The 72,089-nt window shown below is 45.5% G+C and overlaps 1 protein-coding gene and 1 long non-coding RNA gene across 2 annotated transcripts; one reads left to right on the forward strand and one right to left on the reverse strand.

Moving 5' to 3' along the window:
- Positions 1 to 28,180: 28,180 nt before the first annotated feature.
- LOC144100661 (uncharacterized) lies at positions 28,181 to 34,649 on the forward strand. The gene is made up of 3 exons (XR_013307783.1): positions 28,181 to 28,296; positions 31,290 to 31,387; positions 34,541 to 34,649. It is a non-coding gene; the product is annotated as an uncharacterized LOC144100661 (long non-coding RNA).
- Positions 34,650 to 55,656: 21,007 nt separating this feature from the next.
- LOC144100662 (uncharacterized) lies at positions 55,657 to 71,539 on the reverse strand. The gene is made up of 8 exons (XM_077633533.1): positions 71,481 to 71,539; positions 70,329 to 70,416; positions 64,860 to 65,053; positions 61,544 to 61,620; positions 59,407 to 59,490; positions 59,119 to 59,174; positions 55,934 to 56,068; positions 55,657 to 55,742 (listed from the first exon to the last, which is right to left on the reverse strand). Exons 1-8 carry the CDS (start codon positions 71,504 to 71,506, stop codon positions 55,680 to 55,682), a joined length of 723 nt encoding a protein of 240 aa, XP_077489659.1. The 5' UTR covers positions 71,507 to 71,539; the 3' UTR covers positions 55,657 to 55,679.
- Positions 71,540 to 72,089: the final 550 nt, after the last annotated feature.

Here is a 72,089-nt window from a genome sequence, read left to right on the forward strand (position 1 = left end):
CATGTCAGGGAGTCGACACACACCAAAAATGACGGAGATTAGTACGCATACAGCTTTGATTTTGAACTCTGGCTGTTTGAGCCGTTTACTTCGGTTTATAGGAAGAATCTTCGTACTCTATGAGAAACACGAGAAATGCTTTTAAGGTGGCAGTCGTGAACTACAGTGAACTCTGTCAGGCATTTTGCTGAGCACTGAGCTACCATTGGGAAGGCATATGATAGTTTTGCCAGACAATATGTTAAATGAAAGCACAGACCCATTATAAATCACAACGAAACAGTTCCTTGCTTTCTTTGATCCCATTTCTGCAAGAATAAAATGTAGAAAACGGGTAAAAAAATAGCAGTGTTACTAAATTACTTACTTCACATGTGTGCAGCAAGTGAATAAATTGCAGGGACACTTCACAGGGTGAGGGTACGTGTTGCACTGTTGTCTAAAAGTTGATGTTTACGCTCTCGCTGCCTGAAAGGTTTTATTTAGAGGCGTTCAGATTATCACCGCTGGATTAGTTGTAAAATTACTGTTCAATGTTTCTGACGTAAAAATTTAACCTAGCTGAAAAATAGAGATTCTTGGGACTGGTGGTGTTTAATTAAAAATACACACTAATGAAAACTTTTTCTCCACCCAGCTCTGTGTAAGCGTCGCTGCCAGCAACTTTCATTCAATACTGCAGGCCGCCGTTTCTGTAGCGATGCCAAAAGCATCAACTAAGTACCATTGCAGTATCACCTATGAATAGATAATTATGCAATAACTACTGTTGTAGTACTAACCGGGCTCTGCTGTAAACTCGCCTGTATAAAAAACAAGGTGTCGCATGCATCAGTATTCATAATTTCCCCAATCGTTCACCAGAAAACGCCACAATTCATGTCGTATTTGCTTTCTTAATTTATTGAACAGAAGTCAGTGATGATCAGATGTTTAGGGGAATTCCTCAAAGTGGAGTATATTTTTAATAAGGGAGTAATTACTCGCTGGCAGCCACCCCAACCGCAAACAAATGGATACAATGTAAAGATATACAGCTCCCACGAAAACACCGTCGTTAAAGAAAGGTGAGTTATAGCACTCTTTTTTAAAAAAACTGGATGAAACAAGCTGATGGCTATATTATACGGCGTAAGCTTTACAAAGTAGGCGGCCAGTGATGCCAAGGTTCCAGCAAGAATTTTTGGTGCAATTTTCTAAGCAGTATTTCGCTAGTAACTTGGAAAGAGGGAAATCGTAAAATGGTTTGGAAAGTAAAAATATTGCAAAATCTTCATTGCATGCCGATGAAATCGAGGCCACGAGCAATTAGAAAAGGATGCCACTGAACTTGGCGTCGGCAACAAAAATTGAAACCAGTCTTCCGATGTCCTCCAACACTAGAGGCGGCGCCTTTAAGACGGGCGCCGATGCTAAACACCTCAGTAGCTAATGCATAGCAGCTATAGACGGAGCCTACTACATGCGGCTGTCTAAACAAGCCCACGAGGGTGAGCTGACAATCTCCTCGCCTGAACACAGCAGTCGCCCTGGAGACAAGCATCTAGGCCTGAATGCCGTTGTCTCGAGGTTGTACGTTCCGTTGCATGATCACGACGTAAACAGTGCCTGTTCATTATTACTTACTCGTAAATTAATACTTGACTCGTAATACTTACATAACTCTTTAATACTTATTCGTAAAGTTTTACTCGTACTTACTCGTTATCATCATCATCATCAGCCTTACTACACCCACTGCAGGGCAAAGGCCTCTCCCTTGTCTCTTCAATTAACCCTATCCTTTGCCAGCTGCATCCACCCTTTGCCTGCGAACTTCTTAATCTCATCCACCCACCTAACCTTCTGCCGCCCCCTGCTACGCTTACTTTCTCTTGGAATCCATTCTGTTACCCTTAAGGACCAGCGGTCATCTTGCCTTCGCATTACATGCCCTGCCCAAGCCCATTTCTTTCTATTGATTTCGACTAAGATGTCATTAACCCGAGTTTGTTCCCTCACACACTCTGCCCTTCTATGATTTAATAAAATATTGAACACTAAACAGCCGCTAGTAGTTTTACATAACGAAAAAGGCAGTACTAACACTTGCCGAAGCGATGATCCTACACCGAGACCTAAACGCATCTCGAGAACAAGAACCTGTCTTGCAACTGGCTATTCAGGAAGTTACTGCTCTCGTTGACACAGTAACAGATTGTACTTAGATAAATGGAACGTTCCCTACGCAGGTGAAGAATGTCACGAAAACTTGAGATGGCCCACAACGCAGCATGCCACCTTATCAGGACGAGGCAAAGGGCGAGTATCTATCGACGGACGTATCTGTCTTGCGACAATCGTAGTGTTAGAGCTATGTGGCCGCGATGTCATATTGCATAGACGTTCTTATTGAGGATCAGGTGATCATCGAACTCTGATCCAAGCTCATCACGCTCTCCACAGGCGAAGCCAAACTTTCGAAGACTACGTTTCTCGGCGAATGAATGAATGAATGAATAAAACTTCATTTTCGTTTCTTTGGATTTAGGCCGCCGCGGTCGCTGAGTGGTTATGGTGCTCGGCTGCTGGCCCGAAAGACGCGGGTTCGATCCCGGCGGCGGCGGTCGAATTTCGATGGAGGCGAAATTCTAGAGGCCCGTGTACTGTGCGATGTCAGTGCACGGTAAAGAACCCCAGGTGGTCGAAATTTCCGGAGCCCTTCACTACGGCGTCTCTCATAGCCTGAGCTGCTTTGGGACGTTAAGCCCCTATAAACCTAACCAAGCCAATCTTTGGATTTAGCGGACTCCGGACGTCTTCATCTTCCGAGTTCCAATGGTCGGTGCACTCATTCCAGGGCCCCGCTGAGCTTTGCCACCTTGCTTGCGTGCCGCACCAGTCCTCTCTGGACCGCCAGCTCGCTGCTGGTGAGCAGGCCCTTCCACTGTTCCGCACTGGGCTTTTCTAGTTTATTGAATGCATAGTTGTGTCTACATTCCCATGTAATATGATATAGCGTGGGGGTTGCCCCGCACCACGTGCATTTGTCATTGTATTGTCCTGGATACATCTTATGTAGTGTTTGTAGGTTTGTAAAGGTACCTGTTTGTAATCTTCGCTATCCCACTGCCTCGTGCTGTGTCAGCAACGGATGTGGTGGAGGATACGTCAGTCTCCTTCCTCTGTGGTAATTTAGCATTTCTGCATATGTGGGTTCTACCGTTGTGGTATGTTCCTGTGACTCCGTTGTGTCTGCTCGGTGAGTCATCTCGCGAGCTAGACTGTCTGCCCTCAGGTTCCCTTACACTCCGGCGTGTCCCGGTATCCAGAAACTTTTGTGTTGTAATGATGTATTGGGAGACCCTGCCTGGAGGATGATTTGCAGTGCTCCCTTGTATATTCTTCCCGCCGTGTAGCTTCTACACGTGGCTTTCGAGTCGGTCAGAATCGTGAGTGATTTATTTATTCGATTCCCTTCAGCTACTGCCAGAGCTACGGCAACTTCTTCCCCCTCGGTTACCGAACACTTTTTGGTTGTTACACACGTGACCGCCTCTAGGCTCTGGTTGACAACCAGTGGTGTCTCCAGCGCTGTTGCCACCCATCCGGGTGGTGCCCCCAACGCCAACAATACCGGCATCATCTCCACGGGCGCTTGGACCTGGAGCTTGTACGACGCAGCCTGCGACTCCAGCCCGAGCACGTCGAACACCGCCAGCGACGCCAGCCCAAGCACGGCGAACGCCGCCTCGACGCTGCCTACTGGATCCATACAACGCCGCAGCGACACCGAACCAACCGTGAGCACGAATGCCGACCGCTAATAGTAGAACACTAGTAGTAGACGCTAGTAGGAGTGTGCCCGGGTCGTGTGTATTTATAGTCTTTGTGCTTTGTGTTAGTTTTGTGTTCTAGTGTGTGTGCCACGTAGGGTGTATTAAATGTGCGTTTGTGTGGGTACACCCGTCGCCTAGCCCATTCTTTCGGTCCGAGTGTTCTCCAGAGAGATCCGTGACAAAGATAAGTGGCGAGCCTGTGCCAGGATACATTTCCTTTCTTGCATTGTCTCGGATCTTTCCGATCTCTCGATGGCAGAAAGGATGGATTTGGCAAGAACGTTAGAACTGGCGCTCAAGCTAGGGTTAAGCAAGGAAGAGGCGATGCATCTGTATGAGGAGGAGGGAAAGAGGCAGAGAGAGGAAAGGGCGCAAGCACGCGCAGACGCTCGTGAAGCAGAAGAGCGCGAGGCGAAAAGAGCTCGCGATGCAGAAGAGCGGGAAGAGAAAAGAGCTCGCGAGGCAGAGAGAAGAGCTCGCAAGGCGGAAGAGCGAGAGTGAATGAGTGAAAAACTTTTATTTAACATTTACGTAGTTCGGCGGCAGCAGGATCCGCGTCGTCTTCATACCAGGCGATCCCGGATCCCGTCTTCGCAAGGTCGGGCCCTCATTCCAGGGCTCCGCTGAGCCGCGCGAAGATCGAGAAGATAAAAGAGTTCGCGAGGCAGAAAAACAGGAAAAGAGAAGGATAGAACGGGAGAAGGTGTTTATTTTGTGGAAACAGGCGCATGTTGCGGGAGGATATGAGGAGATCACGGATAATGATCAGCGTTCCTTAGCGGGTACAGAATCTCCTAGACCGGCCAGAGTTTGCCCAAGGAAGCTGATGGCTCCTTTTGATGACAAGAGAGATTATTTGGATGCATATCTGCAACGGTTCGAGCGGATAGCTTTGGGGCAAGGCTGGAAGCGCTGTGAATGGGCCACGGCATTAAGCATGTGTTTAGTCGGAGAGGCACGGAATATTTTTAGAAGGATGCCTGCTGCTGATTCCATGGAATACGAGAAAGTCTAAAAGGCATTCCTCCAAAGATTCAGGCTTATGGCATAGGGTTTTCGTGAGAGATTTCGCACCGCGAAACCTGAGGATTCGGAAACCGCTAAGCAGTTTTCCTGCAGGCTGACCAACTATTTGGATAGGTGGCTTGATATGTCAAACACAGAAAAGACTTTTGAAGGTGTGCGCGACAAGCTGGTCACAGAGCAATATTTAGCGTGTTGCAGCTCAAAGCTGGCGTTATTCCTGAAGGAAAGAAAGTTGTGTTCGTTGGAAGAGTTCGCTGACACTGCTGAGCAATTCTTCGAGGCTCAAGAGTTAAAAAACTTGAGTAAGGCAAAGGAGGAAAACCAAAAGACCTTAGAGACAGGTACGGCAAAACCAAGAGCGTATGGCAGTGCATTTAAGGCGCCAGTAAGGTGTTTTCTCTGCGGCAAGGTGGGACACCGTGCAGGTGACTGTCGAACTAGTAGTGCTGCCCAAAAAACACAGATTGTGTGTCAAGGTTGTAAGAGGAGGGGTCATACTCTGGATGAGTGCCGAAACAGAACGCAGGACCGAGCTGCATGCGTTGTCGACTCTAGGGTAGAACTTGTCACGCCATCCGAAGTTCCACAGTTGAGAGGAGAGCAAACGCCGCTGGAAAATGAGGCAGTGAGTGGAACACCCAAGTCGAAAGCAGCAATGCCAGTGGTGGTTGGGCAAATAGGGGACCGTCCTATATTGCTGCTTAGAGACAGCGGAGCCAACACAGTCTTGGTTCGGAGAAGCCTGGTGAAGGACGAGGATCTTACAAGGGAAGCGTCGGCCGTCACTCTTGTAGACAGCACCGTGAGGTACCTTCCTGAAGCTAGGATTCTAGTTTCCAAGCCATATCATACGGGGCAGGTAGTGGCAAAATGCGTAGACCAACCCATCTACGATCTCATCTTGGGGAACATTACGGGTGCAAGAGGTGTCGAAGACCCCGATCCCGAGTGGAGAATGCTCGACGTTGAAGAACATTCAAAGGAGGAATGGCCTGCGACAGCTCAGACTGGTGCAGTCAGTTTCTCGTCGGCAGTGGAGACAAGAGCTCAAGCGACAGCCCGAGCAACGCAGCGTCCGCTCTCTGCTCCTGTTACGATGTGCCTGAGCGTAACACCGGACGAAATTGCAATTAGCCAAATGGAAGACCCGAGCCTGAAGACCTGCTTCGAAAGAGTCGGGGAAAAAGTGAAAAGAAAGAAGAGTCGTACGTCATTCGAATATCAATTGGTAAATGGTCTTTTGCACAGGGAATGCATATATAGTTCAGGAAGGCGAGTCCAACCGCTCGTGTTACCAAGAGATATGCGAGAGACCGTGCTACGCTTAGGACATGACGCCATTATGGCCGGACACCAGGGTGTTCAAAAAACGGTGTCTAGGATCACCGGGGAGATCTTTTGGCCGGGTGTTCAGAGTGACGCTTTGTTCGCTCTTGTGATGTGTGCCAGCGCACAGTTCCGAAGGGAAGAGTTGGTCCCGTACCTCTGGGCAAGATGCTAGCCATCGACCTACCGTTTCAGTGAGTTGCAATTGACATTGTGGGGCCAATCTCTCCAGTATCCGCCAAAGGCAATATATATGTGCTTACTCTAGTTGACGTGGCCACTCGTTATCCTGACGCTAATCCACTGAGAACTATTGAGAGTATCCAAGTGGCGGAGGGTCTTGAGGAAATGTTTTCACGTTATGGGTTCCCGAGGAAAATTTTGAGTGACCGGGGCTCGAACTTCACATCGGAGCTAATGAAGGAGGTTAACCGCCTTTTGTCAGTAAGACAGTTACTGACGACGCCTTACCATGGCATGTGTAATGGGCTTGTAGAGCGGTTCAACGGCACTCTCAAAAATATGATCAAGAAAATGTGCCAGGAGAGACCTACTGATTGGGATAGATATCTCCCAGCCCTTTTGTTCGCTTACCGCGAAGTACCACAAACGAGTCTTGGTTTCTCGCCCTTCGAGATGTTGTATGGGAGAACCGTTAGAAGTCCACTTGCAATACTCAAGGAGCTTTGGGCTATTAAAGAGATTGCGTCAGATCTCAGGACAACTTACGCATACGTGTTTGAGTTGCGGGATAGATTGAAGGAAACATGCAGGCTTACACAGCAGAGCCTGGAAAAGGCGCGTGAACGCCACAAGGGATGTTATGAAAAGAACGCCATTCACAGAAATCTGAATCCGGGTGACAGGGTTCTTGTGTTGCTACCCATGGATCATAATAAGTTACTGATGCAGTGGAAGGGCCCGTACCTTGTGACGCGGAAGAAAAAGGACATGGATTATGAGGTAGTGATAGATGGCACTAAGAAAGTTTTCCATGTTAATATGTTGAAAAAATATGAAGAACGAGGTCCCGTACGGCGGTAAGCCCCAAGGGTAACTTGTTCGGTGGTGGCCGAGGAGACAGGTGATGCTGCCGAGGTGTCCACGTTCAGTGGGAAGAAAAACGCAGGAGGGGATGAGGTACTTGAGAAGCCCAATTTGAATGCAGACAGAGAATTACAGCACTACTCCAAATCAAGGCGGAGACGTTTTGGGATGGGCCAAGCCAAATTGAGGTCATATGTCACAAATTAGACTGGTATAGAGATAGAGCTAACTGGTCAGCTCTGGGTGTCTGGGATATATCATGTTGTTGCTTTGTTAATGTGTCTCTGGGATTTACCTTGTTGTTGTTGTTGTTGTTTGTTGTTTGTTGTTGTTTTGTTGTTGTTTGTGATCATACAAAAGAGAGTGTTGTGAACAAGAACATGTTTATTAAGGACGCTATACGGACAGCGGCAGTGGTGTGTTAGTGTTCTGGAAACGCAATTTGGCGTGCTGTGTTAGTGGTGTGCGTTTGGTGTGTGCTGGACAACTTCGGTGTGCTGTGTGCTGAGTCCAGAATCGCCACAGAAGATAGTCGGTTGGCTGGATGGTTTGAAGATGAGGATGACGTGAGCAGTTTTTCACAAAAACACTTGAGAGAGGGGGCCCTTATCACATATATTAAGGAGCCTAAAATAAATTTTAAAGGAAAAAGGTGTGAAGAAGACGACGCAAATTACCCGAAGAATAAAGAAGAGGAGGAAGAAGCATTCATTGAGGTGGAGCGAGATGATTGGCGGAGAAGCATTCGGTGAGTTGGAGAGAGATGATTGGTGGAGAAGAGAAGAAGACGACGACAAGGCATACGTGGACTAACACCGAGGTTATAAAAGGGCGAGTGAGAGCGAGGCACTGGGGAGAACAGCAGAGAAGCGGAGGCTCCGGCGGGTCAGGGACACATCGGCTGGAAGAGAGCGACGCCGGCTACTGCTCCGGTGAGCTCGCGTTCTACGACATCGCATCGTGGACTTCCTGAGGTGCCTTAGCCCGTTCCGGAGAGTCAACAGAGGACGCTACCACCTGCTACAGCCAGGGGTGTCTCCAGCGCTGTTGCCACCCATCCGGGTGGTGCCTCCAACGCCAACAATACCGGCATCATCTCCACGGGCGCTTGGACCTGGAGCTTGTACGACGCAGCCAGCGACTCCAGCCCGAGCACGTCGAACACCGCCAGCGACGCCAGCCCAAGCACGGCGAACGCCGCCTCGACGCCGCCTACTGGATCCATAGGACCTGGAACTTGTACGACGCAGCCAGCGACTCCAGCCCGAGCACGTCGAACACCGCCAGCGACGCCAGCCCAGGCACGGCGAACGCCGCCTCGACGCCGCCTACTGGATCCATACAACGCCGCAGCCACACCGAACCAACCGTGAGCACGAACGCCGACCGCTAATAGTAGAACACTAGTAGTAGATGCTAGTAGCAGTGTGCCCGGGTCGTGTGTATTTATAATCTTTGTGCTTTGCGTTAGTTTTGTTAGTTTTGTGTTCTGGTGTGTGCGCCACGTAGGGTGTATTAAATGTGCGTTTGTCTAGGTACACCTGTCGCCTAGCCCATTCTTTCGGTCCGAGTGTTCTCCGGAGAGATCCGTGACAGTATTTCTGCATATGTGGGTTCTACCGTTGTGGTATGTTCCTGTGACTCCGTTGTGGCTGCTCGGTGGGTAATCTCGCGAGGTAGACTGTCTGTCCTCAGGTTCCCTTCCACTCCGGCGTGTCCTGGTATCCAGAAAATTTTGTGTTGGAATGATGTATTGGGAGACCTTGCCTGGAGAATGATTTGCAGTGCTCCCTTGTATATTCTTCCCGCCGTGTAGATTCTACACGCGGCTTTCGAGTCCGTCAGAATCGTGAGTGATTTATTTAGTCGATTCCCTTCAGCTACTGCCAGAGCTACGGAAACTTCTTCCCCCTGGTTACCGAGCACTTTTTGGTTGTGACACACGTGACAACCTCTAGGCTCTGGTTGACGACCACTGATGTAACTCTATGTTCTTTGGTGTCCCTGTTCCACGGATACAGGCCTGCATCCGTGTACACCGTGTTTTCTTTGGTAGCCAGGTGTTTTTCTACGTACTCTGCTTAGCGGCTCGTCTAGACGCGTGCAGGTTTGGGTCCATGTTTCTCGGTAAGGGGCAGACTCCGATGGTTTGTCTGACTTCGTCTGGTATGTTTGCTACTCTGCCTTCTGTTTCTTTACTGCTATACCCTAACCTGCGGAGGAGCGCACGGCTGGTGGTCGACTGCTGGAGTCTGGTTAGTTGCGAACCAGCTTCTGCCTCTCGTAGCTCTTCGAAGGTATTGTGGGTGCCCAGCATCAAGAGGTTTTCATTTGATGTGTTTCTTGGTAGGTTTAGCGCTGTTTTGAAGGCTTTCCTTATAAGCGTGTCCGCTTGTTCCTGCTCATACTTTGTCATGTGGTGATAACGGCAGGGAATAGGTGATCCGGCTCATTACGAGGATTTTAATCAGCTTTACTGTATCTCCCTCCTTCATTCCCTGCCTTTTCTGTGAGACTCGGGTGATCATTCTGCTAACTTGCTGTGTTGATTGTTTTAGGAGACTGAGTGTGTGGCTGCATCTATTGCAACCTTGGATCCACGTACCCGGTATTCTTATCATGTTTCCTTCTGGAATGGTGTATCCTTCCAAACGCACTGTCAATTCTTGCGGCGTTGGCTTCTTTCCGACCCGCAGAATTTCCGATTTCTCGATTGAGCACGCTAGTCGTCTAGCCCTGACGTATTCTTCCACGCAAGTCGCTGCTTTCTGCAATAGTTCTTCTTTTCGGCCAAGTGACCCTTGGTTGACCCAGACAGTGATGTCATCCACATACATGGCATGCTGGATACCTTCCATCTTGCTCAGCTTGCGTGCGAGGCCGATCATTGCCATGTTGAACAGGACCGGTGAGATCACCGATCCTTGTGGAGTTCCTTTGTTTGGTGTGTTAATTGTTTCGCTTCTTAGGTCTCCCAGTCCCAGCGTGGCCGTGCGGTTTCGCAGGAAGGCCCTTAAATAGTTGTGGATTCTTCTCCCATGCCTGGTATTGTTGATTCCTTCCATGATTGCTTCATGACTGACATTTTCAAAAGCACCCTTGATGTCCAGGGCCATTACGATGTTTTCTCCTGTTTTGAGAATTGTGTCTATTATTTCCTCTTTGATTTGTAGGAGGATGTCTTGGGTTGACAAGTTTGCTCTGAAGCCGAACAAACTTTGGGGGCATTGTTCCTCGTCTTCAAGGTGTTGCTGTATTCTTTTCGTGATGACTCTTTCGTAGAGTTTGCCTAGACATGATGTTAACGAGATGGGTCTTAAGTTCTCTATCAGAAGCTTTTTTCCTGGTTTTGGTATCATGACCATTTCCGCGTGCTTCCAGTCTTTGGGGACGGTGCCTGTGGCCCATAGTTCATTTAGGTATTCGGTAAGCTGGGCTATTGCTTCATCGCTTAGATTGCGGATGAGCGAAGTCTTGATCTTGTCTGCTCCCGCTGCCGTATTCTTGGTTATCGCTCTAACTGCTGCGTAGATTTCTTCATTTCTTATCGGCCTGTCTAAGTGTGGATTATCCTCTCCTTGATATTCTCCTTTGTATTCTTGGAGCCTGTTGTGGCCTAGGAGTACGCGAACAAATTAGCGGCAACAAACTGGGAGACATCCTGAGCGACTCCGTGGACAGGACGACGGGTACAGCCAAAACGTGGCGAAACCTCAGGGCAACTGAAGGCCCACACAAAACAAAAGCCAAAGGCCATAAGTCACTGGAAAGGATACGGACACCTTCCCAGGCACAAACGAAGCCACCATTAAGCCTCTTTATCTCTAATCTTATGGGGAATTTATCCCTATACCTCAATGTGAAGAAAATTAGCAGAGAACCCCAAACCAAGAGTTGGTCAAGCCCGTAATGGGTGAAGAAATCAGAGCGGCTAAAGCAAGCTCGACACATAACACAGCAGCTTGGATGGATCGTATCACTAATGCCGTCATCAGAAATATGAGCGACGCAGCCGCAGCCGTTCTAAAGGGCCACTGGACCACTGGACCAAAGGTTCACTGGATAAACGATAAAGGACCACTGGGCCAAAGGTATCGTCCCTAGACAATGGATGCATGCCAGAATAGTCATGTTACCCAAACCGAGGAAGAAACTGGCAACAGATAACTTAAGACCCATCTCGCTAACATCTTGCTTAGGAAAGATATTTGAGAGAGTAGTAAGCATCAGACTGCAACAATACCTGGGCAAAAGTGGGCAGATGCCGGATACCATGTAGAGTTGCCGAGCAAAGGTCTCGAACCAAGGCATCCTCCTCCAGTTAAAAAAAGGCGGTCATTAACATCGCAAATGCAGGCGAACACTTTGCCCAAACCATACATATCAAAGCGGCTTTTGAGAGCTTAAGCCACCAAGGCATCTTGATAAAACTAGGGAACAACAACTTCGGAGAGAGAACGTACAATTAGGTACAAAACTTTCTGAGCCAAAGGAAAGTAATGTTAAAGCTCAGAGAGCTACGGCGGGTGTCGTAAGGGAACGCAGGGGAGCACAGCTCGAAACGAGTGGCGGCATTACAGCGTTTCCATACTGCTGTCTCGCGTCATTAGTATTCAACAGTGAGTAAAGTCAGAACTGATGTGGAGCTTCCACCAAGAGGGCGGTATTCCTAAGGAAATCTGAGCACTTCGGTAGTGGCAGCAATCTTATTTGGTCGCTCAAGAAAAGAGCGCCTCTCTATTCGCAGGCGGGTGCTTTTTTCTACATTTACTTTCAACGGCGGCATCATTGCCGTCGCTGTTGTGGACAGGCATGTTAAAGTTACCTCAGGTATTGGGTTTTTCAGCGTTTGGCGGAGATACTCGGCGCAAAAATGGCGGCCGTAATGCGGCAGCAGTGTATTATGTTTTAAGGCTCTCGGAGCCAAGACTTCAAGCATCAATAAAGAAGGTGTAGAAGTCCTAATTGTACTAGTGGCGAAGCTTGATGCATTTACGAGTGACATGAAAACAAATGTACAGAACAAAGCGGCAACTCATCTTACAGGAATTCGCACTGAGTTCTGTAATATGAAAGACTAAATTTACTGTACGACCGAAGGGTTTCAGAATTCAAAAGCAATGTATAAGCTTTCCTGCTATGCTTGCTGAAGGGAAAGCACAAAAAGGGCCAATGCCATGTAACAACTGAGATGCTCCACAAGGAACATAATGAGGCAAAAAAAGGTATATTAAAGTCCAAGCAGGCAACTCGGAACAGAAACATCGATATATAGAGGCTCCCAGTAGTTCCGAATGATAACGTAGTCAGTATTGTGCAGTAAGTGGTTACTGCACTTGGCGTTTGGTTTAGTGAACGCAATATTCGTGTGATACATAGAGCCCGTCCTTAGCATATGGACTAAAGAGATCTCATCGTCAATATCCCCACTACGTCAATCCGATTTAAGGTACTCAGTCTCTTAAAAACAAACGACTACGGGTCTTCTTAGTTTCCAAAAAACGAACTACTGTATATAAAAGAACATCTCTGTGAAGCGAATAAAGCGCTTCTATCAAAATTAAAAGCAAGCGATAGTGCCAGGGAGTGAAAATTTGCTTTGTAGCGATAGCTGCATTACGGTAGCATTTCGGGCCTTCAGCGTCGCGGTGGCACGTGACCAGCCACGTGGTGCGGAGCAGCTGCTGCTGCTGCCTGCGGCGCGGTGCGCCGGCGAAACCGAGCTGCAACAGCTGCGCGCATGCGCCGTGTCAAGTGGGACGAAGATGAAGAAGGAACGCCCAGCGAAACGGAGCGGCGAAAGACTGACTTTGCAATTCAACTGAGCGAGTACCAAGCAACCCTGCTTCATACATTGCCTGGACGCAGGGACCGTACCATCGTTCTCTACTGGAATTCATCAAATCAGCTAACCTTTTTCAATTCATTTAATCTCTACTACATCATGCATCAGACGTTCACCCATCATTGGTGCCTTGGGGCAATAAATTTCGCTTTAAAAAAAGTTCCACTCGGCCAGCTGCAGCTACCGTGCCACTCCAGGTTTAACCAGAGCTAAACAACCGCCAGTTTTTTTCTTTAACAGAGGAACGTTATGATGCGCAGAGCGCAAAACAACTGTACGGTATTTGTGAAATGCAAGAGGAACATTGTAAAAGTTGTGTGACTATATTTTTTTGTTTACTTGTCAGTATGCCATGTATTTTTCTGTTGTCACGTTATTTGAATTTTCTCCAGTTTAAGAATTCATACTGATCAAATAATCTCCATTCTTCATTGTAACGCGTGTACTATGAAAACGAACCTAAATCGTTTCATTCCAGACGTGTCGGTGTGTCAGCTGGGTTTTTGTGTGACAGCCTTTAATGAAACATTGCTCAAACGTGATGGCAGCATTGTTTTCCTGGCTAGAAATTTTGTTTCTACCACGACACAAACGTACACGTGGAGGTATGGGTGCATTGTTTGTCCAAGATATTGTTACCTACTACATGCTGGCCGTGAGGCCTATCTTCGAAAATTGCGTTGAAACCTTTCTTGTAAAGCTTCCGAATAAAATAATAGTTTATTTTAGTTTATGACAAGCTGAACGACGAAAATGATTTTTCTAAATCTTTGAGAATTTTTTGTGGGCGGTGCACTAATTTTGTCATAGTGAGAATCTTAAATTTATCTACCAACTGACACACAGAATATTTATTCCATAGTTCTTTAATCATTTTCCTTGCGTAACCTTATCACCGTACAAACACGCGTCCTTTGTACCTCAAGCACTATAGTAGATGATGCATACAGCATAATGTGCACAGGTAAGCAAACAAGCAAACCTGTGCTGAGATGCTTGCTGAGAGTTCCCGAAAGTTTTCATTAATTGCAAAAGGTCTGAGTAGGTAAGTGCAGTTATTTTGGTGCAAAAAATGTACTAGAGATATTGCGACTTATTGCACATTATAGTTAAGCAGTCCAATTTTAATCTCGGCCTAAGATAGTTACGTAGTGGTGAGTACAAAAATTGTAAATCTTCTAAAGAATGCCACCTAACTCAGCTCTGTGCAAGTAACCGGTACATGAACACTCATAATGGGCTCTGGATGAAGAATTAACTTGTAAATTTGCGTAAAGAAAAGAAAACTGCGATCAAACGACTATTACCTTTGTCATTTTAAAAGCCTTGGGAACAAATATGCATTTCGTATCAGGAAGAGAACAGAATGAATATTATTCATCTCTTGTTAAGCAAGTGTACCGCAATACGAAGAAAATACATATTAGACGATGAATTTGACCTGCGATTGAATACAGCTGCATGAATTGCCTGAATCAGTTGACAAAAATTCAGCCGAATTGAACAAAGCCTGCTTTACTTACAAAGGATATAATCTGGATACGCAGGCTCATGCTGACATGGAGTCGGTAATTATGCCGGGGCGCGTGAGCAATGCTTTCATACTAAATGAAAGAATTGACACCACCTGTTAGCCTCTAGATAGGCAAAGAAAAACGGAAGGATGTGGTACCGTCTTTGCTAGAAGTAACGCGGCTGCAAGGTTTGGTTCTCACTTGCTTAGTGGAATCTGTATGCCTTCCTTAAAGTTATAAAAGTGGCTAAAGGGGAGGAGAAGGCTTATTCTTACCTTACAGAAATTTTGAGCTTTGTGAATAGCAATAGTGCTCCACTATACCTGGTTGCTTTTGGCAAATGCTGTAAATTGTCTGCTAAAACGATAAATAACGGTTTTAAGTGCTGAATATTGGTTGTTTGGGACAGGAAAGGGCGCAGTATTTGTCTCACATGTCAGCGGACAGCTGAACCGCGCCGTAAGAAAGGAATAAAGAAGGGGGTGAAAGATGAAAGGAAGAAAGCGGTGCCGTAGTGGAGGGCTCCGGGATTATTTCGATCACCTGGGGATCTTTAACGTGCACGACATCGTACAGCACGCGGGCGCCTTAGCGTTTCGCCTCCATCGAAACGCTTTCCATATAAATAATCTGCTGTCAGCACCGAAGTATTCGGAAGCTGTAATATGCCCTGATGGCACTGGGTTATTTCTGACAGGTGGTGTATTAAAAGAACAACAACCCAAGGCAAAGAGAAATTTAGAGATGGTTCACAGTAGATTGCACAATTTTAGCACCGAAGAGACAATGTAAGTTGAGAACACTTAACACTAACCTTGAGTGGTGCAAGGCTTTTTAGCGTGTACTCGTGCAAGTGCATTGATCTCTTGTTTGAATCGCATATGCAGTGAAAACGGGAATTAACAATATTGGCTTCAAATTAACTAACGGCTGTGACGTTCCAATACTAGTCAGAAAATGCTTTGGCGCTGCGTTTTTAGTCAAAGTCTTCATTGGTTTGTGCACAGTCAGTTGGACTACCCCCTAGCAATGTAGGGCAGTACATAAAATCATATCTGCAGCCAAATATTCTGCTACAGAAACTTTCTATTCCTACCTGCTTTCTCAAAGGTTGCTGACTCTAGTAGGGAACTTTTTCATCGACTTGTCATAATACCCGCATCAAATGGCATACAGACTGAAAATATCTCGTCAAGCAAACTGAGAAGTAATAAATATTGATCCTCTAACGAAGGCATGATGACGCTGTGCTTGAAAGAGCGCCTTGAAATGCCAGCCAAGAAAGGGTGCGTGTGCTCGTTAACCTGGGAACACGAGGTTTCAGTCGCGGCATCGACCTTTTGCGAATTCTCATTCGTTGTGGGCGCTCGTCAACAATGGAATGATTTATCTCTGAAAGTGTTATTTTATAACAACGTTCCTGGCTCTGAAGCCAGTACCTGTGACAAATATTTTCCGTTCATAATTAATGTACGAAGTTGATTGGTAACAGTGGAGGCTTCAATTATATGCTCCCTTTAGATTTTCCCAACAGTGTTAATTCCTTAAGGGCACAGAAATGGAATGGATGTATGAATAATAAAACCATACATTTTTGTGTGTTACATTTACCGATAAAATTGTTTGCAGAACTACTGAATTCAACTTGAGATCAATGACACAGTCTGTGCGCCCAAGCAGTCCAGGATGCAGGGAACTTCTGGGAGAGATCCGCTACGTCCAAGCGCCCGGTTCTCGCTAAATCGCTCGCTGTGTTTAGAGAGAACCTCTTAGGTACCTGTCCCTGGATTCCGCGTAGTGGTCGTCTGCATTGTCAGTGTTGTCGGAGTGACAAGCCACTTGGCAACAGTGGCAGGTAGTGGCAGAGCGAAGTGTCATCTGCCACCGCGAGAGTGGGCGAATAAAAAACAGGAAGGTGGCGTAACACGCCACCTGCCAACTGTGGCTGGTAGTAGGAGAGAAATACTTCTTTCCCCCCGAGAGCGGTAGCAAGAAATGCACTCAAATTTCGTATTGCCGAGTATTGTAATCCTCTGTCAATTTTTCTTATTGAAGAAGATATGTCTATAGAAGTGCAGGTATGTCAGTGTAATACTTGCGTGAAATTCTTTCAGAAGATATGTCTATAGAAGTGCAGGTATGTCACTGTAATACTTGCGTGATATTCTTTCACAGGCAGCCGCCGCGGTGGCTCAATGGTAATGGCGCTCAACTTCTGACCCGAAATACGCGGGTTCGATCCCGGCCGCTGCGGTTGCGTTTCAATGGAGGCAAAATTCTAGAGGCCCGTATACTTTGCGATGCCAGTGCACGTTAAAGAACCCCAGGTGGTCAAAATTTCCCGAGTCCACTGTGGCTTCCCTCATAGCTTGAGTTGCCTTGGGACGTTAAACCCCATAAACCAAACCTTTCACAGCAAATTTTTACTCTGCCAAAAACTCTCATGCAGAGTTCATAACAAGTCTGAATATTCTCAGAAATGCCAATAAACGAAGCTGTCTGGTAACCTCTAAAATATGCAGGCAGCCAACACGTGCCAGGGTGGATCTAGTATCTTAAACCCGTTAAAAGAAAATGATAACGGCTTCATAAATGCGATCAAACTTAGGGCACTTAGGCTACTTTAAGCACCGTCTGAAAAAAATCTCTTTCTTCAAAACAGTAAGAACGAACACTTATCCGCTCTTATAAAGAAGTACGTGGTAATACGAAAAAAAAATCAAGATTTTGTGACTAAACTTGCTGCAGGCCTCAGATTAAAAACGGCTATTATGTCTGAATCATTTCATAGACATACAGCTCATTTATTTGTTCCTATTTTGAAACCTTAGGGCCACCATTGGCTATGTAAGTACCAACTGAGACTCGTGAAAGCTGTTGGATGTGGTTACTATCACTTTCGAATAACATTATGTAGCATTACTAAAGCTGACAACTGCACTCTGGAGCCTATCAGTTGGCAACGCGGCAAGACTAGATAGACAGCCTGCTAAGCCAGATGTGTTAGGAGCTCGCTGTTGTATATATTTATTTGCACTCTTGTATATGTATATACACTTTTGTATACACTTTTATGTACAGTTTCTTTCCGCGTGAAATCGAATGCTGGAATTCTTTACCTGGTTGTACGCGCTCTCTTCCCTTAAAACTGTTTTTCGAGGCTACTGAATAGCTTTGCCTTTTATTGCACTTGTCTTTTTTCTACTCATATTGTCTCTGCTGTTTGCCATTGTTGTGCTCCTTGTTTACACCCACCCCTGCAATAGCCCAAAAGGGCCCCAGCATGTACAAATAATAAATAACAATAATAATTATATATCTAGCAAGTGGTGTGTATCCATACGAACTGAAATACTGCGAATGTCCTAGTAGTCTTTGAAATCCATGAGCAATTGACACTATTCATTTACAGGCCGGTATTACTGTTTAGTGGTATTAACGAAGTGCTTGAAAAACTGCTTTCAGATGAATATAGATTTTATTAAGTAACTACGTCATCATCTGTACCAATCAGCAGGACTTTCGATCTCAAATCTCCACGTCTTCACTAGTGGTGGTCGTTACGCAATTGACAGATGTAGATATAAATCAAACTAGCCGTAGTATTACACATAGACATATCATAAGCCTTAAACACTGCTTAACACGCAGTACGGCCAGTAAAATGAAAAATTACGCATTACGAGATTGGGCTTACATCATACGTAATCAAGAGTAACTTTAAAGCACGAAAAAATGCTTAGTCTTTAAGAACTTGACTTCTACGACACAAAGTATTTTATGCGTGCCGCAAGGTTCTCTACTCTGGTCGCTCTTTCTTTACATGTATATTATGATCCACTATCAGCACTGAGGTAATCGAAAGCTATAATGTACGGTGATGGCACTGTATTATTTTTCACAAGAACTACAGCTCAAAATAATGAAGAGCGTAGCAATCTTTCACTGTATTGTAAGCCATGAACCAAGGAACCCGAATCACTACTCAGCATCAGCTATTTCATACTAGTCTGGAAATGTTCGTCACCACAAGGAGAACAAACTATAGCGTAATAAGCTCAAAAAGAGGGAACTTAATACGCAACCAATGTCCCAGTCTCCCAGTACAGGGCACCCTGTTCGATTCGGATGTGCATTGAAACCAACAAACATGTCAATTGAAAACTGGCGGCATGTTTTATTAGGGCCCGTGAATAGTTGGGTCTTCCAAATTTCTGTGCTCCATTTAGCGTTTCTGCACAGTCCGTTCAGCTATGCATAGGAACACAGGGCTTTACTTTTAAAACATATCAAGATCCAATTATGTTCCTTCAGAAACGTGCGTTCGTATCATAAAATTCGCCAAGGCTACTGGACTTAGGTGGCCGCTTTTTTTAACAACTTTGCTTATTACCCGCATCAATGGTGAACAAACCTAGAAGAGCAAATATAGTACTAAGAATTTATGATCTGTGTGGTTCTTCTTTGTATCCGGTTCTTCTCTGCTGCAGGTGTTCAGTTAAATCTTGCTGAACACAGTTGAGACTGGCGCTAAGCAAAACTAGAGCTGCCACTGCTAATCGGTTTGCGCTTGTGCCCTATCCTAACTCTTATTGCTAAAGATTTCCAGAATATACCGGCGCCCACGTAGGGAATGAATTATTCGCCACTGACGTCAAAACCAACCATATTTTGTCGTCAAACTTAAAATATTTTTTTAACTCCTCGCAAATTTCATTGCGGTCACGGGGAAGTTCTTTGGTGTTTGCATTTTGCTGTTAACTTATTTTATCATCCGTTGAGATTAGAATGCAGGGAATTTCTGTAGCTTAGCATGGCATCTCCGCCGTTCAATCTTTTCTGTCCGTTTGTAATATATGGTCGTAGGTCTGCCGTTTCTACAGTGTTTTATTTTGATTTGGACCCCTGAATATACAATAATGCTTTGGCTGCAAAAAATATGTGTCGATTGCTTTCGAAAATGTTACTAAAAACATTGAAAAAGAAGTTTGACTGATTGGTGAGAGAAACAAAAATTCACAGGATGGTTACCACTGGTTAGCGAGAGATACAGCGAAAGCTGTTAAGGTGTTTATACCTCAAGATATGCTGTGGTACAGAATATGAGAGCGACCTCACACCTTCATAGTTCTAGGGCGCTCTCGAGAGTTCTCCACACTTAGTAGTTTTTCGTCTAAGTCTCCCTTCACTCAGCTGCTCTAGAAGCACAGCGCCGCAATTAATCCTCTCATCGGGCGGCGCCTTTCGCAGCAGCTGCCGCAGATGGACTGCTACATTCCTGCGCTCTCACCTTACCCTCCCAATCTGGGGTAGCCATCCTTCGGTCGGAGGTTCCTTCACTCTCGCCTTTTACTCGCTCGCAATAAAGCTTTCTTCCATTGCAGCTCTTCTAGTCTTTCCAGGATAATTACCCTTTTAGTGGTTTCCGCGGCAAACACTGACCGGTTGAGCATTCTTACATTCGCCGTACCCTCCTCCTCCCAGAGTGATCGGCCTCTGGCTGGGGATTCTTCCCGATACCCTCCTCCATCCCCGGTGGTTATACTTCGGAAGGTTGCCGTGATAACCACCCACTGGTGACGGATTTCTCCGCGCATGTCATGCCTTCTTCCTTGCATTGTAAGCACCCTTTGATGGGCTCCTATGGCAACGCACCCACAGGTTGCGCCGACGATTGCAACATACCACGATATACTGCTACTACAACGCGAAATCCAGGAACGGCACTTAACAGCTATAGCTGTATGTAATAAAATACGGAACATGGTGATCATGCCCCGCCTGATGGTCCTCCCCGTTCAGTGGATTCATCGGTTCGTCCGTCCGTCCGTCCGTCCGTCCGTCCGTCCGTCCGTCCGTCCGTCCGTCCGTCCGTCCGTCCGTCCACCCATCCATCCATCCATCCATCCATCCATCCATCCATCCATCCATCCATCCATCCATCCATCCATCCATCCATCCATCCATCCATCCATCCATCCATCCATCCATCCATCCATCCATCCATCCATCCATCCATCCATCCATCCATCCATCCATCCATCCATCCATCCATCCATCCATCCATCCATCCATCCATCCATCCATCCATCCATCCATCCGTCCGTCCGTCCGTCCGTCCGTCCGTCCGTCCGTCCGTCCGTCCGTCCGTCCGTCCGTCCGTCCATCCATCCATCCATCCATCCATCCATCCATCCATCTATTCATCTACTCATCCATTCATCCATTTCGATTTTGAGACTGTCGGTATGAGCTACAGAGCACCACAGTGTTGTGGCATCAAAAGAATAGAGAAAGTCGTCGATATCTTTGGTTGTGGAGGGCTCCAAAACAACCGTGCAGCTAGCAGTGCACTATCTTCACTTAATAATAATGTAATTGAACTTCCTCTAAGCCGCCTTTGAAAGTGTATACGATCGTGCACTGCGCTGATGCTTTGTGATCCACTGCCGGCTAAAGAATACCGCAACCTGCATGTTATATTGAACGAAATCCATGTTCTCTGTAGGCCATCGATTTCTTGATCTGTTGGGATTGACCCCAACGCATCAGACAGAGACCTAGAGAAAGACTTTTCCTCAGAAACCCACGAAATATTAGGCGTCCGAAGGCTCGGCAGATCCAACTCGGCGGTGATACTGTTCAGTGGATACAAAGTCCCTTTCTTTGTTACGTACGGGTGGATCGAGCGCAAATGTTTTCTTTATAGGAAAACTAGACCGTTTTGCGTACTGTGCGGCAGGGAAGGACATAGACCGGACGTCTGCCCCAGTCCAGCTGAATCGAATTGTGACTCGTGCGGCAAGCTGAATCCCGGGAAAGCTCACGATTGCACCCCAACTTGGCGGCATGCCAGGGGAATCACCACACCTACTCAAGGGACTGAATAATAATAATAATAATTGGTTTTAGGGGAAAGGAAATGGCGCAGTATCTGTCTCATATATCGTTGGACACCTGAACCGCGCCGTAAGGGAAGGGTAAATGAGGGAGTGAAAGAAGAAAGGAAGAAGAGGTACCGCAGTGGAGGGCTCCGGAATAATTTCGACCACCTGGGGATCTTTAACGTGCACTGACATTGAACAGCACACGGGCGCCTTAGCGTTTTTCCTCCATAAAAACGCAGGCGCCGCTGTCGGGTTCGAACCCGGGAACTCCGGATCAGTAGTCGAGCGCCCTAACCACTGAGCCGCCGCGGCGGGTCTCAAGGGAATGCAAAGCAAAGTTTCAACTGCTCTTTTCGGCTGGTGCGTACAGCTGACGCGTAGCTCTTGCTGGTGCCACTGGTTGTCAGTTTCTCTTCCTGATCATCGAAATGTTGATGTTTCCTAGGCTTATTGATGGGATCCCTCAAGGGAATGCAAAGCAAAGTTTCTGGATCCCATCAATAAGCCTAGGAAACATCAACATTTCGATGATCAGGAAGAGAAACCGACAACCAGTGGCACCAGCAAGAGCTACGCGTCAGCTGTACGCACCAGCGGAAAAGAGCAGTTCGACAAGAAGGAATCGAGAAGAGCGGCCTCCAATTCTACGTCCAGGTCCAGGTCAAGATCTAAGTCTAGTCAACGTCGCAACTCATCAGGCCGATCCGGAACGGAAGAGTCAAGACATCATAAAGAGCAGGGGACCACCAGGTCGGTCTCCTTTGCACCTGAGGCGGATCCACCGGCACAGGAGACGCCACGCACCCGAGAACGCGGACCGTCTTCGGAGAAGCAAGAAGACTCAAGACACATCGTAAAGGTGGGCTATGCTGGGTTGCCTCCATCCCTCCCGGAAACGCGATATCTAAGGAGTTTAACGACCTGAAAGCAGAAATTATTCAGCTAAAAAAAACAGAACGAGGCGTTGCGAGCTGAACTTAAATTGGTCAGGGTGCAGTCACAAACAACTCACGACAAAACACCCGAAGCCCGGCCAAACTCACAGTCAGTTTATGAGCGCGTCATTGCAGAGCTGAGGGCTGACATAGAGGAGCAGGATACAAAGTTCCTACAAGTTATTCAGATGGTCAAAAACGAGCTCGCAAACGAGTCCGCCAACAGTAGGAAATACATAAACTCTGCCATTGCCACAGTCCGAGACGAATTCAAATCGAAACTCAACGAGTGCAACTTCAGAAATCGGAAATCCAAATATGCCGACAGGCACCCCCTTCCAGAAGAGGACGAATAAGGACCATGGCACATAGGGGACATGAAACAATTATTTGGCAATGGAATTGTCGGGGATTTAAAAATAAAAAAGCAAGCCTTCAATTTTTCATCGACATGTCGGAGCCGCCACCTGCTGTAATAGTACTTCAAGAAGCAAATACGGTCATCAGCATGAAGGGGTACAAAACTTTCCAAGACGACCATAGCGTAGGAATACTTGTTCACAAGGAGTTTACCGCAACGCTGCAAGAACCGCTAGCCGAAAATATCGAACATGCTTACAATGAAATTCTTTCCAAACACAGGGGAAAACGCAGGGGAAAACGTGTACAGTCGTCCCAGGGACTCATGCCGTCAGATAGCCACGCTATTTAATAATTTTATCAAGAGGGCAGGTAAGGACCCCCTAGTCATAGCCGGTGATTTCAATGCGCCCCATCAAGCATGGGGATATCACTTTAACAGCCCGAAAGGTAGGTGGATCCTTGAGATCGCTAACAGAGAAGGGCTCACAATCTTAACGGATCCCCTGCAACCCACCAGAGCGGGTAATAGCGTCAGTAGAGACACCTGTCCAGATCTCACGCTTGAGAAAAACTGCCTGCAGTCCACCTGGTCTAACACTGGTGAGTCCCTGGGCAGTGATCACTTCATCATCTCCTGCACTGTTCAGGGAGTTAAATGTCGGAAACCATTTGGCAAGGTTAAGATTTTGAACTGGGACAAGTGGAGAGAGGAACTCGCACGTCTCCCGTACGAAGATATCACAGATATTGAGGCATGGACAGCGCTGCAGATGAAAACTGTCGCCAGGCATTCTGTGACAGTGAACACCACGGAGGAAACTGCGGCAGTTGACCCGCACCAGTTACATCTGTGGGAAGCCAGGAGATCTCTGACAAGGAGGTGGAAAAGGCAAAAGTTAAATCGCAAGCTGAAGACCAAGATTGCAGAACTCACCAAAGAAGCGGATGACTACACACATAACCTCGCTAACCAAAACTGGCTCAAGCTGTGTGATGAGCTCAACGGTAGAATGGGCACGGCTAAAGCATGGGGACTCCTCAGATCCCTTATCGAGCCGAACTCAAACCAGAAAGAGCAAACAGACACGCTCTGTAACGCCTTGCACAGCTATAAAGGGGACAACGAAGCCCTCATTGCAGAACTTGCACGGAAATTCCTTGATCTGGGATCCTCGTACCCTCTCCCTGCGTACACCGGTGCACCCAATGAAGAGATGGACCAAGACGTAACGGTTGAGGAACTGAGGGCGGAGCTTGACGTCATGGGCAAGAACACCACTCCTGGACTGGACCAGATAAACACCAAGATGCTCTTTAATATGGATGACATCTCTTTAAGAAAATTAGTGAAATACTTCAACACGCAGTGCTGCCACAAGGGCCAGATCCCCGACTCCTGGAAATTGGCTTTAGTGCGATTTATTCCCAAGCCCAATAAGCCATGCGATATTGATCATTTACGACCGATCTCCCTGACGTCGTGTCTGGGTAAACTGTTCGAGAGGGTCGTGAACGCCCGGCTGAAACGACTCCTGAGGAAGACTGATATCCTCCCTGACACGCTGTACGGGTTTAAAGAAAAGCTGTCTACACAGGATATTCTCCTCCGTAACAGAGAGGATATTCTGGACAACCCCGGCAGATGTCAGGTCAAGGCCATCCTTGCGCTCGATTTAAAAGGGGCATTTGACAATGTCAACCACCAGGGAATACTGGATGAGCTTAACAGCATCAACTGTTGTGACCGCACATATAATTACGTGAGAGACTTTCTCTCCAATAGAAAAGCGTCAATAAGTATTGGTGATTGGACCTCCTCTCCGTTCAATCTAAGTACCAAGGGCACCCCGCAGGGAGCGGTCTTGTCTCCGCTTCTCTTCAACCTGGCCATGCGTGGGCTACCAGAGAAGCTAGACCGCATCCAAGGCATTGAGCACGCTATATACGCCGACGACATTACGATCTGGTGTTGCAGCGGTAATGTAGGGGAAATTCAAGGCCAGCTTCAGGAAGCAGCGAATGTCGTGTGCCAGCATGCGGCGAGGCATGAGTTAACGTGCTCTCCCGAGAAATCAGAGTTACTCCTGATCGACCGTGGCAAGAGGCAGAATACGGGGCTTTTGCCGTCCACTCCTTCTGTCGCCATTACGGTCCAGGGTATGAGCATTCCGATCAAGAAAGAGATCAGGATCCTGATAGCCATCATACCCAGCGGCAACACTAACACCACTACAATCAGACAGCTCCAAGCCTATTCCGAACAAGTCTCTAGAATGCTACGCCGGGTAATCAAGAAAAGAAATGGGATAAGAGAGAAGGAGGCCCTAAGATTAGTTCAGGCTTTCATTCTCTCTAAACTAACATACGCCACCCCGTACTTACGGCTTAGCAAAAAGGAGAAAGACCAACTAGATGTTATTATTCGAAAGGCAGTTAAGACGGCGCTGGGACTCCCTTTATGCACATCCACTAAGCGCTTACTAAAGCTGGGGATCCATAACACCATCGACGAACTAATAGAGGCCCACCGTGTAAATCAAATTGTCAGGCTCTCAACATCTAAGCCTGGCAGGAAAATATTACAGAAGCTGAGAATCAGTCCACCCCGGGAAGTCGCTGACAAGATCGACATGCCCATGCAGATGAGATCACACATTACGACTCCACCATACCAAAACGCATGGATGAGGAATACAACAGAGGACGGAGACTAGCCAGAGCTAGACACCTCTCTAAGCGCTGGGATGGAAACAAGGACACGATCTACGTCGATTCGGCTAGACCCGTTAAAGGAGTCGCGGCAATTGCAGCAGTTTCACCCCGGGGGGATATCATTGCAAGCAGCCTTATCCAAGCGGTGGATACCACATCGGCTGAAGAAGCAGCTATCGCACTAGCGATATCAAAGAACAGCGAGGCAACGGTTATGTCCGACTCACAAGCAGCGGTACGCAATTACCTCAGAGGCCGCGTTGGCGCTCCGTGTTGGGAAATTTTGGAAAGGTCTAATCCTTCCAACATCCAGATCTTCTGGACGCCAGGGCACCTCTCAACGACGGGCAATGAGGCGGCCAACACAGCTGCTCGAGCTCTCCTCCTCCGAGCATCTGGCACGCAGCCTCTCTCTGACATAGTTGACAATCCCTCACCCTTACTAAGCTACGCAGAAATTACGGAGTACTATAAGATCACAAGAAGGAAATATCCTCTTCCTCACAAAACCCTAAGTAAATATGAAGAGCACATAATCAGGCGACTACAAACTAATACTCTGCCCAATCCTTACCTAATGAGTAAATGGTACCCAGAAACCTAAAATTCGTCCTGCCCCTTCTGTGGAGCAGTTGGCACACTCTTTCATGCGGTTTGAGAATGTCAAGAAAACCCAGACTTGGACAGCAATGCCGATCCGACTCATGAGCGCTTGGAGGCAACCCTTCATAGCCACAGCCCACTCGACCAGAAATTGCTGGTTGAGAGGGGCCGGATTATGATGACGACCAATGGGTTCTCGTACTGAACCCACCCAGTTTTTGTGCTCTGAATAAATGTTTTTCCTCCTCTTCCTCCTCTTGATCTGTTCCTCTGGAGTTGATTTTGTGGACGAGAAAGGATCAATGGTTGTGAGCATATTCGAAAAGTGACAAGGAGGACTAGCCCATACATTTAAAATACGATAAATAAAGAACCTCTAGTAATTACACTTCTGCAGACCGTTCACGTGTGAGGAGAACCATACCAAGCGAACAAAAGGAATACTGGCGAACTATATAGTATCTACGAAACTAGTCAAGTCAAGATTGCCGCCAACTGTCTAATCGAAGTGGACAGCCATCTTATGCGAGCATAGCATCCACGGCCTTAGATGAAGTCGCTACCTGTAGCCCCATCTCGTGGCAGTGGCTGAAAATTGCCTAAAGATGCTAGTGGAAGCGCAAACGTAAGCTTGGTATGGCTGTAAAAAACAGTAGTTGTAGTATTTTAAGTGTACAAGGTTGCGCAAGGGTCCGAAAAGGTTGCGGGAATGCATAAGGTCGGACATGTGGCGTATTTCACGCTGAATCTAAAACGCCCACGAGCTTGAGACACGGCAAATGAGGCAAACACATGGCATGAGATGCAGAAGTGTCAGTTCATCCACTCTGCCACCGGGGCGGTATATAAGTTTAAACTGTTCTGGCGGAAGGCGTACATATTTCAAAGTGGAGGATGCGTTAAATTGATTGACGGAGAGCATAAAAACGTTGCTTTATTAACAAAAACTACAAGATCTTGCCGATCATTTTAAACAATGCGGATAGTGTGCTGCGGAGTTTAAGAGTATAAATATTCTGGCCTATTCGAAAGAGGGGCTTGCACGTGAGATACTAGAAGTGTGCCTTTTCACACCTGGAGAGGACTTGACGGCAGCATCATGCCAACACTCGCTCTCACGGAGAAGATGAGAATCCAGGAACAACCTATTCAGTAAAAGTTACAGCTCCAGATGAAAAGCTAGCCCCCATTAGATGTCAGTTGCAGCTTCCCTCACGTTTCTTATATGTTTTGTTTGCTTTTCTAACACCTGTTGCCGCTCCCCGCACGAGGGCCTCAGTGGAGCAAAAACTTGTTAAGAGCACATCGTTTGTCTACGTCGTCGCAACTTTTATTTTTCATTCTTGAATTCTTGAACCCTTGCAGACGAGCGCTAAGAAGACGCTACAAAATGATACTACCAGCTACTATTAGGTTTTTTCGGACAAATGCACAAGCTTGAAAGACACCTGGACTTCCTTAAAGGGTTTCTTTGAGCCACAGTTTGCCTTAAGAAGAGTTGTTCTCCGTTTAAGGTAGCACTGTGTTCTATTTTCTGTAATAATTCCTATATTAGTCAGCACAGGTTGTATCAACGTTCCAGACTGGCAAGACCACTTTCAGTGCACTTATTTCTCTCTGTTCAGGTCCCCGACTCCGTTTAGCAGCAATATCAGAAAATGCGGTGACAGCTCACTTAAAACGGTAATTTTTAAACCGCGCCATAATCACAGGGAAAGCTAACCCCCTTACACTCATAATGCCATGTTAATATTTTTTTTTGCTTGGGGACAAAAAAAGCGCTCCAGCAGGTGCATCCAGTTCTTGCGGAAGGTCACCTCACGTAGGAGAGGTGACATATAAAGGAGCATATGAAAGACCTACAATGTGAAATGACCTATCTCGTCAGCAAATTTCTATTTTTCAGGAAAGCTGAGATGGCTTTCACGTAGGAGAGGTGACATTTAAAGGCGCATAGGAAAGGCCTCAATGTAAAATGACCTATCTCGTCAGTAAATTCTTCATGAGTTCCAGGAAAGCTGAGAAGGCATTCAAATGCAAAAAAAAATCACGCTTTTAAAACCTGACGCCAGACGAGCCTTTCATTCTAATAATTGCTTGCGTTCTTATAACTGCAAGAAGCCTTTTGCAAGACGCAAATCAGTGCGCATTCTGAGTCTTCCATTCCAGCAGAAATAACCAACCTCCCCGTCTGATCCGATTGGTGTCAAGGTTTCGTGAGTACGTTTTCGTATTAGTCACATCTAATTCAAAGGTATATTTTGATATAATATTCACATCCGGTGGAATAAGAGCCTACTTTGAGATTTCAAATGCTAGATACAAAGCTGTTATGGTAGGCAGTTCAGAGTACTGTTAACACTTTAAGAGGACGTAAAGGTGGTGCTGCACTTCTGAACGACACAAAATGGTCACTTGATAACTATCTTCTATACCGCACGTGGTGCGATTGGTGTTTCTATAATTTATTTATGCGGCAGGCAAAGGGGAGGAGATAAAATCGTTTGCTTAATATCATGCTTAACCAAAGCCAGAAGGACACGAGTCATCTGCACCGCAACAAACATTTTCAAAAGCAGCGCCATTCATACCGAAAGCGCTCTGGGATCATCAGCAGTCATATTTGCTCACAAACTTTTAAAGTTTTCCGCACTATGATGTATTCATCATAGTGCGGAAAACATTACCTTTTCCCAACCACGAAAATGAATAAATTGTACCAAATATCCCGGATTTTTTTTCGTTCAGTTCATAGAGCATTATTTACGCGATAGCGTATTGTTACGTATTCGACGGCTAGACGCCGAGGGCGGCAGGACGACCGGCCCAAGGAACAGACGACCCACGCAGCGCCAGGAAGACAATGACCTTTATTCGTTCGGCGATGCGCTTTTTGAGCGCTAAGCAGCCAATCAGGGAGTGGCAAAAGAAATGGATATATCGTGGCAAGCGGGGCAATCTTATCTGTAGATTACAACGGAGAGTGCGACCAGCACCGCGAATGTTACAGTATACAGCTCCTTCGGACGAAAAACCGACGGCGTGGTAGTAGTCGGCACTGCGTGTCGGAAATAATCGGGGCTGCGTAAAAAAAAAACCGTATCATAGTAATTTGTAGTTCTAGTGATTGATGATTTATTAGCACGTGATGGGCTGCGGGGAGTTAGTAAAGTCATTGTAATGAATGGATTCAATAAAAATGAAAAATTGGGAAAAGGGGGTCAACGTGATCAGAATGAAAACCCAATGCTTGATGACGCTAATTAAGACGATTTAAAGTGCGTAATTCATCAATTATTATTTGAAACAATTGAAAAAATGAAAACTGCATTCAAATGTGCTCAGAATGGAAAGCCTAACCCATTACGCGATCGCGTCATACACTTAGGGAGGAGCTTAAGTGTCCTCCATTTTTTTTTCTGAATAAAACTTAATTATGTTTTTGAGGAAAGGAAATGAATCAGTAACTGTCTCACATATCTCGGTGGACGCCCAAACCGCGCCCTAAGGGAAAGGGGGAGTAGGGAGTGCAAGAAGGGTGGAAGAAATAGGTGCGGTAGTGGAGGACTCCGGAATAATTTCGACCACCTGGGGATCTTTAACGTGCACTGACATCGCACAGCACAGGGGCGCCTTTTGCGTTTCGCCTCCATCGAAACGCGGTTGCAGCGGCCGGGTTCGAATCCTGCCACTTGTTCAATTCAGTAGGGTCCCTTTGTTTTAGAAAAAAAAACGCAAAAATTCTTTGAAAATGGGTCAACTGCTTGGCGTTAATGTCCCGAGGAAAAGCATCTTGCAAAGTTGAATACGGTATGAAAAACAGAATGCGAAGAAAAAAATTATCCAACCGGTTCATAAAACATCCACCTGAATAGGGGTTTAAGTTAATTGGTCAACTTGATATGGTAGAATTCAACCCAAGGTGCAACACAGGCCAACAAGAAACAGTCAGCACCAGTACTGCTTTTCGTTCCTTTTTCTCTGTGAAGCATCTTTGTTGCCAGACTGGTAGCACAGTATGCATGCAGGCACGCGCGGCTGTCAGAAACGGAAATCTAACGAGACACAAATACCACAACGAGGACAAGTGTGGCCATCTTGTTTCATTAATCGCTACTAGATGCAATAGTACTCGCACAGTCATCGATTCAATGTGCGGGAAATATTTGTTCAGTCATCAACAAATATTTGCAGTCATCCCTGCGTAATGACACAATTAATTGGAGCGGGTACCAAGCGACAAGGCCAGGGGTAGTAAAATTTAATTATGAACACTGGTCCTGCAAATGCAAACGTCAGCACCAATTCCTCCCGTATTAGCCAGAGTGAAGCACACTACAGGGTCGTGCTGCTGTGATGGCAACAGTGCCCAGAAGAAAAACCTTCATCTACGAACGGAATTCAAAACGCCAACAGGGAAAACAAAGCAGTAATATTTCGCGATCCTTCGCACAATTTGGTCATATCCGCAACATCCCCGCTGCGTTCTGGCCACCAGGTGCGCTGAAGTAGCAGAAACCGAAACAAATCGCAATTTTCTTGTCCTGACATGGACATGTTATCAAAATCGTACTGAAAAGAACAGCCAGAGAATACAGTGTCCTCTAAGTATATTATCAGAGCATCCACGATGCCTAGAGTGACACAATTTCTAATTTCAATGTCCGTAAGTTGTTGTTATCCTCATAAAATGGCACAAGCCCGCAAGGGGGATCGGTCAAGAATTGGGGAGCACAGAGAGTTTTTAAGTAGGAGGGTACGGAGAAAAAAAATTTTCTTTCCATCCCCCAGCTTGCGCGACCTATGTGCAAAACCGATTTTTTCTGCCTGCTATACGCTGCTTGCTTGCATGATTAACAAGCGCCTTATAATACAATTAGACAAATTATCTTAGGTTTATTTGTTCTAGTATTCGCGAAACGTTAAAAATACGGATACAGTTCTCAAGACCAGCAGTTTATGCGACACTGTTCCAAACAAAATCTCCCTAGTTGTAAATGATTTCTTTGTGACCAGGCTGCAAAGCAAAGATCAGAGGTAATCCAATGTTACAACTGTACAAGGCACAAGTCAAATTAGTATCTATTTCAACGCCACCACAAACTATATTTTGCTATCGTCTCGTGTTCACGAGGTTTCCACTCCAGTATATACCAAACTAGTGTATACGCGCTCCGAGTGTTTTCATCATACTTTTTGTCGCTTTTTTTCAGAAATCTAAAGAGGATTCAAGCAAAGATGGCCAAGATATTTTTAGTCATGTTGGGAGTTTTTCTTTGCGCCGGTGTCGCGCACTTCCAGCGAAATGAAAGTAAGCGATGCCTTGTAGGAGTAACATCACAGACGAAAGCTTTTTGCTGTGTATTACTGGTGCGCGAATGACATTTCTTTTCAGAAAGGAATCGAATGCGAATAATGGGGACTTTATGGTGATCATGAACGGTGTGCGATTTTTTTTTCGAAACCGAATCGAATACGAATAGTGTAGCTAAAAGCCTGATCGCAGATTAATTTAATTTGCTTAGGAAAATTCAGTATATGTTCGACTGTCTGCGCAAATGACAAACCAGCCCTAACTGCGAATGCTGAAATGTAAGTTTCTTTATTGTGTTTGTTCTGCTCGCCACTAGAATGTCGATGCAGGTGTTTGGTGCTCTTGTGGTACCATGTGAGGTGTGATAAGAAACAAACGGCTGTATTTTTGTGCTGCAAAACTCAACACACGGCCGTAGTGCAGGCTCGATTTCAGAACATCTTCACCTGCGCGGCGTAGTGCAGGCACATCCAGAAGCAATCTAAGAGGGAACATTCGCAAAGCACTGCCAAAAACAGACAGCGAGAATTGGCGGTAAAGGTCCATGCAAAGGGTGTGTGGCCGGCTGCTCTTTCCGAGCATACTCCTGGTGCCACAAATTCTCGTCGTCTGTCGGGGGTAGCGCTTTGCGAAGCGCGGAGGCCACGGGCTTCAGTGTTCTCTCTCATGCTGCTTTAAATAGACAGTTTTAGTTTCGTGTACGTAGAGGGTTCACGTACGCCAACGTGAGAAGTCTACGTAGCCTGCACGCAGGTCGTTTGAAACCCTTATAGTTACACGTACGCGACGCACGCCGCGTGTTACTCCTAGCGCCATCTACAAGAAACGCAGACACTGGTTGTAGCCTAAATCATCCTACACAAGTCTAAGCCAAGCCATGCGGTCTGTCCTCGTGTTTGGCGGTTTGGTTATGTTTGGCTGGTTTGGGGCTCTCTCAGTTCGAGATCTCGCGAGACCGTTGCTATGACGACGACCAACTCTACTTCGTCAGGCTTAACAGCTGAAAAATCGCCCTTCTGTCTGAAAAACAAAAGCTATTTGTCGCTTGAAACTTTATGCGAGGGTAACAATGAGCAAATCTAAGGCGAATACAACAGTTTAGAACACGTCGAGGGATTAGCGACGAAGCCGTTATCGCTGTGAAGCGGCGGGCTGGGCGCCGCCATGTTTGTCAACGCTACGTACGCAAGCAACGCAAAGACCGCAACGTAAAAATCCGAATCTCACGCACGTACGTGAGACTCGCGCATACCCTTTGCGTTCTGCGCATGCGCACTGGTAACCGGTAAGAGCTCTACGTACGTGAAGCCTCTGAGTACGTGAAACTAAAGCTCTCTAATATCGATGTGCTTACTTGTTCCGCTAGAAATCTGTATGAAGTGTTCCTGCGCTCATGATTGCGTGCGGTTGCACTTGTACTTTTTTCCTCTCCTTTCTTACATTTTTTTTCATGCAGTTATGCATATTTTCAAATTGTTACATGAATTTTTCCTTTTGTGTTTTGTTCTTCTTTTTCGTTCTTCTTTAACACGTTTCCCTCTTGCCCTGCTGCTGTCATTGTAAGCGGAACATGGAGCCAGTCAAGGTGCCTTCTTTTCAGAGTTTTCGCCTTATTTTTCACCACTGTCTTGAACCTCCTTGTTTGCGGAAATAAATTAATCAAATCAAGTCAAACCATAGGTGAAATAGCGGCAATTACGTGAGAGTGGCAGCACTGGGTTAATGTCCTGCAGCCTGAAATGCTGCAGCAGCTTTGTTGAAAATTCATTATAAGAAAACGTTTCTCGTTTTTTCGAGACACACATCATTAAACAATGTAAATCCCTGCTTCTGTTCTATTTGCAGCCACGACAAAATATATCGAAGAAGTTAATTCGTTAGAGGTCCTGTTTTTGACCTCCAAGAAAGCGGATTTTAAGTAATCTTCTAGACGCCCATAGTTTAGGTCGGAATACCTTTCTCAAAATCGTTGGGCGAGGCATTAAGATGCCGCTGCCCTTCGGATCTGCGGGATACCAACGGGGTTATATATAGAGGGTGTAAACAGTTAGCCAGTAGCTGCAAAAAAAACACATCTTTCATTGATGCGTTTTAGGCTTCTAGATTCAACGGTGGTAGCAAGAAGCTGTCAGAATTGATGATAAATTTTCAACGTTACGATGACAGCCTTGTTAGATTACAAACCTCAGCCAGTATCGAGCATCTAGTTTTTCGCAAAGTTCTGCAGCGACATTGTTTTTCCCTTTGCACGCATATAGTTTTGGGGACAAAGCGCCCAGTGCAGCAAGCAAGCGCAAAAAAAATTATCTGGAACAATGACTGGGCTGCAATCCTTCGCCTTGACACGAGAAGCTACGCTTCGCCAGCCCGCAGCAGCCAACTGCAGTTAAATTCAAGAAAGAAATGCACCTTGCCAGCGCATTGCCAGAGGAGTGCATACTCCGCAAGCTCACCAATATGTCAACTCATCGTGTAGACCGCTTCTCGCACTAAGCACAAGGGAGGCAGAGCAAAGACTTCAAGATAAACACCCCTGGGCGCGCGAATTAGGCGTGCAATTCTCGAACCACAAGGTGAATCTTTTGCCGCAGGGCCGCTTTTAAGTGAACGGCGGCGTGTCATGGCCGCTACTTTTCCCGATAGTACAGATACATAATCTCTTTAGTGAACTGGCCCTCAGCAGATGCACTTTTATTGGCATACAATTCGTAGACAGCTGGCACGTAATAAGCTCCGTGAAGTAGTTACAGAAGGCAAGCGATGGTATTCGAATGCTGAATGAAAAAGGACCGCGAGGCTACGAAATATGTTTTCCCAAGCAGCAAGCAATTTGCGACTGTGTGGATAGGAATCTCAGGAGTGAAGGTTTATGCCAGAAAATAAGGAGCTGTGATAGGTGCTTCTTTTCTTTTGTGCAATGCTATTCCATATAGAAAGCAGGTTTTCGTGAAGGTTCGCGGTTTTTCGAAACAGGAACCTGCATTGGCGCCTCCATTGCAATCAGTTCGTTTTTCCTCGGGAATATGTTGTTTCGAAGCTGGATTCTCCCGGTAGTAACTGGAACAGCTTCATGCATTTTGTATAAAATAGAATATAAAAGTTACTTGGTTATCAAGTGAAATTCAGGAGCTAATACTGCTTTCTTTACAGCCTACTGTTATTTCAACAGAACAAATACAAATGTCTCGTATGGAGAGTTGGTCTATAAGGAGAAACCTTGCGAAGCCTGGTACCGCAAAAATGGAACGCTCAGCATTACAACGTGAGGTTTTGACATTATATTCCGTAATAACATTTTTGAAAGGCAATTTGCAATGCTCGAGTAAGGCTGCGCATGAAAAGGTCCCGAGTGTTAGTAACATGTTGTAAAGTCACGTTAACGTTTTTCTCCACGAAAAATTGGGTTTCGCGCAACGCTGCTTAATTGCATGAAAAGCAATACAATAAAGCAGCAAAAGGACCAAGTTATTTTTAGACATCCACTTTTACAGGTGTGCGCAAAGGAGAAGACACCACTTGCGCGGCGCGTGAACTGCATGCCAGCTCTCCATGAGGTCGAGAGCGTGTTGCCGGGACAGGCTCAAGAGAGAGAGAGAGAGAGAGAGAAAAACTTTATTGTTGGAGAGGAAGTCGGGGCACGCCCCTGGGTCTCCGCACGACCCCACTGCACTCACGTGTTTATGTCCCTAAGGTCCATAACACTGGCAGCCCGGCCGGTGGCGTTTGTGTGCACGGCCGAGTCCTCCGAGCGCAGCAGGGTCTCCCAGTCCTCCCAGGTCTTGAGGTCCTCTAGGCCGCGCGGGGGAGGGTCCGCAGGGCAGAGGGAGAGGATGTCATGTATGCTGGCTATCGCGCTCGTGAAGTTCGTTCAAGCACGGCTGTTTCGAGTGAAAAACATCCAGCGCCAAAACTCGCGCAGTCTCTGCTTTTGCGCGGGCGTGAACCTCTGTATAATAGTCTGTGTCCGACTGGCACAAAAGTGACATCTGACGAGATACCGCGAGAATGTCGGAAAGGCTTGAAGGGCTGTGTGCAAACACATGGGGAGATGCGACAGGTGGCGTGGTATGACTAGTTAGGCTGAGCTGCATAAGGTAAACAGAATTCAGCGATAAGGAAGAACGAAATACCAGGAAGCGAAGGTGGTTGCAGAGAAAGAGCGAAAGGAGTGGGAGAGGGAGTGTGGAAGCAAATGTTTTCTGAGAAATAGTAGGAGGGGCTGCAGAGTGCAAGCTAAAAGTGAGAACGAAAATAAAAGAAAGTGACAAAAAGAAAAGGCAGGAGGAGAAGAGGTTGCGTAGGGAGAGGTGTAGGGTCAACTGTCAGCCAACGCACTGCATTCATTTAAAACTTCGCAATCTCTTGCTGGGCACAGAACACTATCAAAAAGACTTCGAAATCATACACCACGCTGAGATTAATCAGCACCCTTCGGCACACCTGGCCAGATATGGACCCCATCCATATTTCAGTCACGTCCAAGTAATTGCAAACAGCATCAAGTATGTGATATGAAACCCATTTAAGTCGACGCTGCAGCCGACATCTAATGTCCTGCCGGTCTATCGAGCGCTGAGCAGCAGATGCATCTTTCACAAAAGCGACAACACGCAGCAACGCCCACGAACCCCTCTTGCTAGGACCCACGACACTTTCAAACAGACGGAGGTTGACAACCTCCAGCGTCCCCCATGAGTCTTCACTACTCCTGAGACCAGCTACACATGCACACCGACGGAACTAGACAGCCAGCAGACAGCATAACAGACAGCAAAGCGCACTGCCTTTGCACAACTACACGTTTAAAGACATAAACGAGCTCCAATGCAGACGCCGACGTGGACCTTGCCACCAACAGCGGCCCTAAAGAGAATTCGTAAACTCTCGTAACACCCGCCTAAACTCGTAACATCCACCAGGAGGTTTTTCTTTATTCGAGAAGTGTGCCATGAGGCATGAGTTGAGAAAGGGGGAATGGAATGCAGGAGAGAGAAAGTTAAAAGAAGGAGTGAAGACCAGTTTTGCTGAGGTAGTCGCAGAGGTTACCGTGAGGCACGCTTGAAACAAGCATAAATGACTAGAAACTGGCAGCACTAACCAGCCCGCACACAAAAGGCGAGCATTCCAAACAAACAGACTACACGTTCCACCTACGGACTTACAAGTTCTACTTGCAGCACAAAAGAATAGTGGGAGGACTTGAAACTAATGTCAGGTGCTCATTTAGTGCCCTTCTGACTTATTCTTATTCCATAGAAAAAGGTTTCAGATGGCCCATTCGTGTCATTCATAGCTGTACTAAAACAACGTTGTGCAGAACACTGAGTTCATTTAAAGGCCAACTCTGTAAAATAGTACTAAAAACCGGCGAAAAACAGGCACTGGCAGATTTCGTGGCCAAGAAGGAACGCAAGCTTCACGATAAACAGCAATGTAAACAAATCAGAGATAACTGTCCACTGGAAAAGGAGCTACCTTGACAGCTCAGCACTCGATTAAATTCTGATAGAGCCACAAGAAACGCAGTTGACGCTGCAGGACGATGACAGGAATGTAGCTGCTATTTCGCAATGCGTAAATTATAGTGCCTAACAGATTCTGAAGCCTCCCATTTTCTCAACTAACAATAATGTCAACCTGCGCTATTATCATCGACATCTTACACGAACTTTCGCGGTGGATGTGTATTGAGGAGAACTTTACACAAAAAAATAACGAAAAGCTCGATTCCTACTTTACCTATAGCCTCTAAAACGTGGTCGACACGTGTTCGCCAAGCCGAAGCGGTCAGTTTTAATTATATCGCTCTTAGAGCCCACAGCACGTAGACAGCGGACAAAGAACATAATACCGAACTCGACGTACAGGTAAATAAATGTGTCTCCAAAAAACTGTGAAAACACAAAACAAGGTCGAAAGTGATAAAACCGTTTTCCAAGAGAACAGGCCACTCTAAACCAGTGAGCTTCTAGAACCGATACAGTCATTAAGCCAGCCGACAAAGGTGATACCTCCCAACCTAAAAAAGCAAAACAGGGACGAGAAGGCAATTTAGAATCCCCTTGCACGAAAAGAAATTAGACTGGGACCCCACTTTAGGGCTCTGCCATGTAATTCTGAGCAGACTTGCAGACCTATTACCCAGAAAACTAATAACGCAATCGGAATACAACTTCTGAAGTCTGCGAAATAAACAAGCAGGACGATTTTACTTACTTCTTAAAACCCATACGGTTACTGCAAAAAGACTTATATAACGCAAATATCCCCAGCAGGCCTATCGTTTCGAACAATAGGAGACCTATAAAGAACAAGTCAATCTTTCTTAACCGAAGCCTTTCAGGCATTCCAACCCTGTCTCCTTCCTTCGACCAGTACACATCGCGCTATCCTCGAATATTTGAATCACTTAATGACGCTGTCATTATCCCAGAGGATAGAATACTGGTTTTACTTGATATCGCCGTTTTTTACACAAATATTCCTATAAATGAGGGCATTGACAAACTTTCGAACGCTTTAACTCAAATTCCATACCTGCATGAAAATGAAGTGCATCTATCGCTAATTCAGCTAATACTGACGCTGAACTATATCGAATTAGATTCTTCTTATTACTTTCAAGTGCCTGAAACAAGTATACGCAGTCGCGTCGCAACGACCTACTCAAACATTTTCATGGGTTCACTGGGGTGCAAAGTTTTCAATTAATTAAAAAACCGCTCATATATCTGCGTTACATAGACGACATTTTCATGATATCGAAAAATGTACAAGGTTTCGTCATCATCACCAGCAGCGGCACTCTCACTACGCCCACTGCAGGGCGAAGGCCTCTCCCAAGTCTCTCCAATTAACCCTGTCCTTTGCCGGCTGCGCCCACCCTATGCATGCAAACTTTTTAATTTTCTCCCCCGTCCCCCTAACCTTTGGCCGCTCCCTGCCACGCTTGCCTTCTCTTGGTATCAACTACGTTACCTATAAGGACAAGCGGCTCTCTTGCCTTCGCATTGCATGCCCTGCCCAAGCCCACTTTTTCCTTTTGGTTTCGACTACGATGTCATCAACCCGAATTTGTACCCTCATCCACTCTGCCCGCTTCCGGTTTCTTAACGATACATGTATCATTTTTTTCTTAACTTAAGCTGAACCCTTTTCGTTAGCCTCCACGTTTCTCCCCCATAGGTGGGTACCGGCAACATACAGCTGTTCTATACTTTTCTCTTGAGGGACGTTGGTAAACTGCCATTCATGCTATGGGAGAACATACCATATGCGCTCTACGCCTTCTTATTCATCCAGTTATTACATTCTCATGATCCGGAACAGCAGACACTGCTTGCCCCAAGTAGACATACTCCCTTACCACTTCCAGCACATCGTTACCAATTGTGAACTGCTGTTTCCTTGCTAGGCTGTTGAACATAACTTTGGTTTTCTGTTGGTTACACTTTATACCCATTATTCTGCTCTGCCTGCAGTTTCTCTCCGGAGTGACTTAGCAAGGCAATGTTATCAGCGAATCGCAGATTACTTAGGTATTCGCCCTTAACACTTAACGCCAACTGTTCCCAATGCAGGCCTGGAAACACCTCCTATAAACAGGCAGTGAATAGCACTGGCGAGATCATGTCTCCCTGCCTGACACCCTTCTTTACAGGAATTTTATTGCTTGCTCACTTTATGGAGGCCTATTGTAGCTGTACAGTTGCTATATATATCTTCCACTATTTTTAGCGAAGGCTCTTCTATACCCTGATTCCGCAATGCTTGCATGACTGCTGGGGTTTTCACACAGTCAAATGATTTCTCGTAATCAATGAAAGATCTACATAGGGCTTGGTTTACATTGTGTGCATTGTTCTATCATCTGATTTGTAATGTGTAGGTGTAGTAGTGTCGAGTATCCTTTACGAAAGCCTACCTGATCGTTTGGTTGATTGACGACTAAGGTTGCCCTATATCTACTGGCGATTTCCCTAGTAAATACCTCGTAGGCAATAGACAATAATCTTATCGGTCTGTAATTCTTCAAGTCCCAAACCCTTTTCTCCTGCTTTTTTTTCCTGTTTTTTTTATTTTCGCTTGTTCTCACATTTAGCTTAAGCTCTGCAGCACATATAATTTCTCAGGAAACCTTTGATTTCACAGTCCCCTCCTCCTTTCACCCTTTCTCTGCACCCCATCTTTTTTCTTCTTTGCTGGCTGGTATTTCTTTCGGCTTCAATTCTCAGTTATGTTCTAGTTTAACCAGCTCAGCCCAACTAGTCATACCATGCCACCTCTCGCAGCTCCCCATGTATGCACACAGACCTTCGAGCCTAGTTTCGCTATCTCTCCAGCACTGGGATTCCTTTCTACTGAGCTGTCGTATTACTGTTCGCCGCTTCGCTGGTGAACCGGTTAATTATTTTTAGCAGCAATAATACATCGACAAGATTCGCGCTCCTCATCCTAACGCCCTTCTCAGATCTCGCCCTCCTCTCCCTCACCGTGAAGGCCCTGTTTAAATACCGCCTATGCCCAGATGAACGCAAGTGTTTTTGTTGAAACGTTGGCAAGCTCCCTCAGGCTTCCCCTTTTCTTGTTCACTATATGTTTGCCCGAGAACAGAACATTTATTGTTGTCTCCTCTAAGTTGTGCTCTTTGGGTTATAATCTCCACACTGTCATTGTTTACGATCAATGTCTTGAAATCTTTGCCGCTTTTAACCCTAATTGAGAGCCTGAAGGTTACATCACGTACTTGTGACATTCCGAAACGGCAATTGGTGGTCGTCGATGAGTCCGCAAAGAAATAGAAAAGAAATAGACCCGAACATGAAAAACTTCATTGTGCAGTATTTGACGCGAAAGGACTCTTCTGTTGGCCATATATTGTGAGTGGTTATGAAAAAGGGCTCGAATATTTATGTATATCCTTCACACAGGTGCGAAAAAGGAAGGCCCGAGAGAGGTAGTTGCTGGAACCGATACACAGGAAAGTTCCCCACATGTTGCCGCTGGTTCTGGCTTTGCTAAGGAAGAGAAGCTGCATTTCAGCAAATGCCATGAGTACATCGTGTTCTGGATGGTACCCTGGTCTCTTTTCCATTGCAACACCAAACTGATATTCGCGTTGCGTGCTTTCTTTTCATTCTTTTCCTTTCAAGTAAGGCTGTGGCAGCACTCGTGGCTTTAGGAAAGAATAAATTTTTTGAAAATACAAATCCGTTTTTTCTTGCGCGAACGGAGAGCCTTAAGTGGTGTTTCACGCACAGCAATGACCTACAAGGCTGCAGCAAAAGCTAGCGCCCCAACTCAAGAACAATACTATTTCTTTTGACAAAATAAATAGACCGCCGCCTTTATTTTATTATTTATTGAACCAGCACACCTAACAGCACTGCCTGGCACTAGTAATCCTTGGATCTTGTGATGCCGCGTGCGTCATGAAAAGCTGGTTGGGTCGTTTCAGCTTGCACCTGCTGCAGCTCCTTGGGCGCAACACGCTGCGGAAGGAAGAGTGAATTTGCTGAAAGCGCCGCCGCATCGCTGTTTGCTATACATGTAGATACCGCATCAGGTATTGCTCGGTTCTTCACTGCAGTTGCCATTAGGTAGAGAGAACCACACGCTGGGCTTCCACTGCTCAAGATGCTGAGCTCGAATCGATATAAATCCAGAGTGAAGTGGCGTTCACAACTAACATGTAACTTTTCCCAGGGCGATTGTCTTCCCATGACATTGGGCAAATGCCGGCGTGTCTCGCGTGGCCCCCTGTTAAGCCAACGGCGCCTGCTGCGAGCCGAGCGAAAGCCGAGCCCATGCAAGTCTACCTCGAAAATTCGGCCCCGAGAGCGATTACCATCCCCCGACGAGGGACGAGAGGCGAAATGTTCGTAAGCGCGAAGACCTATAGCCGCAAGAAAGGACGCACAATCATTCATACCTAGAACTATAGTTGACTCGAACAACCTACCATCAGATATTGCCACTGAAGTTCACGCTGATTAATTTCATCAAATTCAAGTTCAAGTTCAAGTTTATTTTCCTTTCTTACAAAGGAGAAGCCGGGACTAAAAGCTGTGGTAACAGCTTGACTGGAGGTCCCGACTCCTTGAGACAGTGGCAGTACAGAAGGAAGGCGAGGGTCACATCATTTACATCAATTAGTAATGTCATGGGTATCCGATGCAAATCCACATTTACGCTAAGCGCGAACACACATGCAAAACGAAAGTCGCAATACACACATGTACTCAAAGCAAATGTTTTACATCACTAAAATATACAAAAAAAAATCATGTCTGCTTCTTTCACAGATTGAAATTGTCTCGGCAGTAGTCACGGATATTGTGTTTTGAATTTCTGGTAATATCAAAATTGTCATGGATTAGTTTGTTTAGCAAGAGGGGAAGGTTGTAACTTAAGGACTGGTTCATAGAGTAAGTTCTTGGTGTTGGAGTGATCCAAGTTTCTTTGTATCTAGTGTTACGGCAGCTGTTATTTTCTCTCAGTTGTCCAAGTACAATAAAGGGATTGTCACGTTGTTGTGAAGAGTATTTATAGCATAATAGAAGCCTGTAAAAGTATAACGTGAAGATTGGAAGGACATCATACTTTATAGAGATATTCCTTGTGGGGAAAAGGAATGGCACATTTGCTATGGACCGGACGGCTTTTTTATGCAGCAAATGCAATCTATGAAGATTTGTTACCCCTGTTGTTCCCCAAACCAAGCTGCAGTATTGGATATGACTTAGTACTAACGCGTTGTAGAGCAACATCTTTACCCTTACTGGAAAAATATGTCTAAAGCGACCAAGTATACCTAGAGCTGAGGAAACTTTCGAACAAATGTGTTCTATGTGCGCATTCCAAGTTAGGTTGTGAGAAAAGATAACGCCCAGTGTTTTTACAGAAGTCACAAGCTCTATTGGTTGGCTGTTTAAGGCTATTTTGAGAGGCCTAGATATTTTCTTTCCCTTAGGGAGGTATAACAGAATTTGTGTTTTTGACGGATTTATGCGCAAGGAGTTTGCATCTGCCCATGAGTGCAGTTTATTAAGGGCTTCGCTTGTTTTGCTTTCAACCTCGGCCTCGGAAATACCTGTGACAAAAAAAGTTGTGTCATCTGCAAATGACACAACCTGAACATTACTAGCGCTGTAGACGATGTCATTTATATAAACTAAAAATAGCAAAGGCCCAAAATTGCTTCCTTGGGGCACTCCGCATGTTATATGGAGGGTAGGAGAGGATGCTGTGTTTATATCTACATATTGGGTTCTGTGAGATAAGTAAGATTGTAATAGGGTTAGCGCTAGGCCCCGCACACCATACCTTTCCAATTTAAAAAGAAGAATATCATGATTTATGAGGTCAAAGGCCTTAGTAAAATCGATGTAAATACCCATGGTGAGCTTGTTTTCAATGAATGCCTTAATTATAATTTCTTTTTGAGTTAGAAGTGCTGTCTCTGTAGATCTTTTCTTCCTAAATCCATGTTGAAAATCTAGAAATAAGTGATTTTCGTCAAAATAAGAAGTCACTCTGTGATGTATAATTTTCTCGATGCCTTTGGAAAACACAGGCAGTATAGAAATCGGTCGGTAGTTTGTGAATAGGTTCTTATCACCTTTTTTTAAAAATGGGTATCACTCGAGCAATTTGCATTCCTGTAGGGAAAACCCCAGTAGAGAGAATCAAATTATAAATATAGGTAATAATCGGGCACAGTATGTCAAGTACATATTTTACGGGCAATATCTGGAAGCCATTTACGTCCAGCGTTTTACTATTCTTCAAGTTATTGATGGAAGAGAAAACCTCAGCTGTTTCAGTCGGGGCCAAGAACAGCGAACTTATCCTATCGTTTCCTCGCACGTACTGAGCGTAGTTTCTAATGGTACTCCCATCGAGTTCATTATCTTTCGTTTGCTGAATTAAAATGTGATTGAAAGCATCTGCCAATGGAACACCGGAGAGCTCTTTTTCCCCATGCCTAAAGGTGCCAAGTGTAAGCGTAGGAGTACCGGGACGCACCAAAGAGTTCAACTTGCGCCAGGCTGCATCTGGCCGCAGTGTAGTTTCAGCATTGAACATATCTTTTAGGTATGAATCCTTAGCTTTCCTCAGCGTAGACGTAAGTTTATTCCGGTAGCTCTTAAATTCTGCAAGTATATTTAGATCTTTAGTTTTTACAAATTTGGCATACAACGCATTTTTATGCTTGACCATTCTCAGGTGTTCTCTCGTTAACCAAGGTTTTCGCGCTCTCTTTGGCTTTTTTACTTGTGTTACTGGAAAATGCTGGTGGTATATTTTCTTAAGTATACTTATAAAGATAAGGTACGCTGTGTTGCTCTCACGGCATTCATATACTGCATCCCATGTTTGTTTCTCAACATCCTGGCGGAATGATTCAAGACGCGAAGATGTAATAACTTGACGATATGTGGGCTTTAGTTCATTCCACTTGATGTGAAATTGCTTGTCTACGAATAAAAAGGTTCCCAGATGATCACTTATACCTGTACAAAGAGTGCCAGCAAATGTAGTGTCTGTGTTAACGTTGGTAATAAATACGTCTAGTAATGTAGAACTTTGTTCTGTGATTCGCGTTGGGTTGGTGATTACATTAGATAGGCCATAAGTAGAAAGGGTCTTTCTGGTAAGGAGTAGGTACAATCATGTTCACATTCATGTCTCCACCTAAGAAGATCTGTGCTTTTTGCTCCGTCACATATTCTAAAAGTTCTTCAAGGAAGGCCAAAAAACGGCTAAAGGTACCAGATGGCGGTCTGTAGACCACGCAAAACATATTGCCAAGGTGTCATAAGGTAAGCACTTCAAAATCAAGAGTGACAGCACAGAATTTCTCTTCGGTATCACACAGCAGGTTATCTTTTACCAGGATAGAAACACCACCGCCTCTTTTGTCGTGACGATTTCGATAGAAGCATTGATAACCAGATGGGCAGAATATAGCCGTTTCGCGTTCATACCATGTTTCAGTGAGCATGAGCACAGTGAAAGACATTTCAAATACTTCCAGCAAAGCATGCATTTCATTATCTTTGTTTCTTAAAGATCGGACGTTCGATGAAAAAAAGATAGGGCAGGTTTTTTCTTTTTGACCAATTTATGAACTTGCTGTGGTAGAAAATCCGTGTTTAGAGCATACAAGCTGTACAGATAAGCTGGAACATTTTAAGCAATCCTAGAGAGCTGATCCTTGCTAGTGATAGGAATAACTGTTGATGTTTCAGTTTGGCGAACGTAGATTTTTCCATTCTTGACCCAGGCGTATTCCCATCCTCGTTCCTTTTTCGCGGCATTTACAGCACCGAAGAGGCGTTTCATTGCCGGACACAGGTGCTCATTGACAAAAATTTTATCATCTTGTTCTATCGCGAGGTCACGAGCCGTTAGCCTGTGCTTTCTTGCTTTTTCTAAGAAATAGTTACGCGGAGCTCTGTGAGTAAACTGCACAATTATGTTAGGGGAGGTAGAATTTCCGGCGGCCTGGACCCGATGGCAGACTTCAATGTCAGAGTCCTTCAGAGGCGTCCCGATTACTTCACCCAACTGTTTTGTCAGTTCGTGCAGGTTTTCACCGTCTACCCGTGGCACTCCTTTAATTTCGACGTTCAGGCACCGCGAGTGTTGCTCGTTCTGCATAAGTCGGGATTCCTGCTCTTTTACTTGCGCATAGAGAGCTTCGCGTTCTTCCTTCAACGTGCTTATACTTTCTTTCTGTGCCTCGTTCTCTGCCTCAACTTTTTTCACGGAAGCTTTCATTTCCTCATAGCACTGGTTTATGAAAGTCATGCTGGCCTTAATATCTCTGGCATCCTTCCCGAGTTCTCGCTCGAAACTTTCTTTTAGCTCGCGAAACTCTTGTTTCATCTCACGCTTAAGGTCCTCAAACAATTTCTGAAGTTCTTTGGCCATTTTTCAAAGTACTGAACTCGCGTATCAACAGTTTTGGCAGCAGCAGTGGCGGTAAGACAGTTACACTGACGTTAAAATGAGAGGGAAAAGTGCACCAACCTGGAAAAAGTGCGCAAAACTTGTAAGACGTGTCTGTCGCTCACCACTGCCACTGCCAAACTGTCGAGAGCGGGGGGCGTGGCCGGTTACTGCTGACGGAGGGAATAGCACACGGCTGCTGGAAGGCGTTGACGGTGGCCGCTGTGTCCTGGATGTCCAAAAAAAGACGACGATTTAAACCAACTTGTTCAGCTCCGGTAGGGCAAGGGCCGAAGCGAGGCGACAGCCTCATCAAAACAGGAACGGACCTGGAAAAAGTGCGCAAAACTTGTAAGACGTGTCTGTCGCTCACCACTGCCACTGCCAAACTGCGTGCTCATATCATTCTGCGTGCTCATATCAGAATGGGACGTCTCTGCTTTTCCGGCTTAGTCATTCTTCTTCGGGACTAATCTAATACCTTTTGCCGTCTCTTTCAATACCGTTTTGCAATTTTTTTGTGTGTTTTGCTTTTAGTATATCCAAATTCCCAGGTGTTTAAATTTTTGCGATTTACTCTTATCTTGTGCTGTCTTGTTTTTGTGCCAACTTTCATACCACTTCTAATATTGGCATGCGAGTATATTGCGGGGTTTTTGACAGCTGCTGCAGTTTCAGAAATTGCCATTATTGTGTTTTGTGTGCCCCCCCCCCCCCCCTATGTAGGCCCTCTCCCAGAGGGCCTTTGGAGTATTTGAATAAGTAAATAAGTTAATTATTTAATTAATAAAAGTCGATAAAATGTGGTGTAGTTTTCTTCTAACAGTACATTCTCCTCTCGTGTTGTAGTATTTTTCGGCGGCGCAGTACTTTCTTTTTGCAGTTCTGTCGCTTCGACAACGGGGCGCACAGTACTGCGCAAAATTATCTTGTTAATACAAGTTCATGGCCAAAAACACTGCAGAAAATTTGTTGCGAAAAGAGCAATTATCCTGTAGTGTTTTGCAAAAGGGGATGCAGGTACCGCAAAGACTGCAAGTGAGCAGCGAATGCGGATCGACTGATTCAACGGGGCGCTCGAAACAGGGAGAAATTTGTGCAGTAATAATGCGCTTAAAACTCAGTGACACGTAATCGTATTATGCGCCTGCAATGCGATAGCATTTGACACTTTTCATGCCATTACCGGAAGTTCCGTCCCTTGCAGGTTGCGTCACTTCGAGTCTTGATACGTCGTTATCACGTCGCACCTCCGCGTCACGTGAAATGGAGAGGTCATAATGATGCCACTCCTTCCCCAAATCAAAGACTTTTAATAGAGCAGAGAGGGTTTTTTTCGATGGACTACGAATGCATTTGCTTTACCAATCATGCATAAGACACTGCTTAATTTCCAGCAAAAGCAATGGACACAATGCTAACACTTACTTCCAACATTAAAATTATAATACGCTAATTATTATGTTAATCGCCTAGTTAGCAGACCACACATTTCTTTTCAACTCTATGTTGATCAGTTTCATCAATGTTGTTTCAAACGCAGCCGTGGTGTCTGCTATGATTGGGCAAGAGGCATTACACTCACCTCTCATGTGTCATGACAGCATCATTTGCAAAATGAAGGTTTTCATGCGATTGCGTATTTTTGCTCAGAACCGTTTTCCTTCATTGTTTTAAATATTACAGAGGCAAGATGTTAAGTAAATACAAATGACCAGTATATGTACATTGCGCACGAAACAATGTTTTTTTCTTTATTTCCATTCACCCATGAAATATCTGGAAGACGAATATGAGTACACGTTTTCGACACAAGAAGGAAGTATCTCTAAAATTCGTACCAACCAAACTGAGCAGTTTCTGTTTTCTTTAGCGAATACTATTTGCAATTTTTTTGCTGACGCACTAAATTATTCGCACCTCGGGTTCATTTCATCATTCCTCAAAGAAACAATTACTAAACTTCAATGACCATCAACCTGATAACCAAACTCTCATTCCACATAGCCTAACCCTCCCCAGTACATCTCAGGGGAAATCAGGGGATTCTCCCCGGTTATGCGCTGCTGTAGTTGCACATGCCGATTGATTTTTATCCACCTTCAGGAGGGAAAATCTCTGTTGCCGCTTTAAGCCACTTCTCTTAGTTTGCGATTAGGTTTGGTTTGGTTTATGGAGGTTTAACGTCCCAAAGCGACTCAGGCTATGAGAGAAGCCGTAGTGAAGGGCTGCGGAAATTTCGGCCACCTGGGGTTCTTTAACGGGCACTGACATCGCACAGCACACGGGCCTCTAGAATTTCGCCTCCATCGAAATTCGAGCGCCGTGGCCAGGATCGAACCCGCGTGTTTCGGGCCAGCAGCCGAGAGCCATAACCACTCAGCCACCGCGGCGGCTAGTTTGGGATTAGGATTACACCATTGATACATTAGTAGATATCCTCCAATGCCTCCGTTTTTCACTTCGATTTCTTCTGTTACTCCGAGGTGACTACGAATCTAATCCCGGCCCGGGGAGCTCTTCGCTTGCTGATCAGCTGAAGTCCATAGTGGATGATATCAAAGAAATCAAGACGGAAAAATCTGTCAATAACTAGAAACTAAGCGCAGTTGATAAAAAACTTGAAAAATTAGCTGGGCTCAAAAAAGAAATCTCAACTTGTTCAAAGTGAGTAGCTGAGCTCCAGAAAAGCTTGCACCTATGACAGAAAAAAATAAATGAAATTGATAACAGAAGTCGCCGTTATAACATCATTGTTATGGTATTAAAGAATAAGCGAATGAACCTACTGAAACGCTGCTCAAATATACTAAATTGAACGTATTTGAGGGCCTGCTAGGGCTAAAAATTTCAGGAATCGAGAGTATAAACCGGCTTTAAAACCAGACAAAAATGATCCAACAAAATATACAGCTGCAATCGTGAAACTTCTGGATTACCGCGATAATGTCAGCATATTCAAGGATTGCTCCAAATTGAAAGGCTCTTGCTTTTCTATCAGTGAAGGTTTTCACGTGCTATTCATAATATCCGAAAAAAATTCTGGGACCTAACAAAAGAAAATTGCGACCGCGAAAGAAAAAAAAATATTCCTAACCTACGATAAACAGCGAATAAATGAACTGTTTGCTTGGGTTAACGACCATAACGACATCATTGAAATAGTTGTAGAAGAAAAACAGAACACCAAAACCAGAATCCCGTACCACCAGAAGCAAAACCAATTACCTTTCTCAAATTCAATGCCCGCAGTATAATTAATAAGGTGCCCGAACTGGAGGCTACTTTGCTGGCTTTTGAGCCTGACGTCGCGACCATCACTGAGACATGGTTGCATCTTGGCAGTTCAGACCGTGAAATTATACCCCCTGGATATACATATTTCACATATTTTGAACATTAGGCAGACAATTACTGTTTTATATCAGTTGTCCTTGCTCTGCAAACACAATTAAATGGCATATTCTTTCTCGGTTTCAAACTGGTGTGTTATAGTGTTTATTAAAATGGACTGATAAACTCCTCCGAACTAAGCATAATCCATTCAGGTGAAAGGAACCAGAAGCATGAAAACATCCTCATGTAACGATATTTTAACTTCATTGACACAAACGTCGCCCACTGAATGACGTAAAGGTCACTCATTGAATAATGGATCCAGCGAGGTCCCTTTCCTTAGACCTCACGATAAAATCTGACCCATAACTTCACTTTGTAACCGAGCACTCGGGACCGCACAGCATAGATTAATGACGTGACCTGCCGGTGACCCACGACGCGAGGTTCATGCATGCTATATATTGGTTTGGTTTATGGTATATGGGGGTTTAACGCCCCAAAGCGACTCAGGCTATGAGAGATGCCGTAGTTAAGGTCTCCGGAAGTTTTGACCACCTGGGGCTCTTAAACGTGCATAGACATCGCACAGTACACGGCCCCTAGAGACATGGTTGCATCCTGGCAGTTCAGACCGTGAAATTGTCCCACCTGGATATACATATTTCACATATTTTGAACATTAGCCAGACCCTTACTGTTTTATATCAGTTGTCCTTGCTCTGCAAACACAATTAAATGCATATTATTTCTCGGTTTCAAACTGGTGCGATATAGTGTTTATTAAAATGGACTGATAAACTCCTCCGAACTAAGCATAATCCATTCAGGTGAAAGGAACCAGAAGCATGAAAACATCCTCATGTAACGATATTTTAACTTCATTGACATAAACGTCTCCCACTGAATGACGTAAAGGTCACTCACTGAATAATGGATCCAGCGAGGTCCCTTTCCTTGGACCTCACGATAAAATCTGACCCATAACTTCACTCTGTAACCGAGCACTCGGGACAGCACAGCATAGATTAATCACGTGACCTTCCGGTGACCCACGAGGCGTGGTTCATGCATGCTATATATTGGTTTGGTTTATGGTTTATGGGGGTTTAACGTCCCTAAGCGACTCAGGCTACGAGAGACGCCACTACAGTGAAGGGCTCCGGGAATTTCGACCACCTGGGGTTCTTTAACTTGCACTGACATCGCACAGTACACGGGCCTCTAGAATTTCGCCTGCATCGAAATTCGACCGCCGCAGCCGGGATCGAACCCGCGTCTTTCGGGCCAGGATCCGAGCGCCATAACCACACAGCAACCACGGCGGCCGCATGCTATATATCGGTACGGTGATGTGATGCTAACAATTTCTAACCGAGACAATTAAACAGCCTCCAACTTATAAATATTAGGAAATATGAGGAAAGTCGTCAATAATAAAAATAATTGGTTTTTGGAGAAGGGAAATGGCGCAGTATCTGTCCCTTATATCGTTGGACACCTGAACCGCGCCGTAAAGGAAGGGATAATGGAGGGAGTGAAAGAAGAAAGGAAGAAAGAATTGTGGTAGTGGAGGGCTCCGGAATAATTTCGACCACCTGGGGATCTTTAACGTGCACTAACATCGCACAGCACACGGGCGCCTTAGCGTTTTGCCGCCATAAAAACGCAGGCGTCTGCGTTTTTATGGAGGCAAAACGCTAAGGCGCCCGTGTGCTATTCGAGTCAATGCATGTTAAAGATTCGCATTAAAGGAAGTATATGTGTGACCGTGCCTGTGATAATGGTTTTCGAAGCAAAAGTTCGGAAAAGCTCCGGACCGTGACCCACACAATAAGCACAACTTCGTACCTTTTTCTTGGCAAAATTATTGCTTTTAAATGTGACCTAAACAAAATATGTTGGGGAAATGTGTTAGGAGCACTTACATTTTAAGCTACCAAAAAATCACAAAACGCCTGTCGCAAACGTCTATGAAATAGGTTCAGCTTAATCTTCACGAATACCTCGCAGTAACGTTGAAATTTTGAATGTTCGTAGCAATTAAAAACACTAAACCAAATGAAAGCAAATCTCCGCCCAACCAGAGAGAACTTCTCCCGAAGGCGTAGGGCGGTAGGCCGCTGCTGGCTTATTAGAGACCACGGCTGATGTGTAGCGACGAGCTGCTGACGCCCATAGGCAGAAGCGCAGGCACGAGACAGTTTCAGCACAGGCAGCTCTACTATTATCTAGCGGTCTGCCATGCACCATACCTGTAAACCTTCGATTCATGCAGGTAGATCTCGAGAACGAATTCTTGAGTACACGGGCAAAATATATATAATCAAAATTGGCTACAATGAGAAAACACTAATAGTAGGCATTAGTTGTTTGTAGAATTGTAGCAGCGGAATCTCAATACTATGTAATAACCTTCTCTTTTAGCGAAAATGCAGATTGGATCGGTGTGTATTCTCAAAACATTATGGCACATCTTTAAATAAAATAAATCTGTGTGGGTAACATCTTCTACAGTACCCTAGAAATAAGCAGTAAGAACTAATCTTTTTAATGATCATTCTTTCAATGGACTGAAACTGCATACATGCCGTTCCATTTTGATAACTGATCGTATTACAAATCTGAACGGCGCTAGAGACACGGGCGCTGGAAATACAACGTGGATAGAAAGAGCGCCTACTACAAACTGCGCTTATTGCGGAAAACACCATCTTTTTTTATACGCCAGTACGCTATCGCAGCCACAACAGCGTATCAGGAAAAAAATGCAGAATCACCACACAATGACCGACTGCATATGTCCGTCTAAAAAAAAAAAATTGACGGTGGTTTAGCTGTGGTTAAACCTGGAGTCACTTGGTCACGTGACCAACCACGTGATCATGCTCGTGATCAAGCACATGTTTGATAGCGCATCTGGGCAGTCATCTGGCCATCAAGGAGCACAATTTTCTAAGGTTTCACGGTGCTGAAAAAACCACGCTCACTTTATACCGACCTCCAATTTTCTTCACGTTGAGCGCTAAATTGTGGAAGCAGGGAATTACCGCCACAGGCCTCTCCTCTATCTGCTTTCTTGGTTGTTCACCATTGGATCTGAGTTTAATTTTTTGAAGCAAAGTTTCGACTACGGCAGTCATCAACAGGCGCGGGTAGCGAGCGCTATCCACTTACTGAAGCTGCATGTCGAACCCAGCCTGCACACAGTGCTCTCAAAATTTCGAGACAGCATGTTACCCCGTCATGGCGATGCTTCGTTTCACCAGTTTTGGAATGGGCACCGCTGAACGGCATACGTCTTTTCTTGGACCCGGGGTTATATACCCAACGCACATGATGTTTACTAGAAAAAGTGAAACTGAACATCCAGAAACTGTATTTTGCCCCGGTTAGACCGTTCCGAAGTGAACGTAAGTCATTGAGAATTGTGTCTAAAAATGTTAAGAACATCTGCAATCGTTTCGTCAAATATGCGGCTACACTAAAAACAATAAAATAGTCATCCACAAAGCGGAACCCCCGTCCAACAGGTGTCCCGCTCAACTCCGCACGGGTGTGCTTGTCATTACAAGATAAAAGTTATGCGTTAATTGACACCCCATTTGCACCGGCGTCCATGCCACTATGCGACAGCGCCCATGACGTGTTTCCGCCACTGCACGACGAGTTACTGCAGAACGGTTAGACACATTGCTTAAAAGCGGAGTTATTCAGCCCTCCAACAGCCCATGGGCCTCCCCGGCTGTTTTCGTCAAGAACGATGGGTGGGTTTGATTTTGCGTCGATTACGGACGCATCAGTGAGATCACGCACAGTTAGATCAATCTTCTTCCCTGTGTTAATGGCGCTCTGGACTGTCTCCAAGGCGCGGATCTCTGTTCTTCGTTCGATTTGCGCTTTGGTTACTGTCCCAATGGTAGCTGCAGATCGTGCCAAAACTGTGTGACCCCTGACAGCATGTGCGAGTTTCCCGTCATGCACTTCGGCCTATGTAACGCTCCTGCTACTTTCGAGCGAATGATAATAATTGGTTTTTTGTGGAAAAGAAAATGGCGCAGTACCTCTCTCATATATCGTGGGACACCTGAACAGCGCCGTATGGGAAGAGATAAAGGATGGAGTGAAAGAAGAAAGGAGGAGAACGGTGTCGTGGTGGAGTGCTCCGGAATAATTTCGACCGCCTGGGGATTTTTAACGTGCACTGACATCGCACAGCACCCGGGCGCCTTAGCGTTTTTCCTGCAAAAAAACGCATCCGCCGCGGTCGGGTTGAAACCCGGGAACTCCGGATCAGTAGTCAAGCGCCCTAACCACTGAGCCACCGCGGCGGGTGGATGCAGTTTTGCGTGGCCTCGGGTGGAAGATGTGCCTGTGCTCTGTGGACGATAGTTACATTTTCTGTCAACGTGTCGCCTGAAGCACACCTTGACACCCCCACAAACTTCGGCCTGCAGCTGGGTGTTTAAAAAATGCCCTTTTGCTTCAATTGAACTCATTTTCGGTCACGTTGCATGCAAAGAAGGGGTAAGCCCTGACCCCGCCAAACTTCGTGCCGCAGCTTCGTTTCTCATACCTTCTACCAATAAGGAACTGCGCAGCTTCCAAGAGTTCTGGCCTTATTTTAGGCGTTTTATTCACAATTTTGCATCAGTTGCTGCCCCTCTGACGCGGCTGCTCGGCAGCAGTGTCTATTTTTCGCCTTGGTAACCCGCATGCGACGACGTCTACAACACATTGCGTCGTCTCCTCTCAGCACCACCCACCTTGTGACATTTCGTCCCGGCGCCCATGACTGAAGTCCTAACGCATTCCAATGTTTTTGTCTCGGTGCATTGCTCGCCCAGCGCAAATATGGCTTCGACGAATATGTAGTTGCATATGCCAGCTGCCCACGTTCCAATCCTGAGTTCATTTGCTTTGTTACCTCGCAATTTTGTGGGCCCTAGGCAAGTTTCGACCTTACGTGTGTGGCCGTCCTATCGATAATTACGGATCATCACGCCCTGTGTTAGCTTTTTTCATTGAACGATACTTCCGGCCGCCTGGCTTGATGGGCGCTGCGTCTCTAAGAACATGAATATGAAGAATAGGTAGCACCTTCTCTAGAGGATCAGACTCTTGTGAAAAAATGTGATTACATGCCCCTGACACCCACTGCCGTTGAATTTTTCATGATTGGCTGATCAAATTTCGAAATATTTTGAGTGACTGCGTCTCGCCGTTAAGCTTATCGTGGAGCTTTGATGACGCATGTGCATTGTGGTGATAGTTGTGAAGCATAAACACTACAGTAATATGGTATCGGGCAAGCATCGCACTTGATCAAGGCTCAGTTTGTGGCAAGTGGGTTTCAAGCCATGTCTCAGGAATTTTAATCTAAGACTTTTGAACTTTAGAGGAATTTCAAAGACATATAGACGAGACCTCGAAACAGTCACATTTCACCAGGAATGTGAGTCCATGCAGTTGCCTCAACACAAACACAATGCCATAATCACGTGCAAACACTGACATATAGAGATACTATGATTTTTCTTATTTCATAGGTTATGCAAACTAATCATCATTAGAGTGAACTTCTATTTGGCATCACCATTTCTTGTCATTTGTTTAATAAATGCATCTTAGTGCAGTTGAATTTCAGCATGCCGACGAGCAAGCGAATTAAAAAGAAGCGCCTTTCTCAAACACGGTAATCGTCTGTTTATTTTCCACATTTCATTTAGGCCACTCGCAGGAAAATTATAGACGGTGGGAAATCCGATGACTTTTTCTCATATGTTAGGCACTGCTGAACAACCACCAGGCGCGTTTTCTCATGATAAGAAGCAGAATCGGCCCTAGCTTTATATTAAGCGCTTGTTGCATTGCGCGTCGTTGGCGGTAGCGGGTCAGCTGCGTATCAGTTTAAACATTATGTAATTTTTTTTGCATTTTTTTTACTTCGGCTTGAGAAAGTAGGGATGAAAAAAGTGGGGAATGCAATGAAACTGTATCGTACAAACCAAGGGCCACACAATATATACAACAAAACTTACTCCATCTTCGGGATTCCCCTAAAGATTCGACCAAAGCATATTGTATGAGTTTTATTGATTCTGATGCTGAAGACTCCCATGGCATTCTATAAGTTGCATATAATTAGACGACATGAGTACAACTTCCAGAACAATGCTTATTCAGCGCTGATTGGAATCTTAGCACGTGGAGATTTAGCCTTTTGCCTTCACCACATGAGCAAAGTGAATAAAGCGCATTATACTGAAATTGATATAACCACTGCCACTGCCGTTGATGATCTGGATATTTCTATAGGCAAATGTGTTTTATAATACCTCAAGTTCATTTATTTGCACAAACCTGGAACACGGTTTTGTGGATTACACAAAAATTTAAATATCACTGCGTACTTTAAAGTAGAGTGCGGGTATTACTGAACACTTTTCATGAAAAGCGTTAAACACAAAGGAAGCCAAACTAAAGCAAATGAGTTTTGTATATTTTCGGTTCAATTTTATTTGCAGCATTTACATGTCAGTATTCGACGATGTCGTCCAGCTATACACCAACGAGAATAAAACAAAAAACTTTCAGCCTTTAACTGCTTCAAAGAAATCTTTTTCCTACAAGTTCCGTCTCTCCAAAAGAAATAAGTTGATCAAACGATATCATCTATATTTGGAACTAACAGCTAAGTCATCTCCTTATATTTCCCTCTTTTATTTTTTCAATTTGCAACTAAAAAGTTTTCTATCGTACAATTCACCATGACATACGTGATTTATGGGTATGCGTGCATTTCATTACGTACGCATCATTGGTTGATCAGCAGCTTTTTTCTCGCAAATTAACAAACACATTGTAGTTTTGACAAAGCGCCAGAGCATTTCCAGCGCTGGTGCTTAGAAATATTCGTCGAAAAAATATTGGGCTGCGCTTGGACCGTATTCCTGTGCATTCGAAATCTGTTTATCTGTAGCCTGTAAACAGGCCATCACGTAATCTTCATGAAGAAAGGTCTCTTGCGGACGAAGGGGCCGCCACTCAGTCTTAGTGTCTGCACGCAAATAGCAAAGAAAGGTTAAACATGATTAGCGTCATCATCGTGTATCCACGTAATTGTGTAGATCTTGCCGAGCTAACATCACGTTACAGCTACACTGCATGGATCTCAATCCTCAGAGCAGAACTGGACCTAGAAGGTAGCATGAGCAACACAAGAACTCGGAGATAAAAGTACCAAGTTACCTTGTTGGTGAATTGGAAGTACTCTTCCTGGCCGTCGATTATAACTTGAGTTGGAACTTCTGTGAGGCCGAGCACGGTGATCACGCGCACGTTCAGATCCAAGGCGCACGGGGAGCAGTGGCCGGCGAGAAAATTCTGCGAATATTTTCGAAGCGAAAAGCTTCACTACGCTAGGTATAGCAGTCGTCGCAAGTGCCGGAGAATGACCTTTAACAACCTTCAGCCCAACCACGTTAGCCGTGTATGACTATATGTGGTACAGTTGTGGTGTCGAACCCTTGACCTCTGACCTCGACCCATGACCTTTAGTTGACCTTTGTCCTCTGACTTTAAGAACATTCTATAAGTGCCGTGAAGCCACGTGATGACATTCGACGGGGGTGTCGTAAGACCATGTGGTACAACGTCATAGCCACGTGGTCGTGTGAGTATATATAGAACGGCTGTCACGAGCGTGTAGTGGAGCTGTCATGGACGAGCCCCAGACGCTTAGCTTGCTTTTCGCTGAATTGCATGGTTATATAAGTTAATCCACTGCCAATTTTTTTTGTGTGTTGCCTGTAACTATGAAATTTTAGGAGCACCAGCTCTACGTTATAGCTCGACAGTACTCTCATGATAACTTCAACAAAAAAAGCTTAAAAAGTGAACACATCTAGTTGGCATTTGAGCACAGCGTTTGGGTGTGATGCGAAAACATTTCTTTTATAATCGAAGTGCTCATCTCAAGGTAGAAAATCGTGTCATTCAAAGAAGAGATCTTAGCATGGCCACGAAGAAAGGCTCCTTTCTACTAATCAACGGCGGCACTACTTGTACAGCTAAAAGAAAAGCATGATGTATTCATAAAGCCGGTCATGCACGAGACGTTTCAAGGATAGTGCATTGAAGATATGCCTTTTTATTCAAGAGAAGGTTGCCAACAAAATGCGATAATTGGTACAAGGTTTGTAATCGTGGTTTCTCTGGCCTCAGTACAATTATTTAGGAAGTACTAATATATTCGAATTGAGTTTATAATCTCTCTATTCTGATTATTCTTTGTGATATAGAATAAAGCGCGTGTAGGTTTTGCAGCACGATAGTACGCACCACCGGAATCGACCCAATGAGTACAACTTACAAGACACCATAGCAACTAGCTGAGTCTTCAAGGAGAATTAAACAGTGTCTTAGTAGTATCGTCCAACGGTACTTTTCATGGGATTTTAATACTGTTGTACGTCATGGTAGAGGCGCTTTGAGGCCAAAAAGACAGTATCGCTCTTTGTGACACAGGTCGCTGCTTCCACACGTGCTTTCAGTAGCTTAGTCTAAGATATTAACGAGCACCAAGTAAGAAGCTCAGGTTAGCAGGCGCCGCAGCAGCCGAACAACCATAAAACAACAAAATCATTCCTCTCAAGCAGCGAAGATTTCATTTCTCTTTGAGGACACATAAAATTTGAAGAACAAGCCGATAGGAATCAGACTGTAGGGACTTTTAAATTAACTGAATTCAAAAATGATCCCAGGCGTGCAAAAGCTACAATACCGATAATTTTTAGTGCACTTGGTTAAAAACCATTACAAGCAAGAAAAATTATTATTAACATTTATTCCCTCTCTTCAAGCGTTACTTAAAACGTCTCAACTTTAAGCTTCCTCGATCATGCCTTGAATCATATATCCCGAGTCCCACCTCGCGCTATTGCGTGCTATCATATGTAAAAATAAATGAACTACATAAAAGGTTTAAAAAGATTAATTTCATATTGTAAATATTTACGCTGGGGATAGATGTCAAGCACATGTAACCCGCGTTTCTCGCCACCACTATTTTCTGGCTGCAGTATAAAAGGGGACATTGGAATTATCTCTATATTCACTAGTTATGCATGATATATAAACACATGTCACCAGACGCATATAACATTGTATGCTCGTTTCAGAGTAGCATTTTATTTTCAGTTGGCTTTTATAGTTTAAGAGTGATCCTTTTTCCCACCCTCGTAAAGTCACACCCAGACGGTAGTTATTTTAGGTGAAGGTGCACAATATTTCTTATGTCCGCATTCGAGCCCCAGCTCATCGGAGGAATAATCTTTTTAGTTTTCTTTATATGCTTACTACTCTTGAAGCAAAAGTGAAAGAGCGCCTTGCATATTTACGTAAAAAGGTTTTCTAGAAAAATGAAAAAGTAATCAGTCATAAAGACGAACACGAGAAAAGAAAGATAAGTCAGGAAAGAGGCTTTTTCCAATCTTTCCAGCCACTTTCCTACCTTCCCCTCCCTCTCAGTTCTCCTCTGTACATCTTCTTGGCTGGTTCAATTTCTTAATGCAATGCACCAAATAGCCCAACCACGTGCCTTACAAGAATAACTTTCAAGAGGAGAGCAGACGTACATGGAAAACAGACGATCTCTACTGCCCTCCACAAATTCTCATTATTTATGCGTTAAAAACAGATCTGTTGTACTTCCATAGGAAACGCCGAAGGAATGCTTATTAGCAGTCGTAGGGAATGTCGAGGCTTAAAGAATAAACCCGAAGCTTTTTCCCTCGATTGCCTCGCTTGTTGCTTCGTATGCTTTTGTATTTAGTTAGATTGGTGTAGCATTCCAACCCAAGGGAGTGCTTAAGCTCAGATCTCTCCTCTTCATGATGATGCTAGGACGCTGGTGCTCCGTCGAACAACACACTCTGAATTCGCGATGTCCCATGGCTATCAGCAGCGCGATTTGCTCACAGTTTCCGGCCAACACAATTTTAAAAGAAGTTTCTAAATTTTCACTGCATACTTCGCCATCTGTTTTTTTTTTCACACAGATGAAGGCTCGAGAGCACGAGAAATAATAAAAAAAAATTTTGATTTACAGAAGAGCCTAATCCGTTTGCCCCGTCTCATCTTCAAGCTGTGATGCGAAGGAAATCTTTAAACCAGATTTCAGTATCCAGTACCTTTTCCTTCCGACACCACTTCCAGGCTGAAACACCGATTCAGTGAACTAATAGTTAGACTAAAGGTTTTAACAACGTCATAAGCAGCGCAAATGGATTGTGAAACACACAGCGGTCTCCTTGTATGAGAGTACGGAGGTTAAGATGTTCCGCCTTATGTAGCTCCACTCTTCTTACTCGCGCCACGCTGTTCAGTTTCGCCGAGTTGCACGGCGTCTATAGTTGACAGCTCGCAGCGCTTACCTTTTCGAAGAAGAAGCGGAAGTGCGTGTATTGCCTCTTGTCAACCGTGTCGGCGACTGAAACGGAAACGTCCCGATGAGCCTGAGCTGAAACAGAGTAAATCTTCAGCGTATCTACCTTAGCTGAATGACCGCTACTGCCACGCTTACCAGGGACCACAGCGCATGCGCATGGCATACTAGCTAGGTCTAACTACTAACTACTAGCTAACTACTGTATTTAGGCATACTAGCTAGGCATACAGAGCACCAAAAGCGCACTGAAGCCAATCACAAGAGCAGCGCTTACACGAAATGTTGCTGTGATCGGGGGCCCAGTCAGCGGGAACAGACGAGCCAGGCAGACGCCATTGAGCTACGTTGGCCAAAGGCGCTGTAGTTCGGAGAAGAGACAAGAAACGTTGGCGTGGGGACGGCTTCTGTCGACAGGCGGCGCCGTGATCAAAGGCCTGTAATCTCTTTCGCCGGAGATGTGGAATGCGGCGCTTGCCCCGCACTGTGCGCTCCCGTGGACCGGTGGAGGAGACCCCCAGCGAAGCCAACCCCCGCCCCCCCCCCCCCCTTCCGCTTGCACCTGAGCGGCCCGACAAAGCGGGGGTGGACACGGCTAATTCGTCCTTCCCTCCGGAAGAATTCACCGGGACCGTCAGGACACGTGTTTCCCACGGAAGGGATCGCCGCATACGGAGCCAACGACCTTTTGAACCTGGTCGGCCCGTGGGAAACGGCAGTCCGTGACCGCAAGGCGCTGGATTCCTTCTTGTCTGTGTGTGTTTCTGTGCGGTGTGCGCGGTTACGTGGTGAGGACGGAGCCTATGAAGAGGCTGAAGACCCATTGGACGCTCGACCAGCTACCGGATTCCCTAGCCAGGTGCCTGGGAAATATTAACTGTATTTAAGCCGCAATTTGGTGTGTTTCAGAGCACTTTTTTGACCTTTGGTATCCCTGTTTATGTTGTATATATGAAAAAGAAACCACCAAGCTTGCTAATTCTCCTGAAGGCTTCCCTCCGTAATCTGCCGAGTTCATCCTCACGCGGTGAAGACCTCGGTCCCGATCCCCAAGCAGATCAATGTGCAGCAGATACAAGGGGGCACTGAGAGCTGTGCGCTTGAGGATCAGCTGTGTTTTCTTAAAACACAGCTCCATTGAGCTGTTACGAAATTTTGCTTTGAGTTATGTTTTAAGAGCGTGAGCTCTTACTCATCACGTTTCGAGATTTCGGGGGGGGTCTGCTATTATCCTTGATCACAGCGCCATCTGTGGCAGCAACTACTCATCACGTTTCGAGATTTCGTGAGGTCTCCTACCACCCTGAGATCAAAGCGTCATCTGTGGCCGCAAAAAGAGAACAGCGCATCTCGCATTGAGACTTGTAGTGCCATCTACAATATCATTCTAGAAACAACCACCTGCCGCATGCCAATGATGACGTCACTGTCCAATATGGTGGATAGAGGTGGAACTATGTGAGTATCACCTCAAGGGAGGAAAGGGGCGCATAGTTTCCATTTCTCGAATCTAAAATGGCGCCCATTAAAATTGGTTGTGCTCTCTCATCCCTTCCCCCTCGCCAAAAAATATCCTTAAACGGGTACGAACACTGTCCCGTTACTGGACCGCGATACATCTATATGCGGCGAGTTGGGCGTGTTGGTACGGTTTTCTGGAAAAGCAGCGCTGAACAGACGAGGACAGAGACGAGGCGACAAGGACGGGCGCTGAACTGACGGATTAAGTCAGTTCAGGAGGTCAGTTCAGCGCCCGTCCTTCTCGCATCGTCTCTGTCCTCGTCTGTTTAGCGCTGCTTTTCCAGAAAATACATCTATATATTCGTTCCGCTATAATATATACTTCGACAACAAAGGGCACCCATCCGAGGACAGTTGTATACCGAATTCGGTAGGCAAATAAAACCCTTATGGCTGTGGTATAGAAACAAAACCACAATTAATTAATAGGTAAACACTGCGTGCATTCAATTACTAATTGAAGCATTACCATATCGCACCGCAAGCCGAATTCTAGATCCACATTGACCCCCAAACGAAGCAAATTTCTTTTCGAACGTCTCTTGTGGGGGTGCAACTCGACAATGGGTAGACGTGCGTGATAATTTCTCTAATAGATGGCGCTATTAGGCGTGCGTGCACACGTAGCCGGGCATGGTGGCAGTCCACCCCGTTTCAAAGGATATTAGATTCGGTTTCTCGAGACGACCGGCGCGTTCTTCACTTTCCGCAATGTCCCGTCTCGCTTGCTATGTGTTGTCTTTTTCGGCGCTACAACCCTCTTCTGGAAACATGCACCAACTAGCCCCCCGACAATTATTACTTCTACGCTTTCTTCATCTAGTAAACCAAACAGCTAACACTCGTAGCTTCAACGTCATCCAGACGGTGGCGGTCTTTTTTTTTTTTCGTACCTATTACACCCGGAGGCTTCAAGAATTCTCCGTAGGCAAAGCCTTCGGCATCTGGCGACACGGTGAGCTGCAGCCCCCTGCACAAAACGCGCGCTTTTTGCAACCACTTGGAAGCACGACAAAAAATTTCAACCCTGCCTACAGCTTTGGAAAATACGCATGTAATGATATAACACATATTATGATCTCAAGAAGTATTTTGGCATTCCTCTGTACTCTTTTTAAAGTTGAAACACTGATATAAATAAAGCCACATCAATAAGTGGCACATGCAATATGGAGATGATATGACTGGTGAAACGTGGCAACGGCCTTAATTCGGTGGAAATGGTAGCGTATCCGGCAGTTACATAATGTCAGAAGGGGGAAACGGTTACGACATTTTATGGGTAAGATTGCGCACATAGGCGTTGCAGGATGGTGGTAAATAGACAACATTGCCAGATGTTTTTGTTTTCCAGAGGATATAAGTGAGCTCACCATGACAATTGCGTTTTTCTGAGTTTCAGCGGCTATGGCCTTGTTCTTGAACAATTTGCAGCATAGCTGTGATCGTTTGTAACGACAATATCTCGGTCAAAATTTGTATAATGGGTGCTGCGGCTCTGAGAGCAGGGTGTGATGGGATTTCTTAGAGTAAGGCATATTATAAGTGGTGTACGCAGCGATTCTCTAAACAAGTTCTCTAGAGAAAACATTAGCGTTTTAACTAAAATTTATATCGCCAAGTTGTATCGTGTGCTCTGTTTCCAGTCTGAAAACCAACAGCGCGAAAACATTATTCTCCTAAAAGACGTTTCGTGCATTATTTAGGCGGTTCCGTGACAGCGATAGTTGAGCTGTACCGAAATTCTCCGCCCTTACACATGGCAAAGCGGCTGTTCACAGACGTTTGCACCTAAAACTTGGATCATATCGTCAAACACGGCCAATTTTAATTGTCCAACTGGAAAAGACGTCAGTATGGCTTGTTATAGGTTGCATAAAAGTGTCTTTACATATAGTATTCAACAACCTAGATTGAGAATTCCCTGATAACAACAATATACAATACCTTAGTATTCTGCTATAATAAACAACTCCAGGGATTAATTGCAATGTAGGCAGGTAACCGTCTGTGGGCCAGCGTGAACTTTGGGACGCAGGGACGTAGAAAGACACACTGAAACACGGGGCACAGCGCTGTCTAGGTACACACCCTGGCTACGTAACTAAGGACACAAACTGCAAATAATGATTGCTGACATTAGGCAGGCAGAACAGAATTGAGGATGGAATTGAAAATGGAGAAGCGAAAAAAAAAACAGCCTTGCAAGGAGGCATCAGTTTATTATACAACTCGAGGCGTTGGAACTGGCAAGAGAAATCATTTCCCCGGGGAAAGTATTGACCGCAGATCGGGATCACAGGCATGAAATACTTAAGAGAATAACACCACTATCACACGGGCATGGGCTCTGATTACTGCTGTTCACACGGCGGACCAAACGAAGGTTACGCTGCTAACCGCTGTTATCGCGAGCCGACCTTCGGGACCTCAAATTGCGTCGCTAAGAAAATAGCGGCATCTGTGGACGGGAAGTGCCCATCAGAGTCTGAGTGCGAAAAGCGGCGGCCCACTTCAACAACGTACATTTTTCGCAAAGAATAATTCTTCAAGAGAAACACATTAATATAGGCAGTGCGTAGAGTGCCGCCTGACAGCCCTTATATGCAGCCTCGTACCCGTGTCACACGGGCATTTCGAAGGCCCTCGAACCGATAGTCTATCGACTGAAAGACCATTGAGCGCTGCTACACAGGCAGTTTCAATGGCCGTCGAGTCAATTGTCTATCGAGTCAACCCAGCAGCTCGGAACTTTGTCGAGATTTCGACGGCCTTCGAGCGCTGCCCAAGGTTGTTAGCGTTGCTTTAAGCGGTGCCAATGCGCACTTTCGTGCACGATACGTTCAGGGTGCAAAAGCATGAACACTTTTCTCCTAAGCTTCAATGCAGGAAGTCAGTACAATAATTTAGGAGTAGTATCGATCTCGTTTAAAGCGCATTAATTTTATGCTCTGCATCGTAGAAGGCATAACTCCAGCAGCATCAGTGTTGCCAGAGCTCTGCGAAACTACGAAGCAAATCCCACAAACAGCAATGTCTTTCAAGACAATGCAACTGGCATTTAATAACAACTAAAGACCTGTTGTGGCTCCAAATAAGTGTATTTCGGCAGTTAGTATATAGAATTATAAAGTATTTTTCTTATTTGCGCAAAACCGAAAGGAGCGATTGTGGTGCCACACAAGCTTGGCGTAAGACACGAGAACCATTTCAGAGTTGCCGCGTAGCAGCGACAGAACTCCTTCAAGTTCAATGGCGATTGAGATTTCGATGGCTCTCGACTCGCTGGCCATTGAAACTGGCCGTGTGACAGAGGTATTAGAGTACCGCCCTCCGGCGCAGCAACAGCGTGTGTACTGCAGCCTGTCCAACGATGCTGACGATACCCATTCTAGCGCCGTAACGTCGAAAAAGGTACAGTCCCTGCCGCATCGTGGCACTTGGCGACAGGATCGCAAGGCTCGCAGCAACGGATATCATGAACTAACCGCTATGAAAGTGTGCTCTCGCAGAGTGCCGACTCCAAGACAAGGCGACCGTAGAAGAGGGCGGAAACAGACCAGTTTCACGGATGAAGTTTGGAAGTTAGAGAGGATAAGGTGACCGCAGCTGGCACATGAAGAGGTTGAGTGGATGGATATAAGAGAGGACTTCGCCCTGCAGTGGCGTAGTTAGGTAGTGTTGGTGACGACACAAAGGTAGTTTTATTCCGGTGCGCTGAGGCCTTTCTTTATTTAGCCGAACCCTGGAAGATGAGCGCAAGGTCATCCGACACATGCGCGAAACAACGGTAGCCACTGGCATCCTGAAATGAGGAAGCCGGCCATCATAGTCGAGGTAATCCCTGTTTGTACAATAAACGTTTCATATCTCTCTGTCTTTCTCCTCCGGAGGTAAGCGCGTGTACCGAAATACTACTGCTACAACTAGAACGTTGCCGGTGTCACCATGGTATGGTTAGTACAACTGCTAGAACGACTATACCCACCGCTACTACCAGTGCACTACTACCAAGCAAAACGCTCATCGTAAATAGTACTACTCCTAGTACATGACACTAACGAGTACGCGCCAAAACTTGCCGCTACAGCTAAGACTTCACAATAAGCAAAGATACAGAGCCTGTTTCAATTCTGTTCAGTGTAAAGTGATTAGGTCGAATGAGCTCTATGTAAGACGATCTGAATGATGATTGCGATAAGTACACACCTAGTGGGACTGGTCGTTACTAGCACACCTCCGCCACGCAGGAAGAGCGTAACCGCTCTCTGTATGGTAGCAGTGGCGTTGGTGAATAGTCCTCTGCGTAATGTGATGTTGTAGCCCTGGTACCACTCGTACCAGACGCCGGCCGGGAGGTAGACAGGCACTGGCGTCCAGGCTACCGTACTGTCCTCGGGCCGCTGTGATTGGGCATGGACAAGGGCGTTATGGACAGTTTTAAGCGTTCTTTTTTATAAATGAACATATGAGCTTTTCCACCATTAATTCAAGTGCACAGCACCCTGCATCCGATTCATGGTTAACTCCAATGCCTTTGGCGTCGCTATAGTGCTCATGAATGGTACGGGCGCGTCTAAACCATAAAAAGCGCTTCCTACGTAAGTTTTCAGCTGGTTTTGAAAATTGCTGGCGGTTTAGCATTGATAAGCACGAAATATTGTGCGATGCGACACTTTTTTTTTCATTAGAACACCACCGCCACGTACCTCAAAGCGTGATTGAGCTGTCCAGTGACCATGGGAGCCAATTATTCAAGTCTTCAACTTTTTCAACAACAATTCCAATTCACCGAATTCCGCCCGGCGGCCTTTGCTCCAGTGCCGCCTTTCTGCAGCAATTGTGTCAACGCCAAAACGCATTGCTCCACTGCCGAGTTTCTGCCACAACGCTGTCCACACCAACGCATGCAGCGCACTTCTCTGTATCACTGCCGCGACATAGCTCGAAGCGCGAATTTTAGTTTGGTAGTAGCATTAGCTGATGAAGAAAACGATGGGCAATCCACAGGGAGAGTATGTTGCTGTTTAACACATAGCGTACGTGTTTACCTGCGGCGATAGCCTAGTGCTCTCGAGCAGTGGCCAGCGAAGCTGATCAGTTGACGCCGCCGCGGCTTGGAATCCCAGTCGTTGATGTTTACTTTATTTATTTCGTTGGCACAAACACACACACACACACATCGCGGTCTGATGCTCGGGGTTCGCCAATCGTTATAGTTCTTTCGCGCTCATAACACTTTATAATACGTTTACGTCTCTAAGAGCGGAATGCTTCTGGCGCTGTGACGGAGAAAAATTGGCAGTTGCTTAACTTAGCTAAGCCTGGAATTCAGCGAGAAGCAAACACGCTTGCTAAGCATCTGAGGCTCGTCCACGGCAGCTCCGCCACAAGCTTGCGACAGCCTTTCCATATATACCCACACGACAACGTGGCTATGACGTGGTATCACACGGTCTTATGACACCCCCTTTGGATGTCATCACGTGGCTTCACATCACCCCATCGCATGTTCTTAAGGTAAATGGTCAACCCAAAGGTCGACCAATGTCGAAGCTCAGAGGACCACTCAAAGTCAGAGGTCAAAGTTGCACTTAAGTTCATGGGCCAAAGTCAGGGATCAAGGGTTCGACACCATAATTGTACCACATACTCGTGTGGTCATACACGCCTATCCTCTGTTGGGCAGAAGGTCGTTCAAAGTCGTTGTGCTGCCTACCCGAAAACTGCTTTACCTAACTTTTCGCTTCAGAATTCTGCCTTTCCCGACGTCTTCCAACCAAAACCATGAGCTTGCTGCCGCACACTCGTCCGCAATTACCCAAATGTTGTTTCGCCACCTGAGCGTTCACGATGCATTTCCCTGAATTAGCGAGGAGCTTGTCGGTGTTTCCTATCGCCCGTCAAGTGACTAGAAATCAGAAGACATACGAAGAATTTAAGCAGCTAATGAATAGGGGCAGCGTTCGTTCAGACGCTAATTATCATACTTGCTGCAGGGATGCAAATAGGAAGCCTCCTCACGGGTGACATGGGCAGCCTTGACGACGCTAAGAGTACACCAAGTGTACCACATTGCGGTCGTCGCCTGAAACACCAGATATGAATTGGTTTCATCTTCTAGAAGACCCAAGGTAGAACGTAAGTAAAGCTATAAGGGGTTGCCTATGAAAACTTATGTCGCAGAAGGCCACCTTCAGCTCCTCTGACTAATATGCAAGGCCGCGAACATCTCACATTATGTTTGTCGCCAGGGTAAAAACGACACCCTCGTACATTATAAATTGCACCGTGTGAGAGCTTCTTTTCGACCAACCAATGCAATGTGCCGTTTTCAGGTTAAGTGGCGTGCCTTCGGTCGCAGAGAAAGAGACAAATGCAAAGGCCAATCATCACAGTGGCGGCATGAACGCCGGCATAAAGATTTCGACGCGCTCCTCAGCACTCTTGTTTTCAGAGAAGTGTACATGCAAAGTCGTAGTGCGATTAAACAGTCTGCATCCAGATTACAGATCTAGATGACCGCCGACTTAAGGATAATAAATGTAAGATGTTCTGGCAGTGCGTTTGCTTTGCGTTGGGTGGCATCAGATACTGCAGTGATTCGACAAAATCTCCGCAAAACCATCATGGGTAGTATGCAGTGTACCTCAGAGTTGGCATAGTATAGTAGAACATGTAGACATCCTCATGAACGTATATGATGTGATTTTACGCATGGCGTCGAAAGCAAATAAATATTTTTGACGAAACGTCAAATGTCAGCCGAGACTACAATTCTTAATAAAGTTAGAACAGTAGGACCAGACAAAGCCGGCAAAGGCAGCGTAAGAAGGACGCTCACCTTATCTATTTTTTCTTCTTGTCACTTATCCAGACCTGGCCTGAAATCGCTGCTGGGACTGTACCTTCGCCCCTACGCATTCTGCCTGACGTCACGGACTTCGCGAAACTCGTCGCGCTCCTGGTGGCAGCGGCGGAATTAGTCACGCGGGAGGCAGCGGCCGCAGTGGAAGGACGCTCCCCTTATCTATTTCTTTTCTTCCTACCTATCCAGGTTGGTGAAGTAGCTTCAGTTTGTATGTACGTGCTTAGCGCTATTTTTGCTACCGCCGTTGCCCCCGTGTTGTGCGCTTTGCTGCCGTACTGCGTGCTTTTCCTTTTTATGAGCTGCTACTGTAGGCCTCTAGGCGGACATTCAAACTTCTTCCTTGCACCATGGCTGTCACGTCTCAAGCCTGCCGTGTCCTCCTGCCAGACGACGGACGTTTCCTGACGGGCTGCGAATGTGAGTGTTCTTCTCCTATTGGTAGATGTTCAGGCTCGTCACAATCGACGTTTAAAGCCAAAGGCCGCCGCGCATGGTGGTGCATGACCTGTCAATCATCAAAGGTGAAAATTGATAGAGCGCCCACAGAACCTGATATTGCTGTCTGTCTGGCAGACGTAACTAAATGGTTTGAAGCCCTGATTGACCTTCCTGTTCAGGTTGGAGAGAATAAGGCCTCAAAATAGCCGCCGCGGTGGCTGAGTCGTTATGGCTCTCGGCTGCCGGCCTGAAAGACGCGGGCTCGATCCCGGCCGCGGCGGTCGAATTTTGATGGAAGAGAAATTCTAGAGGTCCGTGTACTGTGCGATGTCAGTGCACGTTAAAGAACCCCAGGTGGTCGAAATTTCTGGAGCCCTTCACTACGGCGTCTCTCATAGCCTGAGTTGCGTTGGGACGTTAGACCCCTACAGACCAAACCAATAAGGCCTCAATTAGCTGATGTCAGCAAAGTATGGCCAGATCCTGAGCCGACAGGCTCAGGCATAATACCACTGTGGCGCTGCGGGTAAATAAATAAGTAAATAAATAAACAGGAGGATGATAATAGTACCTTGAAAAGGCGTGTAACCACGCTTGAGGCTACCTGTACTGCAGATATTATTGAACTAATGAAATCAACTGTAAATGACCTTGAATGCCGAAGCAGGAAACTCAATATAAGTTCATGGCATCCCAGTAACAGAAAACGAAAACGATGTGTGAACTGAATGGTCTAGGTAAGACCGTCCACCTGCCAGTGCGGACTAAGAATGATATTGGCGCTGTTCAGACTTACTTCGAAGCAAAACAAAACGCCTGGGATCACTGTCTGATTTGCTAAGCAGTCAATTCCTGACTTGTGGCTGGAAGCGCGTAAAGAACTTCGAAAAAGTTAATCAAATGTTTCAATCACCGAGAACATGACTCACCAGAACAGAGACCTGCTCCTCCGCGCAGGGGACTGGGCAAAAAGCCATGATTGCAAGTTTTCGTGGTATTGCAATGGCACGATACTTATCAGGAAAAAGGAAGGTGATAGCGCCATTCTCAGTCGCTGTGCCGCAGACATTGACAGTCACTAATACACTTTGGCGTGACATTTCTTCCGGTATGTTTTTTCAGTGCCTTATCATCTAAAATTATTCCTTCTTTTACTTCTCAAGCTACCTTCTGATATCTTAACAACGTACTCAATGCTGATGGTCGGCGATGCCTTAATTGTATCTTAGATCCTTGAGAAATAAGCAAAACGAACTCGATTATCTCCCTACTGAAGAGCAAGTTTGCTTTGATGTTGTAACGTTTTCTGAAGCTTGGTTTGCCTCGCAAGAGGATATGTATACACTTCAGACACACAAATCGGATTACATGAACCGCATGAAAAAAAGGATGGCGATCTAGCAATGTTATTTTCAAAATTAATGGATTCTGAACTACTGTCTGAATTTTGCTGTATTACCCTTTTTATGAAACCATTGTGATTAGATGCGGTACTACAGTATTCTGTGCGTGATGTCTTCCTTCCACCAACTTCCGGTTCTCTTTTCTTTTCTTGGTTAATTTTTATAATTTGTGAGTGAAAGAAATATCAATTTTTTGTGGTGATCTGAACATAAATATGCTTGTTGATAGCAATGTATATTTAGAACTCGGATCACTGTTAAAAGCCCATTCTAGCCAGAATATTGTAACATCTGCAATAAGAATCACTACAAAATAAACGACACATTTACACCTGTTTTTATCCAGCTTTATTGCATCCCTCGTTAAAGCTTCTACTTTAATTCACAGTGTCAGCGATTCCTTGTCGATAGTTATGTCAGTAAATCAGCCCATTAATAAAGCAAAGCGGCTACGTTGGGTATTCTCTTGAGAGTTATTAATCCTGCAACCCTCTGCACATTTAAAGACCGGCTAACCACAGTCGGCTGAATGATGTGTTTGCAGCAAGTGACGCGAATTTAGGATATGTCACATTCTTGCACGAATTTTCTGAAATATATTTTGCATGCTTCCCTGTGAATAAGTATAGAACATGTAAAAAATGTCGCAAACCCCGGATAACTAAAGAATCGTTACACATTATGCAAAAACGAGATCAATTGTATAGAAAATTCATGCGTACTAAATCCCCGGAAGCTTTCAAAGCATTCTAGACGTTCAGAAATTTTGTTACAAAACACCTTCGTGCTGAAAAAAAAGGCAGTATTATATGAACCCGTTTAACTCGACAGAAGGGCGCACAGGGAATGTTTGGAAATCACATAACGTTGCAACTCGAACTTCAACAGATAGACGAAGTAAATTAACAAAAGGTGGAAAAGGTAGCCCTTAAGCAAACGCTCGTGTAATATTAGAACGCATCTTACCCTATATTCGGTCGGAGGAATGACCATCAGTTGACGCCCCAACATGAACTGCAGGGTTTGTTGTTGGGTTATGTCGTCCGCAGGAAACCTGCGACATCACGTTGGGAACCTCTCAGACATTACACACGTGTTATTGGTTTCTCGCGAATACGCTTACAAGTATTTTTTCAATGAGCTGCGTCTGCCGAAGAGCCAAGAGGGTAACAGCCTCAACGATAAGTTTAAGGCCGAGGGGTGCTCGTGAAGCATGCTTTATTATTCGTTATAGTCAGATCTCTAACGCTCCAAACAAAATACCTTGAATTATCGCTCCGTCAGTTAGGAGATGCTTCGGTCGGTGCAAAGCCCCACAACAATAGTTTAGAAGCGCACCACTTGGACTATTTAGTTTTCGCAAAGGCTGTGCGTAGGAAAGGCAGAAATATCTAAAACATCTAGATTCGCAATTGTCAAAAACCCTAAAATCTTCAGACACAAACCACATGGGGTGGTTTCGCTGCATAAATGCTGGAGCAAAGAAGTCCCATTCAAAACTGCGTTCAAGAGATGGTTCATTTGCATGAACAATTAGTGCTTCCTTGTAGAAAATATTCAAGAAATGTTTTTCCTGGCATATTGGGATATAACGCATTTCCTCTAGCAATCTGCATGCTTTTTCCCTAAAATTCTCGAAGACTTTCCAGGCCAGTTCGTTCATTACGGGGAGTAATATATTAACAAAAAATTTTCAATTGGTGTAAACTGTACAATCTTTATGCGAGTGCAACGGATACTTAAGCCTGTGCGGCTCATCTTCAGCATAAACAAACATTTTTAACACTTTTTTGCTAAGGACAAGGTGCGGTTTCTACTTTTGAATAACGTTGAAGTCTTTTCAATGTTTGCAAAGGGATTGTGGTTCAATTTGCTATTTTCACGAGTTTATTACTAGCGAAAAGCGTAGCCAGCATTTCTAAGTGAGCGAAAAAATGGCACCTTTCTCAGCCAAAGAATTTTGCCTGTTCATTGTGAGAGCATGTTCATTGAGGCAGCAAATAGTTTCGACACCCTTTGCCCTGAAGTGGGTGTAGTCATGATGATGATGATGATGATGATGATGTAAGCAGTTTGTGGTATGGGGCCGATTTTAAAGGGCACACCGGTTATACTCACTCGAAATAGAGCGGCCTCACCACCATGTCTCCAGTCAGGGCACTCTTGAAGAGCAAGCTCGTGATGAGGGGCAAAAACTGCTTTCGGAGGCGACGGGATTCTAGTACAGCCTCCGAGTACCTTACGGCGTGGCTCCTATTTTCGGCCTGTTAAAAGAAAGTGCGCAAAGACGCAGCCACCGCTCATCATTCAACTGATGCGTTCATCACAAAGCTGCGCTTAGAATTGAAATGTATATAACACTATTGAAGTGAAAGCTTCACTACGCTAGGTTTTCAAGAGGGCAGCGTCAGTGCAGTCACGCGATAGGTGTCACGTGGTGTCACGTGACAGATCATGTGGCCCACTGATGTCATCACAATCTGCCCACTGTGGCAGGTGGCAACTGCCCCATCGGGCATTTCATCGACGCTTTACAGACACTCCGTTCGGCAGTGAGTGTGGCCTTTGTGAATGTAGCCATGGATGCAAAGGAAGCTTTCGCTTCTCACCAGGGTTAACCAAACTTTAAACCACAGCTAATTTTTTTTCGAATACCCGACTTTGGTGCTAAGACCTGCAGGCTTTAAAATAGGCATGAAATTAAATTTAAGACGGCGCATATGGGTG

Source organism: Amblyomma americanum, chromosome 8 (assembly GCF_052857255.1).
Source record: "Amblyomma americanum isolate KBUSLIRL-KWMA chromosome 8, ASM5285725v1, whole genome shotgun sequence".
Classification (NCBI taxonomy): Eukaryota; Metazoa; Arthropoda; class Arachnida; order Ixodida; family Ixodidae; genus Amblyomma; species Amblyomma americanum.

What these genes read in the sequence shown, in the direction of transcription:
- LOC144100662 (XM_077633533.1), bottom strand. Translation starts at nt 71,506, where the DNA reads ATGGTGGTGAGGCCGCTCTATTTCGA. An exon ending in GTAACGACCAGTCCCACTAG is followed by an intron (nt 61,621 to 64,859) that starts GTGTGTACTTAT and finishes CGTTTTGTGCAG; the next exon opens with GGGGCTGCAGCTCACCGTGT. An exon ending in CGATCACAGCAACATTTCGT is followed by an intron (nt 59,175 to 59,406) that starts GTAAGCGCTGCT and finishes TTTCCGTTTCAG; the next exon opens with TCGCCGACACGGTTGACAAG.